Genomic DNA, 72089 nt, shown 5'->3' with positions numbered 1-72089 from the left:
ATATCTCTGGTTTCTACCGTACCAACTCTATCCGAGCCGAACTGAACCGAACCGAACCAAATCAATTGAATTGGTAGTCGATTTTGTCGGTAACTGAAAACTTGGTTTGGTTGAACCGAACTGACTGTACAAAGCCGGTAACGGTATCAGATTTTAAGACATTTACGGTATACCGTACTGTACCGAGTATAATTTGTAAAAATTATTTATTTACTCAAACACTGGATACAAACATTTTTGACCAACCCTAAAAGAGTTGAAAGGAGTCTCTCACCTCTCTATGCTCAACTACTATTGTTGCTCCCAATCCTAGACTCTCTCACCCTCTCCATTGATATATATATTCGAAACCCAAACTATCTTATATTTTATCTAGTAATTTGTCTCTACAGACGAAGGTTTATGATGTAAGAACTTGGTTGTGTACTCATAATGATAGTATTTCTGCCAAACAAAAGATAAAATTTACTACCTTGTTTGAGAATCAGCCCAGTGTTTTGTTGAAGGTTGAAGAGTTTGACAGTAATGGCAAGACGTACTCGTTGGAAGAGTTTGAGCTATGTGGTATTCCTCTGGCTGAAAATGGTGTTCTACAGATTACTGTGCTTTCTGTTATCAATGACAATGGGGTCACTGAAATTAAAGGTGTATTCAAGATTAGCTAATGCCATTTTACGAGTTTCCAAATGGGATCACAAGCTTAAAAAGCTTTTCTCTAAACACCTACTTTGCTCTACTACTCATGAGGTTATGGAAGCCAATATCCAGACTGAGCTTACCTCTGTTAAGAAATGTTTTTCCGAAGAGGATTTTAAGTCTACGAAAAATAAGGAGGGCAAGAAAAAGCAGGCGAAGAGGTCCTTGAGAGATTATATGTACGACATGAAATAGCTCAGAATGTTTGTGTAAAGTTAATTATCATCCAAGTTGTGATGAAAACAAATGGCTAAGAATGTTTTGTTGCAGACTTATGGATGTTGCAATGTGGTTTTTCTACTTAATTGATATATGTTGTAATACTTGGTTAATAATTGCATAATCAATGATATATATATATATATAAACTTATATAACTATAACATAAATTGGTTAGAACGGTTTGTTAATTTATTTTTTATGTAAACCGTTAAGGTACTAAAGTAAATCGAATCAATGAATGAACTAAACTTGTCGAATTTAAAGTGTACGTTCATGTTCATAATGGTAAATCACAGTTATGAACGCCTTAATGCTAAACTACCTTATAAAGTGGCTCACTCCTCTAAACTAATCTAGGTTGTTTTTCTATTTTATTGTTTTCTTTGTTCAACTAATCTTCAATTCTCCTTACCATGGTAATAGTTGGGTCAAGATCATCTTTTGTTCCGTTCATTAAGTCAGATGCAAATTTAGCTTCAAAAATGTGAAATGTTCTAATCTACACTGCAATACAAATGCCTTTGGAGTGCCGCCTCATACCTCGTACTGAGACTAAGTTAAGACTAGACTGTTGTTACAAGTATGAAAATCAAAGTGATCCTCATCTATTACATTCGATCTCACCCCCAAACTCAAAAGTTTGAGATCGAGAACTATGACTACCAAAGAGAAAAACAAAAGTAGAAGGAAAGAAAAGAAAATGAAGTTAAGAACTTCATATTTAAAATTAAACTTGAGTGGATAAGTTCCAGCTTCTATACAAGATCCAGTTTTCTAAAGAAACATATTTACAAAGTACTTATAAGAAGATGTCAGACCCGAAAGGTATACAAGATAACAAAACAAAAACAAAAACAAAAAGAAAGGAAGAGTGGTGAAATTTAAACTCTATGCACTTTGCACTCATTCCATACCTTGCATCCTAAGTATCTGCAAAGAGGATAAAGGAAAACATGTGCAACTAAAGAACAATGAGTAGATAAATAAACTGTCACAAACATAAAAAAGATTAATAGTGGGATGCCACCGCAAACCCGTTAACTAGGTCAAATTACCAATCCAAGTAATAAGAACTTACCTAAAAGAAAACAAACATCAGTAGACAGTAAAAAAAAAATTAAGTAAGTTTTTCGGATATCACACGATCAATCTTCACTGCAAAGAATGCCAAGAAGAGATGATGTATATCATTATTCATCTCTATGTTGTTATTTTATTTTTGACACACTTTAACTTCATTTATTATGTTGCTCCTGTTTTTGACGAACTTTAACCTTTGTGCATTTTGTGAGGAGATTGCTAGGATGGTGGATAGAGTGTCAATAGAAGGATAACTCGTATGAGTATGGGCTCCAAGTTATATAACAGCTGCAGTGTTTAGATATATATAGGGTATTCTGAAGAGGACGTTCTTAAACTTGAAATATGAAGAGCCTCATATTTCTATGATCTAATTTAACAATTGAAGCCAAGCATTCTTTAATTTCCTGTTTCCACATGATTCATACAAAAAATGGCAAAATTGAAAAACGTTAAGCCATTTGATTTCTATGATTTTCATTTCAATTTTATTTGACAAACTACTTTTTTGTACAGATTTTGGATTACCAAACGGTTATGGAATTTTTGCATACGAATCTAAAGAATGATATGTTTTGACCTTTGAATTATATTGCATAGTAGTAGAAAATTGTAAAAGTTCGCAAATTTTAAATATAATCGAGGATGTGTTCTCTAGAACGGCAGATACACACACACACACACACACACACACACACACATATAACCTTTTCCTTGTCCAAAATGTTCAAACAAATGTAGTACCGTTCTAGAGATGACACCTCAATTTAATATTTGCAGATTTTTAGTATTTCCGACAACTAGGTAATTCAACGATCAGAAATGGTCATTCTTTTATATGCATAAATTTTTTCTTCAAAAACTAGCCAATTTTGTAAACGTTTGGTCATCCAAAAAATGCAAAAAAAAAAATGCAGTCAGTCGAATAAATTGAAATGGAAATCATAGAAATCAAGGTAGCTAAACATTTTTTAATTTGGCTAGATAGATAGTCGCGCTTCGCTGCTATCTTTTTTGTTCAACTTGAAGCAACTAAAATAAAATAAAATTGAATACATGGTTTCGCCGTGCGAAGGTGATGCACAATTGACATATCTAATGGACATAGGCTACATTAGTGTTATAACAACAACTATCAATTCAGACTTGATGGCACTTGTGTGGCGGAGTGAAGTGGCGGAGTGAAGAGAGAATTGAGGAAAGAGAGTAGGGTTAGGAATTATATAATAGAGAAAGTAATATGGTGTGGTGAGGTGCACCAATGTTTTTACTTTTTCATCTTAAGGTTCAATCAAAATGAGACATGTGTCTTTTATTAACTAATCCAGGCCTAGCGGGCGTTTTGCTTTAAAAATGTCTAGGCCCCGGCCCGGACCATTTTTTCAATACTTAAGCCCGAACCCGGACCGTTTCACCGATAAAAAAAAAAAATGGGCCCGGACCGTTTGGGCCGGTTCGGATTTACGGGCTAAAATGCCCAGCCTTATGTAAAAGTTCGCAAATTTTAAATATAATCGAGGATGTGCTCGCTAGAACGGCAGACACACACACACACATATAACCTTTTTCTTGTCCAAAATATTCAAACAAATGTATTACCGTTCTAGAGATGACACCTCAATTTAATATTTGCAGATTTTTAGTATTTCCAACAACTAGGTAATTCACTATGCATAATCTTTTCTGCAAAAACTAGCCAATTTTGTAACCGTTTGGTCATCCAAAAAATCCAGTCAGTTGAATAAATTGAAATGGAAATCATAGGAATCAAATGGCTAAACAGTTTTTAATTTGGCTAGATAGATAGTCGCGCTTCGCTGCTATCTTTTTTGTTCAACTTGAAGCAACTCAAAAAAAAAGGAATTGAATACATGGTTTCTCCGTGCGAAGGTGATACCCAATTGGCATATCTAATGGACAGAGGCTACATTAGTGTTGTAACAACTATCGATTCAGCCTTGATGCCATTTGGGGTTTCAATGGTAAGTACATTTTTTTTCTTATTTAATTTAGAAATTTTTTTGAATGTGATCCGTACAAATTTTCATTTGAAAATGAAATTTTATTGAAAGTCAAGAAGTTTTCAATAGTTTTTAATTTAATTTTTTTTTTTTTGACTTTGTTAAGGGGAACCCAAAAGCTTCCTAGGCCCAAGATAAACCCCTTCGGTGCATGTGAAATGCTCCAACTGTGCATTGCAGCACAGTGCCTGACCACTTTGACAGCTTCGGGGTTTGAACCTAGGTTGGGGAGCACACCCAACTAGACAAGAACCACTAGGCCACTTGCAGTGGTTTTCATTTCTTTTTATAGATTATATATGGTTGGAATTCCAAAAACGGATGTTGCCATTACTATGAGTTTAAAAGAGTGGCAGAGTCAGTAAAATGGATGGATTTTTCTCCAAAAATGTTTCTGGAAGTCTGCATATTTTATGGATGTGACTATCTAGTTGACGATGCTTTTAAGATTAAAGAGGACGGAGCAGTAATCAATATCGACTTACTGAAAGCTCATCAACTAATTCAGAAGCACAAGAGTTTTCGTATTGCAATCGAGAAAGAAAATATATTCTTTTGCGAATCATAACGGTAAGGTAACATTTTGTAAGGATTCTGTTGTATGAGGGTTCTGAACTGCTATTTTGGGATTTACTCAACAACAAGTATATGACCCCATCAAATGTCTGATGCCAAATTATTGCATATGCAGTATGATTTTGAGGACTTGAACCAATTAGATATGGGAAGTGAAATTTGCACTCCCATTTTTGTAAACCACACTCCCAGTATCATTTCAACATTTTTATTTCCACAATTAGCCCTCTGACTATGTTGCCTTCCGTTCATGCCGTTCAACAATCGAAGCCAAACATTCTTTAATTTCCTGTTTCCACATGATTCATACCAAAAAATGGCAAAATTGAAAAACGTTAAGCCATTTGATTTCTATGATTTTCATTTCAATTTTAGTTGACAACTACTTTTTTGTGCAGATTTTGGATGACCAAACGGTTATGGAATTCTTGCATACGAATCTAAAGAATGATATGTTTTGATCTTTGAATTATATTGCATAGTAGTAGAACATTGTAAAAGCTTGCAAATTTTAAATATAATCGAGGATGTGCTCTCTAGAATGGCAGACACACAACACACACACACACACACGCATAACCTTTTCCTTGTCCAAAATGTTCAAACAAATGTAGTACCGTTCTAGAGATAACAACTCAATTTAATATTTGCAGATTTTTAGTATTTCCTACAACTAGGTAATTCAACGATCAGAAATGGTCATTATTTTACATGCATAAATCTTTTCTTCAAAAACTAGCCAATTTGGCAACCATTTGGTCATCCAGAAACTGCAGTCGGTCGAATAAATTGAAACGAAAATCATAGGAATCAAATGGCTAAACAGTTTTTAATTTGGCTAGATAGATAGCCGCGTTTCGCTAGCATCTTTTTTGTTCAACTTGAAGCAACACAAAAAAAGAAAAAGGAATTGAATACATGGTTTCCCCGTGCGAAGGTGATGCACAATTGGCATATCTAAGGGACATAGGCTACATTAATGTTGTTACAACTATCGATTCAGACTTGATGGCATTTGGATTTTCAATGGTAAGTACATTTTTTTTTTCGTATTTAAAATTAATTTTTTTTTTTAATGTGATTCGGACAAATTTGAAAATTTCAGCTCTCTATATTAAATGCAAATTAAGAAGTACAATGCAATGAAGTAAAACATCGAAATGAAAGAAAAAACAAAACAAGATGCATAGACGCATCAATAATAAAATGTAACTAGAACCAGACCAAATGTCGAGAGGCATGTTGTACTGCGATGTCATTTGAGCAGTGTAGATTGTAACCGTTACCAGAACCGGCTGTTTGGACCCAAAATGAACATTTTGGCCTGACAAGGCATGTGTTGGAGAAATTGAGCCAATGTCAGTGGCTCAAGCTATATATTGTCGGCAAGCTCGAAATATATATTTAGAGGCTAAATAAAGCCTACTATGGAACATGGAAGCATGAAAAGTTAACTTTAGCACATTTTCCTACTTCGGCTAGGAAAAACCGAGCTAGACAAGGAAGGAGGGGTGGCAGACTAACCAAATGAAATCGAAATGTGCTGAAACTTTCCAGATCCATTCTAGACAGCCCAAGGATCATTTCTTATGAAGAGTGCAAGAGCTTTTTTTGAGTGGAAGGCCTTCAAACAATCAGCCCAATTTTCTACAGAAGCAAAACAGGAAAACTGGACCTGTAAGAGGTCCAGCAGCATTTTAGGCCCAACCACATGGAATAAAAATCTGAAAATTTGTCAAGATGATCTACACTCATAGTGGAACATTTCATATGAAGAAGTCGAAGGCATATAATGAAGTCTTGTTGGAGAAATAATTGAAGGAATAAAGGGGCAGAAACTGACCTAAAACCAGCTCAATATTCACATGTTCATGTTTCCTACCCACATGAAGAAAGCTAGATGCTTTTCTCTTTTTCCTCGGATATATTTTTCTTCTACAATCTCTTTAATAGATCATCACCACTTCCATGTTGCTGCACCTTCATGCTTTGCTTTCATTTCATCTTTTCTCTATCTTTTCCATATTTTACAAGTGAACTTAGATCTACTTTCATTATTTTTCTTCCACTCATCATTTCACTCTTCTTTTTCTTCCCTATATAAACACCTTCTCCTCTCATTCTAACACACACATTTTCACAACACAACATCAAAACATCTCTAAGATGATCTAAGTTGTCTCTAGAGCAACCTCTCTAAGAGCAACTCCTCTCCTTCTCTTTCTCTTACCGGTGATCACACTCCTAGTCCTAGTCTTCTCAGAAGCCGACTTTCAGTGCCGCCAAACCCTCTGTCAACGTACTTCGGTCCTAGTCTCCTCGAGAGCCGATTGTAGTACCACGACCAAACACAAACACATTCACATTCAACAACAACATCTCTAAGATGATCTAAGTTCTCTCTAGAGCAAACCTCTCTAAGAGCAACTCCTCTCCCTCTCTTTCTCTTTCTCTTACCGGTGATCACACTCCTAGTCCTAGTCTTCTCAGAAGCCGACTTTCAGTGCCACCAAACCCTCTGTCAACGTGTTTCGGTCCTAGTCTCCTCGGGAGCCGATTGTAGTACCACGACCAAAAACACCCATTCACATACAACAACAACATCTCTAAGATGATCTAAGTTCTCTCTAGAGCAATCCTCTCTAAGAGCAACTCCTCTCCTTCTCTTTCTCTTAGCGGTGATCACACTCCTAGTCCTAGTCTTCTCAGAAGCCGACTTTCAGTGCCACCAAACCCTCTGTCAACGTGCTTCGGTCCTAGTCTCCTCGGGAGCCGACGGTAGTGCCGCGACCACAACGGTTACAGAACCAGCCAAGCAAGGGTAACGCCCTAGCAACCCAGCCAAGCTAAAGTCACGCTTTAGCAAGATCTCAACATTTCCCGGTGATGTCGCTCTGCTCGATCTACAATATTGAGTATCGATTGTGTTAACAAGAAGAAACTTCAGCAAAGTCCTCACCACGAGGCAGAAAGAATCCCCACGATGAGGTTGGTGCTCTCCTCGTCTACAATCGCTTGAAAAGAAGTCAGGTCAAGGGACATCCCCGACGACCGCACCCGAACGGTGCTGGCACGCCCGCGCAAGAAAAGAGACTGTTGACCAGCTGCAGCAAAATTGGAGCCAAACACCGGCAACCAAATCGCGGGAGATCCGTCCACCAGGAACTCGAATGGCGATTGTGGGTGTCAAAAACTTGAATATTCGCAAACGAGTCCATAAGAACAAAATCCAAGAATCTGGGTCCTAAATCTAGATAATTAGAGATATACTTCAGTAACTGCAGTTTCGCTCTAACAAAAATAGTAACATAAATTTATAAGGGAAATTCGTCCAAACAGTGTCTGAACTTTTCCAGACTATTAATTTTCATACCTATACTTTGAAAAATGTCATAATGGTACCTGAAGTTTTGGCCCCGACCTAATTTCTGTACCTAGCAACAGTAAAGTCGTCAAGGGTGTTAAATTTTGAGGGGTAAATCTGGAACTTCAGGTATTCTCAAGGGAAAATCTTCTAAACAGTGTCTGAACTTTTCCAGACTATTAATTTTCATACCTATACTTTGAAAAATATCAAAATGGTACCTGACGATTTAAGCCTGACCCAATATTCATACCTAGGAACAGTAAAACGGTTGACTCCGTTGAACAGTACCAGAAAAGTATGCCAATAACTACCATGCCCAATACGAGATTCAAATACCAATATCAACATGGTATACCTAGATCTAAATATTCATATACCCGTATCCAGAAGAACTCAGGAAGATACGCGTACGATGCCAGACCACCGCCAACAGCCGTGCTCAGACCCATACTTGATCGGAACCCGACCTTCATCTACATCGACGACCTGAATTCGGAATCGTCCTCCGACACCCCAGAACCTGACTTAGGGTCCCGCGTCAAGGCTTTCTAGCAGATTGCCCAAACTACGACATCCCGTTTTGACAGAGATCGGAATCGCTTCGCCATTCCATTTCCGACAGAGATCGGACCCAGACTTGACCCAAAGTGGAATTACCAAAATTTCAGATTCCTTTGTTATTAGACTCGTCGGATTCCAACCTAAAGCATTGAAATTTCCTTGTGCATCCACCCAAATAATCTCCATGATTCCAATTATCTGGTGAACTAGGCTTAAAACCGAGCAAACACTTGCAAACCAAACCATTTTTGCTGTTATAGCTACCAAAATTTCCACATGCATCTACCTAATCACGACTTTTCTTTCCTTCTTCTCTGTTGTCTTCTCCCAAACCCATCAAAAAAAGAAAAATTGAAATTGATTTCAGCTGCAAATAATTGAATTTGATTTTTTGGATTGTGGGTTTTGGGATTTTTGATTGAAATCGAAGCAGAGAAGATGCTGGAGAAGATCGCGTTGCCGGCGAAGCCATCACTGAGAGGGAATAATTGGGTGGTTGACGCCTCACATTGTGGATTCGATCTGTACTAGCGAATTCCAACATATCTTCTAGTACCAGAGCTTCTGTTAGGAGTAAAGAACCCGAGTTCAATTTTTTCTCCTGATAGAAAACTGAGGTAGGTAGCTGAGTTCTGCGGCTCTCAACTGCTTTGGAATCAACTCCCATATTCGAAGTTGCGATCGGATCATACATCTATAGATGTAAGACGAAGACCTTTGACTTCGAGGTCTGGGGGGCAATGTTTGAATCCAACGGTAGTTATTGGCATACTTTTCTGGTACTGTTCAACGGAGTCAACGGTTTTACTGTTCCTGGGTATGAATATTGGGTCGGGCTTAAATCGTCAGGTACCATTTTGATATTTTTCAAAGTATAGGTATGAAAATTAATAGTCTGGAAAAGTTCAGACACTGTTTGGAAGATTTTCTCTTGAGAATACCTGAAGTTCCAGATTTACCCCTCAAAATTTAACGCCGTTGACGACTTTACTGTTGCTAGGTACGGAAATTGGGTCGGGGCCAAAACTTCAGGTACCATTATGACATTTTTCAAAGTATAGGTATGAAAATTAATAGTCTGGAAAAGTTCAGACACTGTTTGGACGAATTTCCCAATTTATAATCTCTCTCTCTCACACACACACACAGATATTTGAAGTTTAATGAAGCTTCTTTGGCTGCATTTGGCATTGCATTTTGGTGCCAAAAGCTGCGTATATTTACTTTTTTTTAGCTCCTGACACGTTTGGTAAATCTACAAAAATTACTTTTAAAAAAAAATTGCAGTCCCTGGCCGCGGAATTAAGAAGCAGCACGGACCCTGCTTTTGTATATCCACATTCTCTGAACGCAAAAAAATTGGAATCAGTGCAAGTTAATGAAGTTTCTTCTATGCCCAGACTATCCTTGTTCAATTCTGCAGTTTATACCCCGTGTCCCATTTTATCTCCAACGCTCTCTTCTCTCTCATGTTCTTCCTGTTTTGTGCTCCTCTTTGACTATAGGCTTCCAGAGAGTAGAGACTCTTCAATTCTTAATTTGAGCAGTTACTATGAATTCAGGAAACATGTAGATGTAATTATGAGTTTGTTGCTCATGGTTTCCCACAATTACTTCTCTCTCTCTCTCTCTCTCTCTCTCAAGCTTTAGGGTTTTTAAGGTCGTTAAATGTTTCACATTTTGTTGAGTCTAATCTTAACAAACTCAACGGAATTTGTCACTAAGATGTATTTCTTTGATTCTTTTGGCCGTATTGCTATGCCATCTCCTTTAAGAAGTTTTGGAATTTTGTTTGATTTGCTGGATACTTATGGGTATATAAACTTTATTCCAGGAGGATGAGAATGTATCTTATTTGGTATATGATGAGATGCAATGCAACTCTCTTATTCTATGCAAGGACATAGACCAAGATAAATAGAGAAGAACTCGAGTACTTAACTGATTAGAGGAGTAATTTGAAGTATACCACTATGGCACTAACTTTCATATATGAACATCCAATATTTCAGTCACCAGAGTATCTGTCCATAATGATAGGAGCTATATCTAAAGTGAGAAAGTCCATAGAGAATTGGAAGTGGTTCTTTATTTTCATTACACTACATTTGGTTTTATACGGCTTTCAATCTTTATATGAATTTGGAATTGAAATCATTGCATTATCTCTGCTCTCTTGGATTGTGGGTTTGCTACGGTATGCAGAGTTTGTCTAATGATTTTAATAGCAAGGTCTTCACTCTGACCCAGTTTCTTTTTATCTCTATTGAGGTATTTATAAATGACTACAGAATTTGAACCTACTAACTTATCAAGTACTAATCTTGATTCCAAAACTTTTATCTCCTCCATGTTATATATGGGGCTACTGCACCTCTTATTTGATCTACGCTTTTGCTTTTTGTTGATTTTTTATTTTTGTTCTACTTTTATTGGAAGGTTTTTCACTCTGCAAGTTGAGCAGGCATGTTATATGATGCATGCATTGTTTACTGATGCTTCGCAATAGCTGATACAGAGTATGCATATTCTTTATGGTTCTGTTAATATGACTGTCAATACATAAGGGTTTTAAAACCAGAAGCATAGGCAAAATACAAACCAAAGCATACTAGTATCCTTGAGAACAAAAAACGGATTTTTACATGTGAATCCTAATGTGTTGGCACATTAGCAATATATCAGAGTGAACTAGTTGTGCATTCCGTTTTAAGCAATTATAAGCCATGTCACATATATGTATGCACTTACGGTTCGACATGTTACATATACTGACATCAATCTAGCTGAAAGAAGTGAACAGAACGCTAGAGAAGCCAAGGAAATGCAAAATCATATTGACATCAATAGCTAGCTATACAGGGTAAGTAAATAACAGTTGCAAAACTTTGTTTAGCCTGAGACACAAGCATATGCGTGAAAAAAAAAACACGTCTCTTGTTCAGACTCTTGCTTTTCCATAAAGATTAGTTAGTCTGAGCACCAGTATCTAGGGGTGGGCATAAATGACCGAAAGACCGAAAAACCGGAAGAAACCGATCCGGACCGGCCGGTCCGGGCCGGGTTTTACTCTGAAAATGACTGTATTCGGTCCGGTTCGGTCCCAGACTCAAATTTGGCGGTCCGGTCCCGGTCCTTGACTTCTGCCGACCACTTGGACCGAAAAAACCCGAACTTCACAGCACTAAAGTGGCTTTGGATATCATTTTACCCCAACATTTTGATTGATGGTGACAACAATCAATTTTTATATAATAACTAATCCTCCCAAACGTGTTTCTTTTTGAAAATCCTGCCATGGGGTCAATATATTGTTAAAATATTCTTCTCATCTTACTTTTTTTCTTGAATCATTAAGTCATCCTTTTCCTCCTTCTCTCTCCACGGTCTTCTCCAGATTTTCTTCTCTTCCATGTATTCTTCTCTTCAATACTCATCCTCAGATTCTTATTTGTCATCAAAGAAAAATCTTCAGATTCTTATCTATTAGTTTTTCTCTTTACACGATCTTCTTCTTCAGCGAGTTCGACTGCGTTTTTTTTTTTTTTTCCCTCTTCTTCATCAGTTCCTCTTCTCTCTTGCTGGGAGCAGCCTCCAAGGCTCCAAACCCAACCCAGATCGAAAACTGGTTGAGCCGTTGAGGATCCAGACGTAAAGGGTTAAGTCACCGTCTTCGAATCTCCCAAACTCTCAAAGCGACACCTCAAAACTCTTCGTCTCTCACATATGCTTCACTACTCTCATTCTTACTCCCACCCCTCCTCTCTCACATCTGTGTTTCAAAGCCGAAGATCTCAATGCGTAGAGGATGAGAGCGTGATGGAGAATTGGGAATTTGGGATCTGCACATCTGTTTTTTTTTTTTTTCCCTAAGGACGGGTTGGGCCCGAAAGCCCGAAAATCCGGCCCGTTTGACGGCGGTCCGGGCTCAGTCCGGTTCCTAATGCCTAAAAGTGAAGGCCCGGCCCGAATTAGTAATGCCGGTTCCGGTCCCGGTCCCTGAAAAAAGGGTGCCGGTCTGGGACCGTGCCCAGCCCTACCAGTATCATTAATTGCTAGTACACATTCTTACACTTCTGCTGGTAGTTGCAGTGTCACAGTCTGACAGTCTGAGCCTTTATGTTCTCTTCCCGCCCTGTCCTGAGATTATTTGAAGAAAAAATAACCATGAATTAAAAGTCGAAGTCTACGAAGGTAGAGTTCTGTTTCAATGCTTTCGATCTTAAACAAAGACCACTCAAAACCTCTAATCCCAAAATGCATTAAGTTACTGTCCAACAGTTTCACACAATTCCTATACACCCATTTTTTCATATAAGTTCGTACAATATGAGTTCCTTACATCTAAATCACAATTAGTCAATGAGAAGCACATGAAAATAGCTTCTAGATGAAAAAATATATTTAACACCTGCGCGAACCAGTTTTAGATAAAAGAAATGCACACCAATTACTCAATTAGAAAGACATTTAAATTCCATGCCAATCTCTGGTCATGTAGAAATGCTTATCATTTGCTAAAAGGAATAGACAAAGGTTGTCCCCAGTTCTAGACATTAGAGAACAAAAGGTTGTCCCTAGTTTCAGACTGCAACTCCATGCAGACAATATAGATATACGCAGACTGAGGTTTCAAACAATGTGTAGCTTCATAAACCACAAAAGAAATGGAAGTCCAGCTAGCAAGATTAATTAGAGAAATGAATGGGAGCTTACATCTCTGAAAGTGAAAAAGTTCTTGAAGCTCAACTATTCCTTTAATTGTAGAATGCAGGGAAAAGAAATACAAATGCAGCATGTCCAAGCAATATTCAAAGGAGTATCCCACCATACAAATTCAATGACACCACTTTTTATTTCTATGCTTGATTTCAAATAACGTGATTTGTGCTAGACAATTGTACACTCGTAGTTCTTGTGCAAAACAATGTGCAATTATTTAAATTTCAACAACATAGAACACAGGGGCTGCATGAACAAGAGGGGTAAAGAATACTGGCCTCAAGTGCATGAACAAATCAAGACCATACCATTCATTCCAGCTCAATCCCTTGACTAGCAGCACCATCAACACATTTTGATGCTCCGATTCAAGCTGTGCTAGGAATGCCGCCTGTTCCAGTTCCTTGCCAGCAACCCAAACACCACAAAACTTAATACCAAGACTACAATTGCAAGCTCAGTGAACAACAATATCATCATACTAATCCCTTCAAAAAGCCTAAAAAGGATTGAGATTTTCCTTCAATCGGTTGTAATTCGTAGATTTACTTCAATTTTACAAAACTCAATTTGCTTGCCATCAAATCCAAGAGAGAGGAAGAGTGGCAATGAAGAGCATCATAATCATGAAATTCACATCCGCTGTGACAGTTGGGCAGAACTTGAAAATTACGCCTGAAGAGGCGAAATGCCATGTGAAAACTCTCTTAAAATCCCAGGTGAATGAATTCTCTTCAATATTTTCATGTTCCTAATGTACTTGACTTTAACAATAACCAAAAAATAAAAAGTGTTCAAGCTCCATTAGCTAATCAAACTCATATATGCTAGATTTAGATGCACAATAATACCGTTATCTGTCAACTCCAAACACCCCTTGCTTTGTGATTACAAACTCACAAGATGATGGCGGCAAATGAGGAGCAAAAACAACATCAAGTCGCCTTCTTGTTTGCCTGCACGGATCATCCTCCAACCCATCATTTTCTCTCCCAACAATCTCCTCATTTCTAGACAAGAACAACCTCGAATTCACGCAATGTGACCAAGCTAATCCCAAAGCAGGACAAACCCGTCTTCCGGATGAATGCAAGGAGCTCAAATTCCCAACTCTCATCCCATTTATCCCCTCTACTTCCCCCATAAAATCAACCACCTGGTTCGTCACCACCACCGCCAAGCTGTACTTTCTCGCCAACAACTTCAGCATCCCGGAAATCTCGAAGAACAGGAAGGACCTCCGCTTAAGATCCAAAGGGTTGTTGCCAAATTCGCTGCGAAATAGTGCGGCAATGGAATCAATCACAATTAGCCTCACAGGCAGCCGGGTTTTCCTGCTCGCAACAAAGCACTCTATCTTGGGCATTATGTCGAGCAGGTGGTGTGCATCATGTACAGCGTGAACGTATACATCTTCACAAGGGTTGGCGAAGATAAGATTCGCGTGTGAGGAGCGGAAGGAGTGGGAGAGGTGGCGGAGGCGGCGAAAGGGGAAAGGGAATTCTGTGTGGAGGTAAAGAGAGGAGGCGGAGAGGCCGCCGTGGGAAGGAGGGAGCTGAGCGAAGAGAGTGAGTTGGAGGCAGAATTGGGTCTTGCCGCAGCTGCTCTCAGCTACGAGCTCCGTGAGGGAGTTGCAGGGGATTCCGCCGCCGAGGCAGCGGTCGAGGACTGGACAGCCCATCGTTAGATTCTGGGTAGGGAGGAGGTTTGAGGGGTTCATTGTTTTTGGTCTTCAAATTTGGGGCTCTTAGATGAAGGGCGGGAAGAGAAGGGTTTGGGGAGGGAGACCTTTTAAGAAGGTGGACATGATACAATAACAATAACACCTAGGAAAATGACTCATTTGATCTCACTTTTGAGACTAATTTAATGGTTTTAATTTAAGGTCCATGACCCATAACACCAAAATACACTAAAATTAGTCCAGTTACACCACTAAGAGATTTTTATTCCTACTAACCAAATTTAAAGTAAAATAACCGTTTTACCCTCAGACTAATTAAAGAATTACAAACTCTCTCATCTCATATCTCTCTCCGATCACGAGCCTCTCTCTGTCTCTCTCTGATTCCGAGCACCATGTCGTGGCCGACGGAGTCGTCTTCATCAGAGGAGGAGGACACAGACTAATGAATCTCAGGCCCCCATCTACTCGTAGTCGTCGTCCTCATCGGAGAAGAGCTTCTGCAACTCCGTGGCTAACACCTCTGACAAGCCGTTCACGAGCTCCACGTCGGGTGGTGTTTCCAGTTCCGATAGAGGCTCAAAGCACCGACGACGTCGGCTTTCTCTCTCCCCGTCGCCACCTGGCTCTGCCGCCATTGCAGTGGAGCAAGAAGGAGTGGGTTCTCCCGGAGATCGGGACGACGACAGGCGCTGACGATTCAAGGGAAACTACAACCGCTTCTAGCTTAATTTTAATGCAATTGAAGTTTCCGATAATCTCTCATCATTGATTTTGTGAGGCAAAGGAGTGGCCAGAACTTTTCTCTGGGTGCCCAAATCAATTTCTTTCTTTTCATTTGTTTTGTTTTGTTTTGTTTTTTTTTTTGAGTAAAATTGAGGCAAAAGGCCCAAAAGGAAAAAAAAAAAAAAGTTCTACTGGGGCAATAGAGGTCTGCTAAAGGTCTATTGGGGGGCAATAGACGTTTTCAAATTGATATAATCTCTTCATTTTTTTCTTTAATCAAAGTTTTATTTGTCTAATTTTAGGAATATTTAGTTCTCATTTCGGCTACCGACAGTTCTATTGAGGGGCAATAGACGTATATTGGGGGGCAATAGAGGTTTTTTGTTCCTCTATTGGGGCAATAGACTTCTATTAGAGGGCAATAGACGTCTATTAGGGGGCAATAAACCTTTCCGGCGACCTATGAAATCTCTAACGACCTCTTTTGGGACCTCCGGCGAGATTTTCAGAAAAGTCTAGTGGGCGGCGGCCGGTGACCGGATTCCAGAGAAAGTTGGTCGGAATCTTGCGACCGGTGACCGGATTCCGGCAAAGTTGGCTGAAATCCAGCGGTCGGTGACCGGGCTTCGGCAAAGTCTCCTATGGTTTCTCTCTCTCTCTCTCTCTCTCTCTCTCTCTCTCTCTCTCTCTCTCTCTCTCTCTCTCTCTCTCTCTCTCTCTCTCTCTCTCTCTCTCTCTCTCTCTCTCTCTCTAAGTAACAAAGGGGTGAGGGTAAAATTGTCTTAAAAAAAAAAACAAAACAAAAAAAAACTTAATGGGGTATTAGAGAAGACTTCCTTAAAATGTTTTGGATAGGGGAGAATTAAAAAAACTTAATGGGGTAAGTGGAAAAGAAATCCCTAGAAATGGGGTAAATGGACAAAAACCCTTTAATTTAGGCCATCTCTATATCTCAGGTTTGTTCTACAAACGTCTTATTTAGGATGTGTGCATAACGGTATTTAACATCTAATGAGTCGTGTTGCATCTCTTTGGGTTCCTCCTTGTATCATATGCAATGTCAGGCGAATAGTGTACCCCCAAGTTCTGTCTTTGAGGTTTGTTGATGTATATTGATTTTGTGATTAACATAACAGGTCATCTTATGATAAAAGTAAATAAATAAAAATTCATCTAGGTAAGATAACATTACATGATTGTTTGTCACTGTATATACTACCTAGGTATGAAGTATAAACAACACAAGTATCTGGGCACAAACAGCTGAACGGGAGTCAAGGAGACACCACTAGGATAAAGTTAGGGCCCAGCTCTACAAGATGGACTCAAAGCTCAACCGACACAGGTACTGATTGGAATCTCCCTAGGGCCCAGTCTGTCAGAAAATTTGGTCGATGGATGCTATATGTACACCAGATTTTGATTCTCCTACAAAATCACACAAATATTAATTACAAATAATAATTATATAAAAAAATTACAAATAAATCATCATTTTATTGTCATAATAGATTTGAATAACAAAAATTATAGGACTTCTCTTGGAATTGTAAGCTTCCGAATGACACATCATTCAAATAGAGTTTAAGGTTGAGGCGTGTAAACACTGCCCTTAAGGTTGAGGGTGTACCAGGTTTGTGGCGTATACTCTTCAGTGTATAAAAACCGTTATTCCTTGTAAGCGTACACTCGCAAACTTGAATTTTAGAACTGCTTCGGTTCTTTCCTTTAGCATGATAGAGAGATTGAAAAGACACTCACTAGAACTCTATCCAAAGCGCAATTGGGAAAACTCGTGGAGAAATATAATTAAGAAGGTATATGAATAGAGAATGTGCTTTATGATTTTTCTATTTGGGCAATGGTTTATATAGGCTTTGTTAAAGCTCATTTATGTGTTGGACATTATATTTGAATTGAATACTGAATTGAATGGTGTGAAACTGTGAGACCCAATACATTTTTTTAAGGGCTAAATATTAATTACTACCTTGTAGTTTAGGTCCAAAATCAGTTTAGTCCTTGAACTTCTAATTTCATCAAAAACACCCCTGCACTTTCAATTTTGATCTAATAGGTCCAATCTGCGGCTCTTCTATTAATTGAGTCTGTTAACTTGCTGACATGGCTCATGTAGGGCCTATATAGTCAGCTTTGGAGTGGGTCCCACTATTAGAAATCTATCAATTAAAAAGTTTTTCATTAAATAACCCAACTATAACTGGAACCCACAATAGAAGATTAACGAATTGGATCTATTAGATTAAAATTGAAAGTACATGGGTGTTTTTGATGAAATTAGAAGTCCAAAGACTGAATTGATTTTGGACCTAAACCACATGGTAGTAACTAGTATTTAGCCCTTTTTCTAACCTTTGGTTGGAATAAGTGAATTTTTGTTTTTCCTTTCGCGATTGAGTTTCTAACCCTTTGGTTGGAATGAGTGAATTTTTGTTTTTCTTTTTCGCAATTGAGCACTGAGAACCACGATTTATGTCCCTCTAATCTGACCTAACAATAAATTCAACCTTTGACCTTAGAGATAGATAAGAGACTACACATTTAGATGGCCCATGATTGTGTACATGCATTATCATAGATCATAATGTGGATATGTGTGAATTATTACCTTTTTTTTTCTCAGTTTGACTAGAGGCAGAAAGTCAACTCATTTTGTCGTTGCATACTAATGATTCTCAACAATTTTTTTTTAATTCAAAATGGTGTTATCCTCTATTTCACTTGAGAGTTTCGATATCTCTTAACAAATGTGTATATTTCTTTAAACAAGACGTCTTCTGTCAAATTTTTTTTTTCCTTTTTTTTTTGTTTGAAGAAATATCATGTCGATATTGAAGGAATTGTGTCCTAAAACAATCATTTTGATGTAATTATTATTAATCAAAAGGGCAAGTTTATTGTTCATTGCTTATATTTGATATTTGATTGAACAAGGTCCAAGGAATATGAGTTAAAGAGAAAGTAATCTAAAGAGTTAGATGTGTGAGACCTTTACTCTTTCACACTCTTATCCTAAAAAGTTCCTAGTCATAGGATTATCACTTGGACATTGATAATCCGGAAAGACTAGCACATACTATGTATGCTCAATATGGAGGATGATATGTCTCTTGTCATTTGTGTAGAGACACTAATATAAGTATGTGGGTGCTCTTAATTTAAAGAGTACACTGAACGCGATCATTAGAGTTCTTGTATGGAGTCTTACTTACATGTCAAACTTGAACTCTAAATTGCAATAATACAAATTAGTCCTTTGACCTGAGACACCATAGTTGTCTTATAAGTGAATGGATTATCTCTTGATGATGCAATAATATTGTGTCCCTTAATGGATATAATAGATGCATTCATTGGTATAATCAATTCGGTCATGGAGACATGTGAGTGTACAATAAGGAATCTCTATCCTTAAGTAAATAAGGTGTATGTTCAAAGATGTGATTCAATGAGTCTTTGGCCAAAGCATTGAATGAGATTAAAAAGGAGTTTTTAATCACATTCTAAGAATCACATAAGAATGAAAATCACATTAGGGGATTGACATATCAATTCCATACCCCGATGATGTGATTTAGAACATAGTGTTAGAGAAGGACCGTATTGTATTGTAATTCCAATTGAATAGGTTCTTTGTCATTCTACATTAACTAGGGTAGTCATGATATGTTGCAAGACGTCACTCATGACTTGTGAAGTCCCCGAGGATTAATAAACATTTATAATCCTAATAACAAGGGAGAATCAAAAATGGAGTTTTTGATTCGTAAACAAAATAGAATGGTTTCTATAAACTTCACTGCCTTGTTAATTAGAACCTAAGAGATTGATAGGAGCATTTTAATGCGACGTTTTAACTGCATTTCCTTACATTTCTTGCGTCATTTCCTTAGTAAAACTCTGTTTAGGAAAGTTTTCATTCTTTGATTGGGAAAGTTCCTATTTGTAGAAAGTTTCCATTTTTCTTAGTTTCTATTTTCCATTTTTAGAAAGTTTCTATTCTTGTAGTTTTCATTTCTCATTTCTGGCAAGTTTCTATTTTTCATTTTTAGTAACTTTCTATTTTTCATTTTTAGTAAGTTTCTATTTTTCAAATTAGGAAAGTTTCTATTTCTCATACTAGTTTCTATTTTCAGGACCTCCGAGCTAAAAAGTGGAAATGAACGCACGAATGGAAGGAGGAGCCTGCGAACATCAAGACAAACAAATATGAGAGAAAACGGTCCACACATTTGAGCAGAAATGAAGAAACAAGCTTTCCTAGTGCAACCAGGAAACCCTGCGAAATGGAGGAGAGCTTACCAATGAAGTTTCCAACGCAACTATGAAAAGAAATGAAGAAAATGAAGTGTTTTGCGTTGGAAAAGAAGAAGGCTTGAAGATGAAGCAACGAAGCCCAAGAGCACTTTGAATTTTCGGCAAAATGGATCATGGCCCATCATGGCCCAAGAGATTAGGGTTTGTGACGCATAAAGAAACCCTAGGAGAGTTTTGCCGTCCAAAATGAAGAGAGAAACAAGGAGTTGGCGTCCAAAAATCAGAAATTAAAAGGAGATATTCTAGGGAGATTTTCTAGGGTTATTTTTATGGAAATACATCAAGAGATAAACCCTAGAATATCTTTTGCCGTCCAAGCCAAGAGGAAAAGGAGGAATTGCCGTGATATTCATGAAGAAACCCTAGAGAATTCGGCAAAGAGAGATTCTAGGGGAGAGTTTTAAGGAAAGCCAAAGTGTGGAGATCAAGAAAAGGTTCAAAACGTGTCTAGGTTCATCCCTATATTCCCTAAAGGAGTTTTGGCCGAATTTAAAGTATAAAATCAGAATATATCCATGGAATTTCGGCAAGATTATTTAGGGAATTAAATTGGAATTATATGATTGGTTGGACCACATCATAGGGCTTATTTGGCAAGCTATCATTGGAGGAAACTATGTGGCATTTTCAGATTAATTCCATGGAAAATAAAGAAGAAATACACGGCTTGGAGACCAAGTTTGCCGTCCCCTATATATTCCCTCTCCATTGTGACGTTTTGGGTTCCTCTCCTCCCCACTTTTGCGTTTTACACTTTGAGAAAAAATCAGAAAACTCTCTCTAGCTTAGCCGTGTTCTTCTCCATCCTCTAGGGCAACCACGAAGTTCAAGCAAGGCCAAGGAAGAAGAGGACAAGCCGTGCACATCATCCATCACCATCCTTGAAGATTGCTTTCGAAATTCAAGAGACCATTCACCCCATCTCCATCTTGGTGTAATCCGATTCTCCTTGTAACCTTTGCTTTGTAATTTTCGTTGGTTATGCCCTAGTTGACACATATGTTTGAACAAGTATTGTTTTCTGAAATTTTATGATTAATAGTTAATTTTCAGATTCATACTTTGCGAATTATGGTTGCTTATGTGTGAGTGTTTGATTAAATTTGCATGATAGATAACTTTTGTATTTTAATCTTATGTGGTTGCAAACACCTAGGGTTTTTATATAATTGGTGCTACGAATTTAAGAACATGAATCAACTTTTTGGTTTTGTGTTCTTGAATCAATAAGTAGTAAAGGTTTTGTACAAAAACCGAATTTAATCAAAGAAGATTGCAATTAGGTGGACTTTTTCATACTAAGTTGCACATTTGAATTGATAGCCTTTCTAGATGCTTAATGCGTTAGACATGTATGATTGACTAGCTTTCTAGGGCTTGAATGCATGTTTGATAGGATTAGTCTATGTGCTTTCGCTTAGATTAATTAGCGTTGAAAGTAAAATATGGGAAATTGTTTGCTTTGAACGTTTCACATGATCAATTCCTCTTGCATGACTATGATGAACAATGATGAACTTGAATTAATTTTAATCATATGTTTCGATTTTGATCTTTGTTCTTTCATTCCCTCTTTATTTTTATGTTTTGCATTTTAATTGTTTTATTAACTTAGTTTTAATTTCAGAAAAAACCAAAAATCCCCCCTAATTTCGTGTACAATGTCTATAATTGTAAATATCTTTGTGAATATTATACTTTGTTTTAATTTTAATTGTTTAATTGTTTGACAATGACAGGTGTACCCTCAATCCCCGGAATAGAACGATCCCTATTTACTTTATACTACTAATGACATTTCAGGGTTAAATTATGCGCTTGCTCAAAGCTCACCAATTTTTGGCGCCGTTGCCGGGGATTGAAAAATCATTTGTCACTTTGTGAATATTATGTGTTGTTTATATTGTGACCGAAGGAAAAAAAAAAAAATTTACTTGTTAATTATTTTGTAAGTCTCGAAAATTAGATAATTAATTACTTAGGTTGTTATTTATATTGTTGAATACTAGTTTAATTGTGAGTTGTAAATTAAAGAAGGAATAGGTGAAGTCGTGTTTATTAATATTGGCCTAAACCCCTTATTGGTACCTAGTTCAGGTCCCTTAAGGTTGAGGGCGGCCTTTATTAACATTCATTGAACTGTCTAACACACTTAGTACCTTTTACATCCTAGTAAGAATATCCTATGTGAGATGGTGTCTAGGCTGGGGACAACGTTCATGACGGGTTCTGGATTCAGAAGTGCTACAAATGGGCGTAAACCTCAATGAGGGAGTAGCCTATGCCAAAATGGATCCTACCTCTTGTGTTCGCCCTCCCCTACCTGGCCATTTCAGTAAGGTTGCCCAACGGATGTAGGAGGGACTTTGTGTCTAGACGATTATACTTGGGCCGCACGTCCACTTGATTTACCGCTTGGAATTAAATTCGATATCAATAGTATTTATAGCAAAAAGAAAATGTAAGAAATTGTTGTGGCACTTAAGGTATATTGAATTAAACATAATCTTGGAAGGGTAGCTGTTTCAGCCCCATTGCACAACGAGATTCCCTGTTCCCGTACCTAAGTGTTGAAAATAATTGTAAATAAAAGAAAGAAAAAAAAAAAAAAAAAAAAAAAAAAAATCGGAAAAAGAAAAAAAAAAAATTGTGAATAGTGACGTTTTGTACATGCGTTTTGTATTTGTTTGGTTTGAAAGTTTTGTCTAATTTTACTTGTAAAGAAGAGGAAAACAATGAAAATTGAATTATGAATATTGTTAATTATTTAATTGTTGTGAGTGTGTAAAATCGTATGAGTAGACAAGGGCCCTTTTGTTAATATTGGCCTTAACCCTTCATTGGTACCCTTCTAAGGTCTTATGAGGTTGAGGGCGGCCTTTATTAGCATTAGGAGAACAGTCTAACACATGAGTACTTTCCAAACTGAGTAAGGGGCATTACAGATGGTGTCTTAGGTTGAGACCCTGGGTGATGGGTTCAAATTGGATCTCAGAGATACTATAGACTGTGCGTAAACCACAATGTGGAAGTAGCCAATAGGGGCGTAAACCTCAATGAGGGAGTAGCCTCCGTAGTATCACCAAAATGAGTCCTCCCTCTCACTTACCTCTTAATCTGGCTATCTGGCCTTCTGAAACCACGGAAAGAGACTTATGTCTAGGCGACTATCCCTATATCGTAGCTCACCAATAGTAGTGGTTTCTATTGGGCTCGACTTACAACTTGGAATCAATTGAGTTATTAACTATGTTTATAAGTTCTAAAAAAAAAAAAAAAAAAAAAAAAAAAAAAAAAAAAAAAAAATACTTGTACATACCCTTCACTTGTAAATTGGTTTGTTTCATACTTCTCTTACTTGTACAAACTTTGTAAGTCTCTTTTGTTGCCTTGTGAATAGTGACGTTTTCTTGTATATAATATTAACTTGTATTTCTTGTACTTTGCAATTTACTAACTTACTATGAGGCGTTTGTGGAGCATGAAGTGGAGGATGTACCCCTCCAAAACACCCCACAACCAGAGGATTAAATGGAGGTACAAGTCTAGGCTGAAAGACTATAAACATTAAGCGCTGCTTGGGAGGCAACCCAATTCAGAAGTAGCTGTGGAGGAGCCTTCAACGCAGATTTGCTCTTTTTTCCTCCCTACTTCTTTATTTTATGCTTTTTGTTTGTCTTTGAACTCTATTTTCGTAAATTTCATCCCTATATGCTTAAGTGTTTCATTGCATGCTTATGATTAATTACATTGAGGACAATGCAATATTTAAGTGTGGGGGAAGGGATTTACATTTTTGTTTTGAGTCATATATATTGGAAAATACAAAAAAAAAAAAAAAAAAAAAAAATCGAAAAATGTCATAAAAATAAAAAAAATTTCGTTGCTTTTGTTTTTGTTTTGAGTCTTAGGATGCCTTTCAAGTGTCTGGGATGATTCTATATCTCTGAAATCATGACTAAAAAAGGATCACAACATTGAGATGATTTTAACATGGTATTCTTTGGTTAATTGAGATGTGTGAAAAATATGTGTCTTGTAGTGGATATGGATTGCATGACCTTGGTACAGAATATGAGCATGTTAAGATGAGTTGTGATTCATAAAGCCCATGTGAGATAATTGAGCCCATGTCCCTTTTTCTTGGAGTGAAATGAAAAATATATTCTTAAGTTCTTGGCGATGTTTTGATGATCTCATTATTCTTTCATCTTGATTAACTGCTTGCCATAGATTAAGTTTAATGGACTAGAGAATGCTACAATTCGCTCTTGTGCTTGTTGAGACGTGATATCAATACATGGCCCTGATTCTGGAAGGGATAGAGGTTCTCTAGGAATTACCACCATTGCCATATAAACTTGTGTCCCCATTTGTGCCCGTCGTGGGACCCCCCTAGATAAGCCCCTTTGAGCTTACATTAAGCCTTTTCGTTCATCACCCTTAAAATCCGTAACCATGAGATTAGTATAGTTACAACCCTACCCTTTGTTCTAAGAACTTAGTGGAGCTATCTTTTGAGACATACTACATGGGTTTGATGCTAAGGATGAAGATTGAGAAGAGGTGAAAGTTCAAGTGTGGGGGTAAAAGTGTCCATAAAGAAAAGATATGTGAAAGCCGTGAAAAATGAAAAGAAAAGAAAGAAAAAATATATATACGGCTAAAAAGAAAAAGAAAGAAAAAATATATGTTTATGGACTTTAATACCCCATACTTATTGATTTTGGAGTTCTGCTTTAAATTGAAGGCCCACTACAGAAAAATTTGGCCTTTGTCCATTTCACTAGAGTCAAGGGAAGTTTACATTGAAGATTGGGCCCAACATGAAGACATTTGGCCCTTTTATGTGACCTATATGGGGAAGTGACGTTTTTGCAATGCCTTGGTGGAATTTCGAGATCTCTACATTCATATGAGCTCTACTAGGTTTTTAGGACACTTTGATAAATCCTTACCTTTCGTTTCTTTAAACCTTGAGCCTGAGCCCCATTACAACCCTTGAGAGAGAGGACCTTCTTGATCCTTAAGATGGGACAGCCCTTGATGTGGAGATGAGTTACAAGAGTTGAACCTATGGCAGTCCATTCGTGCAAGTAGTTGATATCCTTCATGAGATCTTTAAAAGAATATTTATGTGCTTTCGTTTCTTTATATGTGATACACTTGTTTATCTTTCACATATACTTGAGTGAATAAGCTTTTAAGCATTGCCATGATCTGAGAGAAGAAAGAGGGATATACTTGTGAGATTTGAATCATACTTGTCTGAAGCATGCTAAGCTTAAACCCATCACCATTGTTACAACCAAGTCCTACTTGTGTATGTGTCGATTATATGTTTTAATTAACTCTCGAATGCCTAAACATTGATTCTTGGTGAAGTGCTAATCTTGGTGTGGTGAAAGTAAGAGATTGCTGAGACAAAAAGTTGAAGGGCAATAGAGTCTTTGTTTGTTTGAGTCTTTAATTTTCGTTGAGTCTTAGTGAGTGTCTTTGTTTGATTTTGCTAAGGGACTAGCAAAAGCTAAGTGTGGGGGAATTTGATAGGAGCATTTTAATGCGACGTTTTAACTGCATTTCCTTACATTTCTTGCGTCATTTCCTTAGTAAAACTCTGTTTAGGAAAGTTTTCATTCTTTGATTGGGAAAGTTCCTATTTGTAGAAAGTTTCCATTTTTCTTAGTTTCTATTTTCCATTTTTAGAAAGTTTCTATTCTTGTAGTTTTCATTTCTCATTTCTGGCAAGTTTCTATTTTTCATTTTTAGTAACTTTCTATTTTTCATTTTTAGTAAGTTTCTATTTTTCAAATTAGGAAAGTTTCTATTTCTCATACTAGTTTCTATTTTCAGGACCTCCGAGCTAAAAAGTGGAAATGAACGCACGAATGGAAGGAGGAGCCTGCGAACATCAAGACAAACAAATATGAGAGAAAACGGTCCACACATTTGAGCAGAAATGAAGAAACAAGCTTTCCTAGTGCAACCAGGAAACCCTGCGAAATGGAGGAGAGCTTACCAATGAAGTTTCCAACGCAACTATGAAAAGAAATGAAGAAAATGAAGTGTTTTGCGTTGGAAAAGAAGAAGGCTTGAAGATGAAGCAACGAAGCCCAAGAGCACTTTGAATTTTCGGCAAAATGGATCATGGCCCATCATGGCCCAAGAGATTAGGGTTTGTGACGCATAAAGAAACCCTAGGAGAGTTTTGCCGTCCAAAATGAAGAGAGAAACAAGGAGTTGGCGTCCAAAAATCAGAAATTAAAAGGAGATATTCTAGGGAGATTTTCTAGGGTTATTTTTATGGAAATACATCAAGAGATAAACCCTAGAATATCTTTTGCCGTCCAAGCCAAGAGGAAAAGGAGGAATTGCCGTGATATTCATGAAGAAACCCTAGAGAATTCGGCAAAGAGAGATTCTAGGGGAGAGTTTTAAGGAAAGCCAAAGTGTGGAGATCAAGAAAAGGTTCAAAACGTGTCTAGGTTCATCCCTATATTCCCTAAAGGAGTTTTGGCCGAATTTAAAGTATAAAATCAGAATATATCCATGGAATTTCGGCAAGATTATTTAGGGAATTAAATTGGAATTATATGATTGGTTGGACCACATCATAGGGCTTATTTGGCAAGCTATCATTGGAGGAAACTATGTGGCATTTTCAGATTAATTCCATGGAAAATAAAGAAGAAATACACGGCTTGGAGACCAAGTTTGCCGTCCCCTATATATTCCCTCTCCATTGTGACGTTTTGGGTTCCTCTCCTCCCCACTTTTGCGTTTTACACTTTGAGAAAAAATCAGAAAACTCTCTCTAGCTTAGCCGTGTTCTTCTCCATCCTCTAGGGCAACCACGAAGTTCAAGCAAGGCCAAGGAAGAAGAGGACAAGCCGTGCACATCATCCATCACCATCCTTGAAGATTGCTTTCGAAATTCAAGAGACCATTCACCCCATCTCCATCTTGGTGTAATCCGATTCTCCTTGTAACCTTTGCTTTGTAATTTTCGTTGGTTATGCCCTAGTTGACACATATGTTTGAACAAGTATTGTTTTCTGAAATTTTATGATTAATAGTTAATTTTCAGATTCATACTTTGCGAATTATGGTTGCTTATGTGTGAGTGTTTGATTAAATTTGCATGATAGATAACTTTTGTATTTTAATCTTATGTGGTTGCAAACACCTAGGGTTTTTATATAATTGGTGCTACGAATTTAAGAACATGAATCAACTTTTTGGTTTTGTGTTCTTGAATCAATAAGTAGTAAAGGTTTTGTACAAAAACCGAATTTAATCAAAGAAGATTGCAATTAGGTGGACTTTTTCATACTAAGTTGCACATTTGAATTGATAGCCTTTCTAGATGCTTAATGCGTTAGACATGTATGATTGACTAGCTTTCTAGGGCTTGAATGCATGTTTGATAGGATTAGTCTATGTGCTTTCGCTTAGATTAATTAGCGTTGAAAGTAAAATATGGGAAATTGTTTGCTTTGAACGTTTCACATGATCAATTCCTCTTGCATGACTATGATGAACAATGATGAACTTGAATTAATTTTAATCATATGTTTCGATTTTGATCTTTGTTCTTTCATTCCCTCTTTATTTTTATGTTTTGCATTTTAATTGTTTTATTAACTTAGTTTTAATTTCAGAAAAAACCAAAAATCCCCCCTAATTTCGTGTACAATGTCTATAATTGTAAATATCTTTGTGAATATTATACTTTGTTTTAATTTTAATTGTTTAATTGTTTGACAATGACAGGTGTACCCTCAATCCCCGGAATAGAACGATCCCTATTTACTTTATACTACTAATGACATTTCAGGGTTAAATTATGCGCTTGCTCAAAGCTCATCAGAGATCGCACACCATATAAGTGGATCATTGAGATTGTATATGAAGAAGATTAAACAAGAGTTGGTTATGACCAAATAATTAATTAGATTTATTATTTGGACATAATTAGGTTTTTCGGGTAAAACCGAACCTATTGGGCCTAAACGATTGTCGGGCTTTTCGTGTGGACTTGGGCTTCACTAAATGAGATTTAAATGAAAGCCCAAGACACATTTTTAGTGCCCAATAACAAGTATGGACCAGCCAAAATATTGGCTTTATGAAAGTCAATATTTTCTTTTAGTAATTGGAGTTATTTCCTATTATATAAAAGTGAAAGCATGGACAAAGAGAATGAGTGTATCTCTACACCATCATTTTCAGATTAGAGAGAGAGAGAAAGAGTGTTCTCTCTTGGTCCATTTTTCAGAAATTAAAGGAAAGAAGAACACTTGCATAATTTCTTCTTTTCTTTCATCTTTCTTCATCTCTTGATTCACTTGGTGAAGATCCTTAGAGGCCATATATTTTTGTGGCTTTACTTGTTACATCAAGGAGGAGATTACAAGCACAAGAAGGAGTACAAGAAGGAGTTCTTAATTCAAGGTGCTTCAAGGTGGAGGAAACACACACAAGGAGAGATCAAGGAGAGGAACTTTGGTGGTTCACTTGGATCGGATTAAAATCACGCTCCAAGGGTGAGTAGAACATAAACTCCCTCTTTGTTCTTCCTTACTATGCATGCTATGTTTATATACATATCACAATAAGCCAAGATCATGGGTTAAAGGAATGGATTTTATGTTTAGTTAGTAGTTTAATTGTTAAACTAATTCCGCACTAATTAAAAAGTTTTGAAATCCATCCATTCCTTCAATTGGTATCAGAGCCATTGGCTTAATTGTGATATGTTATAAACATGGCTAAGTATGTTGGTTGATGTGATTTTCTTAAGCTTAGAGTAATATGTAATTTAGATCATAAAATTTGCTTTATCATAAAAGTTATGAAGCATGTGATGTAAGGTAGATTTTATGAAAGTTAGAAAAAGTTTTCTGGAAATTACATGTAAGAAGTGGTTTAAGTTTTATGAAACTTTGATGCATATGAGATATGTATTAAGGGATTCTATATGTTTCTTAATTAAGGTGTTAATCTTAGAAACATGTTAGATTATATATGCTTTAGGGTATGCATGATTTTTGGCTTCAAAGATGAAGTAAACAAGTGTTCAATGGAAGAACACAAAGCTGAAATTTTATTTCCAGCTTTGGAACATGTCTAATCTAGTTATGAACTAGCTAATTTTTCATGGTGTTTGTTTTTCACTTTTGATCCATAAATTCATGAATTCAAATTTACCTAATAGTTAATGATGACATAAAATCATTTCCATGTTTCCCTCACCAAAAGGTTGGTAGAGTTAGTCATCTTTACTATTAGTTTCTCTAAATTACTCACCAAAAGTTGGAATGAGATAAAAGACATGTCTCCCTAAATTATGAGATAAAAGACATGTCTCCCTAAATCACTCACCAAAGGTTGGTGAATCATGATGTAAAACATCATCCCTTAAATCACTCACCAAAAGTTGGTGATGCATGATGTAAAACATCATTCCCTAAATCACTCATCAAAAGTGATGTGAGACATCATCCCCTAAATTACTCACCAAAAGTTAGTGTTGCATGATGTAAGACATCATCCCCTAAATCACTCAATTAATTTACTTGCATTAAATTAAAGTAATTTAGTGGTTAATTTATTTTGAATAAGTTAATTATGCTTGTTTAATTAACCTTATTAATCTTGGTTAATTAAAGGATGATTATGGACTATGGCCTAATATAATTGAGCATGAGATTGGCCGACTATTCATTTTGAATGAATGTGGTTATGTAATTAAAGTAGTTAATTCATTTGGGCTATGTAATTAAAGTAGTTAATTCATTTGGTTGTGTAACTAAGTAGCTTATTTAATTTATTCAAGTTTAATTAAATTAAATGGGAGCTTGTATGCCCCTCATCCACTCTTGTAATCGAAGATGGAGGCACATGAGGATGATCCAAAGAAGAAGTTTGAAGTCATCAAGCCTTGAAAGGAGTTCAAGTGCAAAGTGTAATAGCTTAGCTTAGTTATTTAATTCTCGTAATCGTTACGCGTAATTAAAATAAACCACCCAAACATAACCTTGATCCAACATATTGGCTCATGTTGGATCAAACAACAAGTCCATAATCATCCTATGTGACCTATTATAATTGCATGTTCATTGCACTTGATCAAGTAATTTTATATTTCCCATGATTCCATTTGAAAAATGTTTTTGATGAAATCAAATTGTTTTCTGAAAACAATTAGTGGGAGTATTTTATTATAGATCAAGTATAATGAATGTGTGATTGCATTAGGATCAAAGCAAATGCAATGTGATTGTTATTAATGAGATTATTAAAGATGAGACCTTAAAATTCCCTCAAAGTGATATTAAGTTGAAAAACGAAGAAGTCATTATGAATGCTTCTTTGTGGCCTTCCAACATTGTAATCTCCTAGTAGATGTTCTTGCATGTGAATATCATTCCGAACGGAGGTATTTCTTGCTAGGAGCATTAAAGAGAGGTTATTCAACATTTGATGTTGTAAGGTAGGGACAAATCTTGGTCAATATTCTATTATGATGAGATTTAATTTTTGATCTCTATACTTACATGAGATGTTGGGTATAGCTTAACTAGAGTAATTTATCAATATCCTATTATGGTGAGACTTAATTACTTTAGAGGCCAAAGTTATGGATATTCACATTTGATGTGATTGGATAAGAGTATCCTCTCATGGAAATTAAGTTGACTTATAGTTCTATTATGATGCGGTTGGCTTAATGAAAATGAGTCTTCCATACTCACTAAGAGTTTTAATTTATACTCTCGAATTCCTTTGAGGGATTTGGAATTTGTTAAAATAGTGAGAGGGTGCTATTTGATTCTTAAGACCCGAGTCACTTGGTTTTAAAATCAATCTCACTTCTTTTATTTTATGTTATGTAGACTGCAATATGTCAGGACATCCTATCACCAAAATTCTCAATGAAAATCGTCTTGAGGGCCCAAACTTCAATGACTGGCTCCGCAATTTGAAAATTGTATTGACATTCGATAAGATCGCTTATGTCTTACAAAATGCACCTCCTCACACTCCATTGGCTCAAGATGCAACCGATGAGCAACGTGTTGCTTATCAAAAGCATAAGGATGATGACACGCAAGCTAAATGTGTTATACTTGCATCCATGAACTCACAACTTCAGAAGCAACATGAGAATATGGATAGCGCCAGTTCTATATTACTTCATCTCACTGAATTGTTTGGTGAGAGAAATAGAAATGTGCGCTTCACAGTAGTCAATGAGCTTGTTAAGACAAAGCATGTGAGGGGTGCACCTGTTCATCAACATGGTCTAAAAATGATAGGCCTTATTGAGCAAATTCAAGACCTTGGATTTGCACTTGATGCGGAGCTAGCTCAAGATCTTCTTCTTTCCTCCCTAGATGATTCATTTTCTCAGTTCATAATGAACTATAATATGCAACAAATGGATCATACTCTTTCTGATCTTCTCAATATGCTGGTAACAGCTGAGAAGCAAATTAAGAAAGAGAGTGGGAGTGCGGCTATTATCGCTTCTTCTTCATCCAGTAAGTCCAAATGTAAAGGCAAAGGGAAGAAGAAACAAGTGATAAAGCCTAAGGGAGTAGTCCAAAAGAAGAAGAAGAAGGAACAAAAGGAACCAAAAGGTATTTGTTTCTTTTGCAACAAAGATGGGCACTGGAAGAGGAATTGCAAAGCTTATCTTGCATCCTTGAAGAACAAGTCTTCAACAGAAGGTATGATCAATGTGATTGAATCAATATTTACAGTTAATAATACTTCCACTTGGATAATTGATTCAGGTGCATCCCACCATGTTTGCACTTCGTTGCAGGACCTAGTGGGAGCAAGGAAGCTTAAAGCTGGAGAAATTTCCCTACGTGTAGGAAATGGCACAAGAGTTGATGCCAAAGCCGTGGGGACTTATATTTTGAAGTTACCATCAGGAGATACATTGGAGTTAAATAATTGTCTTTATCTTCCTATATGTATAAAGAACCTTATCTCCATCTCCATGCTTTTGAAGGATGGTTATAGAGTAGTTTTTGATAAACTAAGTGGTTTTGTATCTATTAATGAACGCATGATATGTCATGCTAATATTATTGATGGTCTCTTTCATCTAGCTTTAGATGGTAGTATTAACTGTATGAAGGAAAATGCTTTGGGATCTAAGAGAACTCGAGAAACGGCTAACCCCATTAAGATGTGGCACCTTAAACTTGGTCATATTAGCCAAGATAGAATTCACAAATTATCCAAAAATGGATACTTAGAGTCATTAGGATCTGATCCTATGCCTACTTGTGAGTCTTGTCTAAAAGGAAAAATGACCAAGTCACATTATGGTGGACAAAGAACAAGAGTTAAAGAACTCTTAGGCCTAATACATACTGATGTATGTGGCCCCATGTCCACTATTAGTAAAGGTGGATTCTCATACTTCATAACCTTTACCGATGACTACTCTCGGTTTGGTTATATATACCTTATGAAGCACAAATCTGAAGCCTTTGAAAAGTTCAAAGAATTTAAGAATGAAGTTGAGAAACAAACCGACAAAAGTATTAAGGCTCTAAGATCTGATCGAGGAGGCGAATACTTAAGCAATGAGTTTATTGATTATCTCAAACAAGAAGGCATTGTTTCTTCATTAGCTCCTCCTGGAACACCACAACTCAATGGTGTCTCTGAAAGGAGAAATCGAACTTTGTTAGACATGGTTCGTTCCATGATGAGCTATACTGATCTACCTATATCCTTTTGGGGATATGCACTTCAAACAGCAATTTATTTGTTAAATAGAGTGCCTTCCAAGTCCGTCCCTCTTACACCATATGAGATGTGGCATGGGAAGAAACCAAGTCTCAATCATATTAAGATTTGGGGTTGTCCAGCTTATGTCAAAAGACTAGAAGCAGGCAAGCTTGAGGCTAGATCAAGCAAGTGTTTATTTGTGGGATATCCTAAAGATAGTTTAGGATATTATTTCTATCAACCTGAAGAACAAAAGGTGTTTGTTAGCAGGAATGCCACTTTCCTTGAAAGGGACTACGTTCTTGATGGAAATGTTGAGCAAATGGTAGAACTCAAGGAAGTGTCCAACAAGCCACAAACTAACACTCCATTTCCCATTGAACAACTTCCTGAACCAACTATAACACAAACTCCAAGAATTTCTAGTAGGATCCGGATACCTCCCAAGAGGTATGGTTTGTGTCATGAAAGCCTTGGGGAGTTAAATCTTCTTGGTGACAATGAAAACCTGTATGATCCTTCTAGTTATAATGAAGCAATGTCAAATGTTGACTCAAAGCAATGGCAAGAAGCCATGGAATCCGAGATTGACTCTATGTATACCAATCAAGTCTGGACTCTCGTTGACCCTCCACCTGGTATTAGACCAATTGGAAACAAATGGGTCTTCAAGAAAAAGATAGGTTCAGATGGTAAAATAGAAACCTACAAAGCAAGGTTGGTGGCAAAGGGCTATAAGCAAAGAGAGGGCATTGACTATGAAGATACGTTCTCTCCTGTTGCCATGGTTAAATCTATTCGGATATTATTTGCTATAGCTGCTCACTATGATTATGAGATATGGCAAATGGACGTAAAGACTGCCTTTCTGAATGACAACCTTGAGGAAGACCTTTATATGGATCAACCTGAAGGCTTTACGTCTAAAGATGACATTCATAAAGTGTGTAAGCTTCATAGGTCCATCTATGGACTCAAGCAAGCTTCAAGGAGTTGGAACATCCCTTTTGATGATGCAGTCAAATCTTTTGGTTTCACACAAAACATGGATGAACCTTGTGTTTACAAGAAGGTCAGTGGGAGTGCTGTTGTGTTCCTTGTACTTTATGTAGATGACATCCTACTATTTGGGAATGATGTAGGAATGTTATCTTCAATTAAAGTTTGGTTGTCCAAGACCTTCCTTATGAAGGATCTTGGAGAAGCTGCCTATGTACTAGGAATAAAGATCTATAGAGACAGATCAAAAAGATTAATTGGATTATCTCAATCCTTGTACATAGACAAAGTGCTGAATAGATTTCACATGGAACAATCTAGGAAGGGTTTTCTGCCTGTCAGACATGGCATTCACCTTTCTAAGAAAATGTGCCCACAAACGATTGAGGAAGTGCAGAAGATGAGCAAGATCCCATATGCATCTGCAATAGGGAGCCTCATGTATGCGATGCTATGCACAAGACCTGATATCAGTTATGGCGTAAGCATAACTAGTCGATATCAGTCCAATCCAGGTTTAGAACATTGGAATGCTGTTAAGAATATCCTTAAGTACTTGAGAAGGACTAAAGATTTATTCCTCGTTTATGGAGGTGGTGATTTGCAATTAGAGTTGCAAGTGGAAGCATACACAGACTCAGATTTTCAATCTGATGTGAATGACAGAAAATCCACATCAGGGTTTGTCTTCACCTTGAATGGAGGTGCAGTAAATTGGAGAAGCTGCAAACAAAGTGTTACTGCAGATTCCACTACTGAGGCAGAATACATTGCAGCTGCAGAGGCTGCAAAGGAAGCAGTTTGGATGAAAAAGTTCATCACTGAACTTGATGTTGTTCCTACCATTGAGTCACCGATTCCACTTTTCTGTGACAACAATGGGGCAATTGCTCAAGCCAAGGAACCAAGGTCTCATCAAAAATCCAAACACATCGAAAGACGTTTCCATATCATAAGGGAGATTGTTAATCGTGGAGACGTTAACATTCTCAAAGTAGCATCTGTTGATAACATATCAGATCCATTCACTAAGCCTTTATCACAAGCAAAGCTAGAACAACATCTTGAGAAGATGGGTGTACGTTTCATGGCTGATTGGGTTTAGTACAAGTGGGAGATTGAAGGAATTGTGTCCTAAAACAATCATTTTGATGTAATTATTATTAATCAAAAGGGCAAGTTTATTGTTCATTGCTTATATTTGATATTTGATTGAACAAGGTCCAAGGAATATGAGTTAAAGAGAAAGTAATCTAAAGAGTTAGATGTGTGAGACCTTTACTCTTTCACACTCTTATCCTAAAAAGTTCCTAGTCATAGGATTATCACTTGGACATTGATAATCCGGAAAGACTAGCACATACTATGTATGCTCAATATGGAGGATGATATGTCTCTTGTCATTTGTGTAGAGACACTAATATAAGTATGTGGGTGCTCTTAATTTAAAGAGTACACTGAACGCGATCATTAGAGTTCTTGTATGGAGTCTTACTTACATGTCAAACTTGAACTCTAAATTGCAATAATACAAATTAGTCCTTTGACCTGAGACACCATAGTTGTCTTATAAGTGAATGGATTATCTCTTGATGATGCAATAATATTGTGTCCCTTAATGGATATAATAGATGCATTCATTGGTATAATCAATTCGGTCATGGAGACATGTGAGTGTACAATAAGGAATCTCTATCCTTAAGTAAATAAGGTGTATGTTCAAAGATGTGATTCAATGAGTCTTTGGCCAAAGCATTGAATGAGATTAAAAAGGAGTTTTTAATCACATTCTAAGAATCACATAAGAATGAAAATCACATTAGGGGATTGACATATCAATTCCATACCCCGATGATGTGATTTAGAACATAGTGTTAGAGAAGGACCGTATTGTATTGTAATTCCAATTGAATAGGTTCTTTGTCATTCTACATTAACTAGGGTAGTCATGATATGTTGCAAGACGTCACTCATGACTTGTGAAGTCCCCGAGGATTAATAAACATTTATAATCCTAATAACAAGGGAGAATCAAAAATGGAGTTTTTGATTCGTAAACAAAATAGAATGGTTTCTATAAACTTCACTGCCTTGTTAATTAGAACCTAAGAGATCGCACACCATATAAGTGGATCATTGAGATTGTATATGAAGAAGATTAAACAAGAGTTGGTTATGACCAAATAATTAATTAGATTTATTATTTGGACATAATTAGGTTTTTCGGGTAAAACCGAACCTATTGGGCCTAAACGATTGTCGGGCTTTTCGTGTGGACTTGGGCTTCACTAAATGAGATTTAAATGAAAGCCCAAGACACATTTTTAGTGCCCAATAACAAGTATGGACCAGCCAAAATATTGGCTTTATGAAAGTCAATATTTTCTTTTAGTAATTGGAGTTATTTCCTATTATATAAAAGTGAAAGCATGGACAAAGAGAATGAGTGTATCTCTACACCATCATTTTCAGATTAGAGAGAGAGAGAAAGAGTGTTCTCTCTTGGTCCATTTTTCAGAAATTAAAGGAAAGAAGAACACTTGCATAATTTCTTCTTTTCTTTCATCTTTCTTCATCTCTTGATTCACTTGGTGAAGATCCTTAGAGGCCATATATTTTTGTGGCTTTACTTGTTACATCAAGGAGGAGATTACAAGCACAAGAAGGAGTACAAGAAGGAGTTCTTAATTCAAGGTGCTTCAAGGTGGAGGAAACACACACAAGGAGAGATCAAGGAGAGGAACTTTGGTGGTTCACTTGGATCGGATTAAAATCACGCTCCAAGGGTGAGTAGAACATAAACTCCCTCTTTGTTCTTCCTTACTATGCATGCTATGTTTATATACATATCACAATAAGCCAAGATCATGGGTTAAAGGAATGGATTTTATGTTTAGTTAGTAGTTTAATTGTTAAACTAATTCCGCACTAATTAAAAAGTTTTGAAATCCATCCATTCCTTCAGATATTATATAAATCTCTCAAGCCAGAATAGGCCACTACATATCCTCCCTCTACCGACTATGGGTAGATAAAAAGTTTGTGGACAATCCACAATGATACATAGACTAGGCCTACGCATTTGAATATTCTCATGCTCACTTATTTAAGCAAGCCTACTCACTATGAAATAACATAGTAACTAAGCAAGCCCAAAGATAAAACTCATAGTTGCACAAAAGAGTGCCTAGCTCCCTAAAACAATAGGAAATAGTAAGAAAGGAAAAAAAAAAAAAAACTAAACAAATAGAAGCCCTAAGGGAACAACCCAAAGATAGCCAACCCAAACCCAGCCAGGAAAGCTTGGCCCAAGCCCAGTCATCATCTCCATCACACCAAGGATGCGCGTACGGCCCCTTCACGCCAAGGTCGCCATGACCAACGCCGCCTCCCACGACGCAATGACCTGTGGCACCTTGACCTGCACCGCCAAGATCTAGCATCCCTGCAACCTATTCACCCATGAGACCTGTATCATTGACGGAGTGCCGCCGTTGCCCAACGCCCCACCACGCCGTGGAGACATCGCCCCAGACTGCCCTGCCAAAACCACCGCACCAGAGTCTCGATCAACAAATCCCGGGCATCCCTTCCAAGCAATAGCAACAAAATTCCCCGCCCAGCAGGACCACGCACCGCGGCGAGGCCGATGGCCTGCCTCAGGCGGGAGCCGCCGGACGAGAACTGGTTCTAGGGTTTTGGTTTCTTTAGAGCGGCGCTGGCTGGTTGAAAAGAAAAAAAAAAAAAAAAAGAATGAGAAAGAACATGTATCAAATTTTTTTTTTCCTTGGTAATATGTAGCCCATTTTAATTGTTTTCCTACTTAAACACAATTTTTACAAAAACTCTATCCCTCACATATTATTATAATACTGTGGAGCATGATAAAGTAATTTGGGGTTTCACATCCAAAACTAATTGGCAATAGATAGAGTGACCCAAACCCTTATAAATCTATCGGCAATGTCCCATTTTTCCCATGTAGGATCCATATATTCTCAACACGCCCCCGCACGTATGGCGCGTTGATAACTATGGGTGACGTGGAGCCTGTGTAGCCGTGAGGCATGCACACGTGGGATAAATCGCTCTTATACCATGATATGATAAAGAACACAATAGATAACTACCAGTAATCCTTGATTATATAAACTCATAATACAATCATATTACAAACAAACAATCACACTATTTTGTCTCTGTCTTTATCTCTCAATTAAAACAAAGTCTCACTTCTTCACTAAGTTCTCTTTCTTTTCTCCCTTAACAAAACAGAACCGGCTGTTATTGTTGTCTTTCTTTTCATTGCACACATGCACGCTCTCACCTATGCAAAGCCAAAGCAACCCCAAATGTTTGAGAAACACTTTACCGCAAGTCTTGTACAAGGGAGCACCATTTCCCTTCTCTGTACACCTAAGACCAGAAACAATTATTCTCTCCAACCTAGATTCACTTTAGAGACCAAATCCTAAGAAGAACAATTGCTCCAAATCCCTATCCATGTTAATTTGCTCTGGATTGATGTAAGAGAAAGTTGTCCACTACCTTCGTTCGTTGCAAGGAGAAGAAGACGACAAGAGATAAATTAAGGCAATCGCCAGCCTCCATCACTCCTATTCAGCCCCAAATAGTGTCTTTTACCAAGGTAATTGCACCCTTCTACTCGCCCTTGAAGTCTATAGCTAGCGTGATCTTGAAATCTTAGTTTGTTATTAATTTCCAATTTTCTTGTGGGCAATCGAAAGTCAGTGTCGACCCAGGCCTTGCTTTATGAGCGGATGAGTTATTTGTCCAAAATACCAGTCCTCGATTTGGTGAGTTCCCTTGAGGCATTGTAGTGAAACTAATTTTATTTGGGTATTTGGGATTAATGTGTGCTGCTTACATTGTTAGTGTGTGGCTAGTTTAATTGGTATGTGTTGATGTATTACTTGGATTATAATTGATGAGTGGAGCAATTTGTGTTAAACGATTTGAAGCTTTGACATGCATGATCACACGTAGCTTTGAAAATTTACTTATGAAACCATAGACATGAAATTGACTTAATGGTCAGCAACAAGACCAAATTGGTTTCGTCATTCATACATTACATACATATTGAGCATTGCATCATGGAGCCATATGATTGTTTACTTGATTAATTGAAATGCTTTTAACCTGAGTAACAGCCTTAGAACAATGCTTAGAAATCAGAATGCTTGTCTTGGTTGGCAAATTGGGTGATGAAAAAGTTTTTGGCCAAAGAAAGGGATTTTAGCCATTTTCAGATTTTCTGAAATTTCGATCTAGTCACTTACTTTTGCAAAACTGTACTGATCTACTGGGAATTTGAGGCCAGTTTCTTCTATAGAGTTTTAGTAGACATCTTGAGCAGTCATTTATAACTGGAATCACCAGAAACAGAATTTTCTGGGATTATTTATGAATTTCCAAATTAGGAGTCAGTCACAGAAATTTCTGATATATATATCGATCAACTTCCCAACTTTAGCCAAAACGCAGACTCCTATAACACCCTGACCTCTTATACGTACTAAAGGATTACATCTTATACACTTCAATGCATAAGTTCAAGTATCACTAAATGAGATGACTTCGTTTATGATAGGAAATTGTGTTTGTAGGAGCTATTTACCAATAAGGTAAACTATCCCATTCCAATACCCAAGCGCAAAGGGAGCCGAGCTAAAGACCATGCGGTCGTCCGTAATTCACGCAAAGCTAAGCCTCACTAATGTCTATTGAAGCTAATTATAAAATTTCCACTCAACATTGCAGTGACAGAAAATCACAATACTACCACTAAACTTACAAACCAACTTAGGTCTGCATTATCAAAATTTGGTTGTCATGCACTACAATTTTGAAACATTAGACCAATTTCAGCTTGCAATTATTAAGAACAACTCTTGAAAAAGGTATTGATCTTATCAATAGTATTTCAAAAAGAGATTTATTGTTAGTATTTTGCTGCATTCTATTTCCACTCATTTCTCTCGATACAAAAATAAAAGATTACAGAATATTTGGCTCAGCTAGACTAAGAAAACACATATCATATGACTACAGTGAGAAAGAGAGAGGCAGCAGCGTCGCAGCCTTGGGTGGTCGCGGGTGGAGGCCGGAGGCGGTGCATGTCGATGGTGAGGCTTGGGCTTGGGTCGGATTTGGGTGCTGGATCGATTGGAGGTGGCGGTTTTGCGAGGTGGTGGCCGGAGATGGGGTTTTCCGGCGCTACAGTGGGAGGACGAGAAAGAGAGAGGTCGGGGAAGAGAGAGAGCGATGCGGCCGAGAGAGGAGAGAGGAAGAGAATGAGAGTCTAGGGTTTTCTCCTAGGATACTTTCTATTTATACTTGTGTCCGTGAAATACCAATTTTGCCCTTCCGACGAATTACAAAACTCCTTTAGCTAAAAGCTTTCGGTTTGAGGCTCGTAACTTTTCTTTTATTCATTTTTCGTCGGAAACTTCCTAATTTAATTCTCGACTTCGTACTAGGCCCAAAACTCGATTTTGTAAAAACTCAAAATCCAAAACTTTGTTACAACTCGATTTATCGTCTTCGAAAATTCAACAAACTGTCGCCTCACTAAACGTCTATAACCTTCTGGGCCCAAAACGAAGGACTCTGACCCAGACTGAAATTATAAGGCCCAAATCGAAGTCTCGACACCGAATTGATCTCCAAGGTAAATTTCTTCACTTAAATCACCTGGTGAAAAATCTTATTGGCAAAAACATTACCTTCAAAGATTAAACAAAATTTTCGGGGGGCTCACACTTTAGGTCTAGGTTATTTTGAAATTCAAAGTTTGAAAGATGACAAGTGGTTCTATTCTTACATCTTACACCTTTGTCGTCTCCCATTTATTACCTTGTTCCCTTACACAATGACCCTTCTACCCTTACTTTTTCTCATCCACCAAAATCTCTATGGGCTTTCTAAGTCATTTCTATATGGAGTCAAAGACTAGATCCATAATTTGTGCTTACACATTTGTCCATCACATCTCATCATTGATTCCTTTTGATCTCCATCCTTGATTTGAATTGCCTTGGCCTTTAAATAACCCATTCTCTCTCCCCAAAACCGTGCACCCCCTTGGCTCTCTCATTTTGGAGCATCAAAATCTCTCTTTTCTCTAGTTTTAGGTTAGTTTTTCATATCTTGTACATAGTTCTTTAAGTTTGTGTGAGAAATAGGTGTGTAGGCACTTGGGTTTCACCAAAACCAAAGTTACTACACACTCTAAATCAATCACAAGACTTTCTTTCACACATCCAAGCCTTTGTTCTTCTTTGTTCTTGAGTTTTGTGGATGTGTATGGTGGTTTGGGTTGTAAAACCGAAAATCCCATACCTTGAAGCAATTCTCTCATCATTTGACATCTTTGAGAGCTAGGTGGAAGGTTGGGTAGTTCTTCTCTTTTTCTCTCCTTCTCTCTTTAATTTGATGTTCATGGCTTGTATTTCTAATAACATGTGTTGTGAGTAGTTGGATTTGAGGCTAGGGCAAACTTATGTGAAAATAATGTAAATTTCCATGGTGCATTATATCCATTCATGCATTATATACATGATGTTGTGAGTTTAGGTTCCGGAAGAATTTAGGCTCACGGCACCATAGGCCATTTAGGATCCGGAAGATTTGAATGGTATAAAGCTAGGTTGTATAATTTACCTTTGCTTCGGAAGAGATTGTTAAATTGCATGACTAGTTGGTTTCTTGGTAGCTTCACCAAAGCACCAAGGGGAAGTTTGTCAAAGTATGTTATTATATCAAATATGGGTTACATTTTGTGTATGAGTAAGGTTAGGTGCGATGCTTAAGTCTCTATTCTTCACATTGATTTAGTCTCTATATTTTTATTTGTTTATTTTATTTTATGCAACTTAATTTTCTTTATTCAAATTAAAATTAACCAAGCCGCTCACTACCACAATTGTTAATACCATCCTCATGATCTTTAGCTTCCAAAAGGTTAAGGTTGTGAACTTGTAAAAAGGTAGATTTATATGTGTTTTCTAGGTTTATTTTCACGGTGATCTAGCTAGGGTAGAGTTACTCATCCCTTGGGTACGAAACTCTTACTTTTTCTCTTTACTAAAACTTTACCTTCTATACTTGGGAGTAGGGCACATCATCCACAAATTGCATACACTTTCATACTCAAGGATGTCGCCAACACAAACAATCCGCAAATCATACTCCATGAAGATTGATTTATAATGCATGAATGGATATAATCATTTATAATCACTATGCATCATGTATATAACCATGTTACGAATTGAGTTTAGTGTCAATATATATCATATACAAACTAAATTAGAATATCATACACAAACTAAATTAGAACACAATTACCTTGAACTTTGTGTCAATTCCTCTATGATATGGTGACTGAATACCTGATGAACGACAACTTTAACTCACAAGAATAATTGCAAATGCTAGAGCCCAATATGTGCAATTGGAAGGACTTCGATTTCCAAAATTCTCAGAGATAGGAAGAGGTCTATCTCTTTAGTTGAAATGAACATGCAAAAGAAATCAATTCTGATCAAATAATTGCAAATCTCATTATAATTGTGTAACTAATTTCACTCGATATATAAGATTATAAAATCCTAATCAAGCCCTCTCTTTGTCTCTCGTCTTTTGGTCTGATCTCTCTCTCTCTCTCTCTCTCTCTCTCTCTCTCTCTCTCTCTCTCTCTCTCTCTCTCTCTCTCCCCCCCCCCCCTGAATGAAGCAAATGACAGATCTGGATTTGATATTGTTAATAATAGCAGAGGGAAGTTTATGTCAATTCTTATCTAACAGAAAAATTAATAAAAAATAAAGAAAACACTCGCATGGGCTAAAGATCCGCATTGGCCTTATGGCCACTCCGCATGAGAATAAAGCCACTGGGCTTTGCAGATGGTAAATAGTTGATTACAATTATAGTTTCTGGTAATTTGATTTAATATGAATCCCATGTAGGGAGGCTTCACCCTAGTTAGTGCTTTTATACTTTATTTTATAGTTTGAAATGGTTTTATGATTTTTTAACCCTTGAGTTAATGAGATGACCTGAGAGTGAGCGAGACATAGCGACTACCTTGGGTTTCGATCCCCTAAACCTCTGTAGGGGTTGTACAAATGGGATAGTATCTGGCATCCTTTGAGGTGTGACACTAGATCTAGGTGGTACGGCATAAATGGATACTCTCACCACTCTTTACCATTTTTTGAAGATTAAATTCTTCAGTGAGGATGAAGTTGGCTAGTATAGAACGGTCATCAACTTTGCTATTTTACCCGGCATGGTTTTGCATTGAGAAATTTTTACTGGTTTTATACAACATTTTACTCAACGGGCGCCTATTACTATTTGGAAATAACATTTTCAAACCTAGCTAGAGTTTTTGTATTAAGCAGCGAGGACGAAAGCTCACCCTTATTATAGTTAGTTTTGCAGGTATTGTGCATGAAAAATAAGGAGGATTTCGGGACTGAGCTAGGTGTTATGTTTGCATCTTCATTTTTTGGTATAAATATATTCTTATATTAATTTATTCACCTATGTTAAATTGTAATTGCTAGTTGAGGTGAATGTTACTTATAATACAATTTTTCTGATTGTATCTTAAGCCTTGAAGCCTATTAGCAAATTATGGTGTAAAAGGTTAAATTTTAAACCCGTGTGTTAGGCTTGAGTTTTCTTTCTTTGGTATTAATTGTCTTTCATTTTCAATTTGTTTAAAGGTACTGACCAACTTTACTTCACTTCTGAAATGTTGTCGGACTTTGAAGAAGGTCTAGATTTTCTGTTCACATCCTTCATTAGTTGTTTGTAATTGATTACTAGTAAACTGTTCATCTCGACTCACTTTGAAATCTTACTCTTTTCGCCAAATTAAAACCATGTCAATTATCATTCTCATGTTTAAACACGTTGCATGTCTCTAAGATGTAAGTTAAGCAATTTAGCTTGCGCTCTTAAAGGTTCGTGGCACTGTAACGTGATCACTATGTTGAGGTGCAAATTGAGGCGTTACAGAAACGTTTGAGCACATTATGATATAACGTTTCAAGGCTTTATTCAGAATAAAACCTTGCACTAATAGACAATTAAGGGTGAATATTTATATATAGCAATATTGCAATATTGGATTTCATTTTTGTTCAAGCGTTACAACGACATTTTGTATTTGAAATATCTACCAAAATTCCAACATGGTCCAGTAGGGGTTCTGATCTCACTTTATCATACTGATGAATCTCCCTTCCCATATCAAAAGTGGATAGGAAACAGATTCTAAACCTGTTGAGGAAAATCCCCGGTATTGATTTGCGGATCTGTCGGAATCTAGGGAAAGAGGACCAAATAATTTTTTATTTTTCATTATAAAGGGACTCTTATCTTATTTATCTGGAAAATTCTACAATGTGTTAACGTATGACATGCATACAATTGCCTTAAAAGTGGTAAAATGAGTCCTCAAAATAGTAATTTTAGTCCTTAACGTAGTAACATGAGTCCTTAAAGTGGTAAATTTTCTTAGTTACCACATGAGTTCTCAAAATAGTAATATTAGTCCTCAAAGTGGTAACATGAGTCCTTAAAGTGGCAAATTTTCTTAGTTTACCATACGAGTCTTCAAAATAGTAATATTAGTCCTCAAAGTGGTAACATGAGTTCTTAAAGGGGTAAAAATAGTTGATGTATGAGAAATGTTAACATACCATAGCTTTACCCTATTTATCTTTCTACTTTTTTGAAAAAGAGAAAATGATATATATATATATATATATATATATATATATATATATATATATAGAGAGAGAGAGAGAGAGAGAGAGAGAGAGATATGTAGTTTTTTTTTTTGGATAATGAAATACTTTTATTAAGGGGAAAATCGTTCATACATACGATACCTGACATTTCTCTTCTTATAAATTTTGGTACCTCAAGTTCAAAAAATATCAGAAAGATATCTAAGGTTTGGACCCTTACCGATGTTTGGTACCTAGAACCGTTAGCATAGTTATTAGACCTGTAAATGGACCGGATTTGGATCGGATCGACCTAAATCCAAATCCGTTTACTTAAAAACAAATTTGATCCAAACCCGCTCCGTTAACCCGGCGAATCGTTGATAGCTCGATCCAAATCCGTATCCGCCGGGTTAACGGATACCCGATCCGCTAATCCGACCCGTTATAATTTCAAATATTTTAAAATTTTAAATAGTAATATTAAATTTATATCATGATACCTCATAAGATATTAATAAAATATTAAAACAACATGAAAAGTATAACCAAAAGTAGAATTACATTATCAAAATTTTTAATGCTTCTTGGAATCTTGGGTGATAGACTGTCCCTTAGATTTCTGCAAAAAAATTGTATTAGAAATTCTTCATATTTTATATTTTATATTTTATATTTTTAAAAAATAATATTTTATTATTACAAAAACAGGCCGGATCATTAACGGATCGGATCGACCTAGATCCGTATTTGATCCGTTAAATAAACGGGTTAACGGATTCCGATCATTAACGGATCAACGGATCAAAACTTTCGATCCAAACCCGTCCAATAGTCACGGATATGGAGCGGGTCCGGATCAAAATCCGGTCTATTTACAGGTCTAATAGTTATGGAGGCTATCAGCTAGCAATTTCTGAAGGGTATTTTCGTCCATTCATGTCTTAACTTAGTCTTTACTCCTCTAGAATTCTTTCTCTCTTTGTTCATCTTCCTCCTCTCTCTCTCTCGCTCTGCAAATCATCTCCATAAATGAAATCCACAGGAAAGAACAGGAACCTTAAGTTTTGGTAAATCGAGTTTCTCCAAAATTTCTCTCCTATCTCTTTGCAATCTCATATTTTTGGCTTCTTCTTCTTATACTTGTGGTGAATTGAGTTTAAACCCACAAGCATGTTAAGCAAGGAATTGTAGGCATAAAACACTCAGAACAAAACCACGTACACATCTTATCAAAAAACTTAGAATCTGCCATAATACAAATCTAAGCAATCATCAATCTTTCTAAAGTATAGGAAATTAGTGATGAGGCACCGTAGTTAATACTGCTTAACCACTAGTATATGATTCAAGTACAAATTATGAGGCGAAGTTATCTGGAAACGTTCAACCATTAAAGAACCATAAGTCTCCAAACTTCCTTTACAATATTAAACAATGAAATTGCAATAGTAGATGAAAAATTAAAGCTAACCAATACAATACATCCCTTGATTAATTAAACCCAGCTTCTAGATATTAAGGTTCAAGGAAAACCCAATTTAAATCATAAAATGGTCTTTTTTCTCAAAAGTTAAATGACATGATTTGACTGATGTGTGTAGGTGGCATAACATGACATTTAGAATTGTCGCCACAAATCTTAGGCCTCATTGAGGTCCCTAGCCTTTTGGTTAAATACTATCTCTCTTTTCCTCCACCAAAAGTTCAAAACACAGCCTATAGGAAATGGCTAGGCATCACTTCCAGTTCTTTGGTTAGAGGGTTCATCGATGGCATCCTTTTGTAAAACCAAATATACAATTAAGCTCACACGAATACATGTTCAACATTATCCTTGGAAGATCAAACATACCATTGATGTCCATAGCTGAAGCCATTGATGCTGCTGCAAGAACAAGAGAACAAGTCGAGGTTGAAGTCTTCTGCTAGTCACTAATTGTAGCTTCTGAATGGGCAGAACACAATGCTTGTAAACAGTGGTGATAACAGGGACCCTAGCCTCTTATTTATACAAGTTCAAGTCCTAGGAATCCTCCCATAAAGGTTTTCCTTAAGAATCAAGTACTGTATAATTGTAATCCTAATGCATCACAGTTTAGGACTTCCTTGTAGCCCAAATAATGGATTCCTAATCCAATGCTAAATACACTATCACATTAGATATCTAGGTTGATTCTTTTCCAGATCCATGTTTTATTCAACTTAATGTTTTAATGGTTTCCTAGTTACTCTAGGATAACTCGTGATAAGTCCATTTAAGTCTAACAATCTCCCACTTGGACTATCACTGGTTATCAAGGACAACCATAATTGAATTACATCAACTCGTTTACAACCAACTGAAGTGTGCACCAGAATAAGGAAAAGTTTCAAAATCCATTCAGCATGGTCAAAACACAGTTGCTTATGTAGAGCAAGGAAAAGCAACACTTTAACAAAAATGCAGCACTTCCAGACCACTAACACAAGCTCCTGCATCCCACATATGCTACTGAAAATAAAATGATGTAGTATATGAACAATGTGTATTACCAGAAGATCATATACCTAAATGGTCCAACTGAATGTTTCACTCAAGCAAAACTGAAAACATTGATGGTCTTAATGCTTGTACTTTAAACTAAAGGAACATGTTCACTGAAATTACAAGACCATCTGATATCAAGGTAAATCAAGAGCATAAAATTAATTCATACAAAATTTAACAAACTACAGCAACAGAAACTGAATGAAATACCTATTTTTGATTACCAAAATTCAATAATACATAAATTTGTGATGATGACTAAACTGAAAATCATAACTACCAAAGTTACAAGAACTTAGAAAATACAAAACTTATAAAAAAAATTTCTAACTAAACTGGCTCCCACTGAACTCAAGAATTTGAACTAGGTAAAACACCAATATTCTCAATGTGTTTCTTGAAAGCAGCTACTGACAATGCCTTGGTGAAGGGATCTGCAAGCTGAGAGTCTGTGCTTATACTCAACACTGAAATTTCACCATGCTTCACTCTTTCTCTAACACTGTAGTACTTAAGATCAATATGTTTTGAGTTGTTTGATCTTTTACGTACTATTTTTACTGAAGAGCACAACTGCCTCATTATCACAATGAATCACAAGAGCATCAGAAACAATATGACTTAAGATTCTAGTCTGCATCAAAAAATTTCTAATCCAAAGCCCTTCACACATTCCTTCATATACTGAAATAAACTCTGCCTGCATTGTGGATGTTATCACTAAGGTCTGTTTCATGGTTTTCCAAGCAACAGCCCCTCCTGCAAGCATAAAAACATATCCACAAGTCGATTTCTTGGAATCAGGGTAATTTCCTGCAAAGTCCGAGTCTGTGTATCCAACAAGCTTCAAGTTTTCCACTTGTTTATACACAAGCATGTGATTTTTAGTCCTCTGCAAGTACCTAAGTACTTTCTTTCCAGCTATCCAGTGTTCATGACCTGGTATAGACTGAAACCTGGAAAGAATGCCAACTGCAAAAGACAAATCAGGTTTAGTGCAGACCTGAGCATACATGAGGCTACCTACAAGCCTTGCATAAGGCTTGGACTCCATATCCACCTTCTCAACTTCATTCTTAGGGCTCTGTTTCTTAGTGAGTCTATCTCCTTTAGACATTGGAACCTCACCTGATGCACAAGTCTCCATGCCAAATCTTTTCAGAATTTTGGCAATATAGTTTTGCTGGGATAAACTAGCAGTCCTTGTGCTCTATCTCTCTTCATTTCTATTCCTAGTACATATGATGCCTCACCTAAATCTTTCATGTCAAAATTCTTTGACAGAAAAGTTTTGGTTTCTTTACGTAGCTTTAAATTACAACTAGCCAACAGAATGTCATCAACATAAAGTACCAGAAAAATAAATTTGTTTCGAGATGTTTTGAGATAAACACACTCATCCACTAAATTTTCAGTGAATCCAAAAGAAGAAATCACAGAGTCAAACTTTTTATACCATTGCCTAAAGGCCTGTTTTAAACCATAAATGGATTTTCTTAACTTGCAGACTAAGTCTTCTGTTCCTGGTTCTATAAACCCTTCTGGCTGCTTCATGTAAATAACCTCATCGAGTTCTCCATTCAAGAAGGTTGTGTTGACATCCATCTGGTGTAGCTCCATGTCAAATTGAGCTACCAGTGCCATAATAATCCTAAAAGAGTCTTTGGTTGAAACTGGGGAAAAGGTTTCAGTAAAGTCAATACCCTCATTCTGAGTGAACCCTTTGGCAACTAACCTAGTTTTATGTCCCTCAATATTGCCATTTGCATCTCTCTTAGTTTTAAATACTCATTTGCAGCCTATAGCCTTTTTTTGGGGTCAAGTTTCACTAATTCCCAAACTGCATTTTGGTTCATGGAGTCAATTTCACCTTCCATAGCTTGTTTCCACTCATTTGACTGACTGCTTTCAATAGCTTGATTGAAAGTGACTAGATCATTGTCATCTGCAAGATCAATTTCAACTTAACAATGTAGTTAGAATCCCCCCCCCCCCCCCAATAAGTTGGTTTCCTTGCTCTATGAGACCTTCTTAATTGAGGATTTTGATTTTGGTGTGGTTCTGCAGGCTGATCTTGAGGTTCTACAGGTTGTGGTTGATCAGGTAAGGGTTCAGGGTTAGCTTGATTATATGCAAAATGCATTTCTTGATCAACAAGGTGATCTTGTGCATTTTGAGTTTCTGGAACACTAATGGCTGCTTGTGTATCATGAACTGTAGACAATATACTTTCAGAATGCTCATTATCCACAATTTCTTCAAATTCTGAAGATAAATCTTCAAAACTTGTATTGTGAATTTTCTCATCCAAGAATTTTACTTGATGTGTTTCAAAAATTCTTGGTGAGTGTTGAGCTGCATAAAGCCTGTAACCCTTTGATTTTTCAGGATAGCCTATAAAATAGCAGCTTACTGTTTTAGGATCAAGTTTGTTAATGTTTGGATTGTAAACTCTAGCTTCTGCAAGGCATCCCCATACATGACAATGGTGGAGGCTAGACTTTCTGCCACACCATAGCTCAAAAGCAGTTTTCTATATAACTTTGCTAGGTGTTCTATTGCAAACATAGTTTGCAGTCCTTAATGCCTCACCCCATAAAAATCTAGGTAAACCTGTTGTGCACATCATGCTCCTGACCATATTCAAAAGTGTCCTATTCTTTCTCTCAGCCACACGATTCTGCTGAGTATTGTATGGTGTGGTATATTGAGCCTGAATGCCTTGTTCTTGTAGAAACAAGGCAAAGGGACCTTTCTGTTGTCCACTCTCTGTGTATTTTTCATAAAATTCACCACCTCTATCTGATCTAATAGTTTTGATTTTCTTTTCTAGTTGTTTTTCTACTTCACCCTTAAATATCTGAAAAGCTTTAAGTGCTTGAGACTTTTCAGAAAGTAGATAAACATAACAATATCTAGAAAAGTCATTGATGAAAGTTATAAAATACACATTTTCACACATTGTTTGAGTTCTAAATGGACCACAAATGCCAGTATGTATGAGCTCTAAAAGTGCTTGGCTTCTGTATGCAGTCTTTTTCCTTAAGTTGGTTATCTTTCCCTTAAAACATTCAACACAATCTTGTAAATCAGAAAAGTCTAGTTCATTCAAGATATTGTTTCTAACCAAAATTTTCAATCTCTTTTGATATGTGGCCGAGTCTTCTATGCCATAAATATGCAGACTTGTCATTGTTTTTAGTTCTTTTAACACCGGTTAAAGTGTTACTTGATGTGTTATCGTTTTCAACAAGTGAAATTTCTTGTTGACTTTGTGAACAATTTAACTGCAAGTAATCATTCAATATAACACCAGAACAATTTGAATTGAATCTTTAGAAATAATAATTCTATATTGTCAATAAGAAGTCTAATCCAAATTTAACCAAAAGAGAAACTGAAACTAAATTCCTTCTCATGGAAGGTACATAAAAAACATTATCCAAAACTAACAACTTTCCTAAACCAAGATCTAATTTTAAGGTTCCAATAGCTTTGACTGCCACTCTCATGCCATTGCCTACACACAGGTTCACTTCATCAATTCTTGGGACTCTCTTCCTTATGAATCCCTGCAAGGAATTAGTAATATGTAAGGGACTTCCTGAATCAATCCACCAAGTTTTTGGTTCAACATTAACTAAATTAATTTCTAAAGAAAACACTGAGTTAGAAAAATTACCCTTTTTGATCAACCAATTCTTAAAGCCTGTGCAGTCTTTCTTCATGTGCCCCACTTTCTTACAGAAATAACACTTGAACCTGAATGGTTTATTAGCTTTAGCTGCTCCCGAGGTAGACCTTTTGGTGATGGTTTTGGTAGGCTTGAGCTTAGACTGGTGCTGGTTCTTCTTCTTAGGTTTCTCAACAAGATTCACTGAGGTGCTTGGCTCTTTCTCTTTTCTAATCCTGTCTTGCTCATCTACACAAATGGCAATCAGTTCCTTAAGGCTCCATTTTTCCTTCTGAGCATTGTAGCTCGTCCTGAGTTGGCTAAAACTTTTAGGCAAGGAATGCAGTGCAACATGCACTACATGATCATTAGTGACCCCCATGTTGAGGTCCCTGAGCTGAGCATTAATCTCAATTAGCTTCATGATATGCTCTCTCACTTTCCCTGTGCCAGTGTACTTAAGCTCGTTAAACTCCTTTGCCAGTCTAGCAGCCTCAGCCTTATCACTCTCTCTATACATATCATGGATGGCATACAAGAAATCCATGGCTAGATCAGGTTCTTCTATACTACCTCTAACTGTGTCTGACATTGTAGTCCTAATAACATTCTTTGCCATCTTATTAGCCTTATGCCACTCCTTAAAATATTTTTTCTCTTCATCTATGCTTTCACTAGTACGCAACTCAGGTTCATCCTCAGTTAAGCAAAGATCCATGTTCTAGTTCATGGCTAGGTAAAAGTCTACTTGGTTTCTCCACTTCTTGTAGTTATAGCCAGTTAGGAGCTGAATGGTGTTCAAGGTCACAGTAGGGATTCCTAAAGAGCAAAACAAAATAAAGCTTTGTACGTTTTCAATCCAGAAGTTCTTATTATCTTAAGTTTGATGCTTTCTGTGACTTAAGCAATTACAAAACAAAGAAAACTATAACATAGAAAACAAAACACAAGCAATGCCTTTTTCAACAATATCCCTAGCTTTTATCCAAAATTAATATCATGCAGCACTTTTGAGCAGAAGACATAATATTCTGAAGGTATGTTCCAAATCAATATGCCACATTTATTCAATCCAAGTTATCCAAAGAACACAAATCACATCTTTAGACAGAAATTTGAATTCTAAGTATCCATATTTGAAAAGAACAGTTATGCATATTGCTATTTGCATTCTAAAATCACACTATACTACTTCTTTGGAAGCAAAATTATATGCATAATTTTAAAACACAAGATACAATTTTTTCAGGTTTGTTAACTTAAGGTTGTCTGCAAGAATTAGTGAAGAATGCTTTGTGCAATATGTTCATTCAAACCTACAGAAAACACAAACCAAAACGAACTTGAAAACTTGATTTTCTATCCAGATCAATGATCTTTATAAGAAACTAAGCTCTTTGTACCTGTAAGAATTCTAACAATACCTAAAGGTTTTGGGAGATGTTCTGAATGCATTGTTATGTCACAAAACACAGATACAAAATTCAAGAATTTATTTCAAACATGCATATCAAATCACAAGCAGAAGCAATACAGATACGCAAACACAAATTCGATTCCGCAAAACACAAGAGGCATTCAAGAAATTTAAATTTCATCCGGTCACCATCTACTCTAGCCTATGCGCATGCCGGGAATGCCACTAGGGTTCTTGTGCTCAATCAATCAACAAAACAAAACTGAATTGAAAACTGAGTTTTCTGTAAAAATCTGATCTTTGCAATTTTTCCCAATTTTGCTGCAAAAAATCTTTCGCGGAAGCATGAATCAAAAACAGAAGGCAGTAAATCATCCTTCTTGGCATCTTAATTAGGCAACATAGGGGTCTTGAATCCCTACAAGATGAATTCATCTTGTGCATCTCCGATTCTGAATACCCAGAAACAATCCCGCTTCATGTGACCGTTATAATAACGGTCACTTCCTTTAGTTTTTGAAGGAGTTTTAGGGCCGGGTCTGGGCCTCGGATCAGCTTATGTTGCTTCTTGGGCCAAAAGGATTTTCTTAATTAAGGTGGCCAAAACGTGGCCGTTTTATTGCAAAGCAGAAGTTTTTTTTTTTTTTTTGAAAACTTAAAACGATTTTGTACTAAGACAATTTTGAAGAACAATTTGTGAGCCTAATCTCTGATACCAATTGTAAAACCAAATATACAATTAAGCTCACACGAATACATGTTCAACATCATCCTTGGAAGGTCAAACATACCATTGATGTCCATAGCTGAAGCCATTGATGCTGCTGCAAGAACAAGAGAACAAGTTGAGGTTGAAGTCTTCTGCTAGTCACTAACTGTAGCTTCTGAATGGGCAGAACACAATGCTTGTAAACGGTGGTGATAACAGGACTAGCCTCTTATTTATACAAGTTCAAGTCCTAGGAATCCTCCCATAAAGGTTTTCCTTAATAATCAAGTATTGTATAATCGTAATCCTAATGCATCACAGTTTAGGACTTCCTTGTAGCCCAAATAATGGATTCCTAATCCAATGTTTTTTTTTTTGAAAGAAGGCAAAGCCAAATATATTGATCAAAAGCCAGAATGGCCTTTACATACCCTTCCGCTGCCATCTATAGACAGACAAGAAGATGTGTTAGTACCCACAGTGGTACATAGAACTAGGTCACTCATTTGACAGTAAGTACATCGAGATAGCGTGAATCCTCCATCGGTACTACTCCGGAAGATTCGCTAAAGGCACAAAAAAGTGCGCAGGTCCCTAAGAAAATTAGGGAATTATTGAAAGTAATAAAATTACTATCCTAGAGTTCCTTAAAAAAGGAAAATAAACTAGCTAATAAATAGCCCAAATGGCCCAAAGGAAAAAACAGAAACCCTAGGCCCAAACGCTGATCCAGCCCTGTTCCACCTCCACCTCCCTATGCTGAGGAGGACGCACGCCGCAACCAGAGACTTGCCTCGACCGCACCGTATCGTCTCCGCCCACGTCAAGGACCGCCGCATACCACACCGCGCCACCACCGCAAAATCAACAAACGAATCGAGAAAGCACCAGATCCGATCCAAAAGAAAAGGATCCCTTGTGCCCCTAGAACGCCGACTGCATCCCGACGGTGAAACTGCATGGCCGCCGATGCCTGGAGCCAAACACCAGCCCGCACCGCCCCTTGACCCGGACGCCATGGCTCCCCACCACGGAGAAGCTTCGAAAACAAACAAAGCAAGATCTTGCTATCAGACTTCGAGCCACTGCAGATCCTAGAAGCCAGAGGACCCTAGACCATCAATACCCGTCCGGCAGCCTCACAGCGACGCCGAGGCAAGCCCCACCGACATGGAGTGCCACCGGACGAGAGAAACCTTGGCTAAATCTCGATCAAAATCCGGACGTGTATCAAAATCCGGACGTGTATGATATACGAGAGAAACATTCCTAATCCAATGTTAAATACACTATCACATTAGATATCTAGGTTGATTCTTTTCCAGATCCATGTTATATTCAACTTAATGTTTTAATGGTTTCCTAGTTACTCTAGGATAACTCGTGATAAGTCCATTTTAGTCTAACGATCTCCCACTTGGACTATCACTGGTTATCAAGGATCGCAACGATAACTGAATTACATAAACTCGTTTACAACCAACTGAAGTGTGCACCAGAATAAGGAAAATCCAAACCGAATTGAGGCAGAAACCCGGCGGTTAAACTACTATACGTGATTTTTGAAAGGTTGTTGAAAACCGAATCGAAGATTGTTGAAAGGTTTTCATGCATGATTTTGTGTATCAAATGAAAAACTACTGTACGTGATTTCAATTGTTGATGCTCTGTTCCGAAACTAGAATTCAGTACGGCTGCTTACATACAATTCAATGAGTTTATACCTTTTAGTCTATAATTTTCATTTCACCTTTTCTTTTGCTTCCCCTCTTCTTTCCGTTTCCTTAATTAGAGGGATGATTACTTCCTTTTGCATTGACTATCAAAGGTGTTTACTGATGACTTCCAAAATCCAAACTAGTCAAGAAAATTGGTCAGGTCTAACAGTGTCGATTCACAGGGCGTTTTCCACACCTAGGGAGATTAACAAGCGGATGAAGATGACAGACTTAGAAGACCACTTAAGACTTGAGTTGTGAATTGCATGTGATTATCAATCTAACTCCCTTTTACATATCTTGTTGTATGACGCTGCCCCTTGATCTGGAGCAGGGTGCATATATGATTGTTTTTTCCTTTTGTTTCATCTTCAGTTCAAACAAAAAAAAAAAATCAAACTCATCTTATGTGAAGTCCTATGCATTTTAAGGAAAGCAACAAATCGAACGGGATTCTTTGTCTAGCTCTTAGCCTATGCAACACGCATTATATATGTAGCCATTCAACTACTTGACATGCATATGGAACCATTAGTGTAATTATATATGGACACAGATAAAGATAGTACTACATACTACCAAGCTAGCTGACCAACTAATCCACGTCTTAAATCTGTCTTAGACGAAGATATCGAGAATTTCTTGTGGCAGAGTTCACTATGTCAAAAAGGCCTTCAGACGACAGAACTGTTCTGTCGTCTGAACGAACAAAAATGTGTCGTCTAGTACGATGTCGTGTCTTGGGCGTATCGAACGACAGAAGAGTTCTGTCGTCTGAAAATTCAGACGACATAAAAAATGTGTCGTCTGATGAGTTTTGCATTTTGGGAACATTGTGATCTGTTTCTTTAAAAGCATTCAAACAACGGTTTTGTATTGTCTGATAAACAAAACAATGACATATTTTTTGAAATACTATTCTGTGAAGCATATTGCAAGACTTATTTGTGTGGTCTGAATGCCCTTAAATAAGAAATATGAAGACTCATATGTAGTGTCTTCTCTCATACAACAACACTTAAAGGTTGTGCTAATTTACTTTACACGACAATTATATGTGGTCGTAAAGTGTATCAGAGGACAATTAAATGTCGTTCTATAGTTGATTTGTATGACATTTAAGTGTTGTGTGAAAGATTTTTCAATTATACATATGTGATGTTGGGAAATGGTTTAGACAATAGATTTCTGTTATGTCAATCTCATTACGACAACAATTTACTGTCGTTTGAGATTATTTAGACGACAAATTTTTGTAGTCTGAATATAACAAGGACCACTAATAGTACGTGTTTTATATTGTCTGTAATCATGTCCAATCACACTTATTTGTTGTTGTTATACACTGTGCAGCTGCAACCACACATTTTGGTGTGCTTTTGTTGTAGCTTGCAGTTTGTGATGATACATTTTAGTAGTCCCCTGTACAATTGGTATGCATGCATTCTGGAAATTAAAATTGCCCATTAATGAAAGTATGAAACCATAAAATCCACATTCAAAATCATTCATTGCAATTTCCATTAATCCACTAGTATCTCATGTACACAAACTTAATCATGAACTTCAGTTCAAAATAACTCATATATACTAATCTGGATCTGAAGACAAGTCTAAATGCTTAATGAATGAAAAATTTCTACTAGACACAAGTTAATAAAGGAACTAGCTAGCTATACTGCTGTACTGCTGTACTAGTTTCACAATCTGATCATGAACGGAATCACCCAAATCATAGAAGTGGTCATAGAAAACGGAATGGCCAGTGAGCTTGCAGAGACACAAACCTGCTGACCCATTGCAGAGACACAAATCTTTCTTGACCCCCATATAGACTTATGCTGCATATTACAAGAGCAACTAGTCTTCATTCTCAATGAGGAACAAGATATTGCAGAAAAAAGAACAAAAACCTTTGCTGCAAATCTGGTAGGTGGTCTACTCGTCTGCATTTAACTCATGTGCAGCTTAGTGAGGCATTTAACTCATCTGCAGAAAAGATACAAGCTACGTAAATATAATTAAATATAATAATACCATGACCATTATCAAAATTCAGGCATTGGTCAAACCTATCAATACTCTGATATATGATTTTGCATCATATTGATTTGAAGCTGATATTGTACAGTTCAGATAAAGCCGAAGTAAGTACATTATATTTATCAACAAAGAGATGACTCAGATGAGTTCATCAAATACAGAACATACTTATCAGAAAAATCAGAAAACTCCAAGTGTAATGAATTATGATGATGTTTAAGGAAAACATGCTGAAGTACTTACACATTGAGAAGAGATGAGCTTTTCGATTCAGAGAGAGCGCCATTCAACTTATTGTTTCCAAGAAACCTAATCATGAAGACAGAAATACATGCCTCAATTAGTACTTGAAAGAGTACATTTAGGAGGAAAATAAAACAAGTAAGAGCTGAACAGAGTGGAATTTTACTGAGTTGCAAGAAGAGAAGAAGACCATCACTTTCTTTGATAGATTCCTCGTCAGGAAAGAATATAGGAGAATAAAATCTCTTGGCACTTGGCACAAGACAATAGTCCTGTTGCAGTCCTATATTCGTGGCCTGTAATGCACACAATCTTGGCAGGTTATAAAGATTACGGCTAAAATACAAGAATAAATAGGTCTATATGAGTATGAAGTGGACTTAATATTTAGTGTGGAATCCAAAAGACCAGTTGGATTCCTACCTTAGTTCTCCCATCATCCACATCTATATACATAGGCGTTGTCTGGAAGGAAAAGTCAGCAAGATCTTCAACCTACAGGTTTAATGGGAAAAGTATTAATATATATAAGAAGTAACTCATGTAACATATGGGCAATCCAGTCATGTAAAGAAGAGACAAAAACAGTTTAGAAACTACTGAACTATATGCAAACAAATAATCAACTACCGAAATGTAATCATGGGATGACTGTTCAGAGATTCAAAATATATGCAATGCATTGCTCGCTTTCTCCCTCTCAGTCTCTGTCTCTTTTACACATGGCGCGCGTACACACACACGCACATGCAACAATGAATATCAGAAACACTTTTATCCTTTACAATTTTTGTGTGCTCCTAAGAAACATTAAAATATTCAGGGAAACAAAGGTAAGCCAAAGACATGTTGACTCTTTAATGGATCATGATACTAGCTTTTTGCAAAGGCATTTCAAATTCCAAAGTCCATGAATTCAAGAGCTGGTTGCTTGAATTTTGGGATTCATAGTTGAAGGGTTCACGGACTCAGGGATTTATAGAATTATATTAAATAACTAAGATACAATATATAACTAACAGGATTGAATAAGAACTGCTTGCTTGAATTCCAGGATACTTATGTATTAGGGACTTTGGGACTGTTCTGGAGACTTTTTTGAAGGGATCACGATAGGGTGCATACTCTAATATGCAGCAAGTAACGAACATTGGTCTTACCATTCTTCTCACATCCCTAAGTTCTCAGAATGTTAGCCAAAAGCAAGTTTTATCTCAGAAAACTTATATTGCCTAGTACCAAGAAGTCTGTTAGTAAATATGTCACACTTTTCCTACTCAACTACTACTCACGATTTTATCTTATTAGCCAAGTCAAAAGTAGTTTAAGAGGGAATAAGATAGTATGGAAACCCGTTTTGACTAGGGATCTCTATAATTTTCAACCATTGATTTCACCAAGTCCAGGAAAATGGATGAAAGTAAAACACTAACAAGTACACACATTGAACAAGAACTCAACTATTCTTTTTCTGCCTTCAAAACAAAACTGCAAAATAAAATCTGTGCAAGACAAATCATCTCAATGTCTTCCACAATAAGCAAATAGCACTCTAATTGAAAAGGAGATATTTTTTTTTTATTCTCCTATCTTCTCACTTGTCAAACACTGTTTTGTTTCTCTAACATATCTATGCAACATAAATCTTCAAGCACTTCAAGGAATGCCATAATAACAGTGCCATGTTCCCGCAGAACTGCAAAAACTGTTGCAGCTCATGCAACAATATAAAACTAAGTTTGGTCGTAGTATAACCGCACCTAACTCTAAAAATACTTGTAATGTAACTAGGTCATGAGTGCAAGCTAAAACAATAGAAAGAAACCACTTTGGTGCGATCAACAAAGTGGACCTTTATCAAAGTACATTGTCAGTCAATCCTTCAGTCTTAGTCATTTAATGTGCATCTACAACATGCTTGAAAACGAGATGACTACAACTACTACATCACACCTGATGACTGTCCTTATGCGAATAACTGAATATGAAACAGTAAAGTAAAATTAAAACCATTAGCAGTGAAAGCTAAGCTAAGCTATGAGCTAATGAAGGAACTGTTGCTTTGGCTACCTACCTGCGATACTGGATAGGCATATTACCAGCCTTCCAGATAGCAATCTTACGTGCGCGCACACACATACATAGGCACATGCAACGCGGCAATGAATATTAGACATTTTAGTCTCATACATTTTATTTTTGTTTCTACATTTTCTCTAGACCTGGACCTTTTTTTTTTCTTTTATTTGAAAGGAAACAGCTTTTTATTGACAAAACAAATACCATAATACAAAGAAGCGGACAAGAAGTCCACATAAGAAAAGAAAGATAGTTTGAGGAACAGAATAAGATGCTCAACTGACAGTAAACATGCTTGCCAATCTAGAACAAGAGATGAAAGAGTGTAATCTTCATACTCCCCAAATATAGAGGCCTAAAGAGAATCTCAAATCTTAACTCTTTCCCACAACTCTTCCAACTCCGCACTACCATAGGCTTCAGACGTCCCTTTATTTCTCTGGACCTTGAAAAGAAAAATTAAGCCAGGTCTACTCTTGTTTGCTAACTACCTAGTCTAGTATGTGCAGTATACACAAATAAATGCAAATCATGACAATACATACTCAACTCTCTAAACCACAAGTTAAGAAAAGGCAGTGTTATATATATATATATATATATATAGATGTATAAATAGGCATAAAAGTTAAGAAAAGGCAGATGTATATATATGATTATACATGTGTGATAACAATTTAGTTTAGTGCAGTGCATTCATATAATGACAAATAAAGAAGTTGCACCACAATCTGTATCTATTTTTAATTACAGAGAAAGTCATTGACAAAAAAGGAATAAGTATAGATAAGTGGACAAGTATACAGTGAGAAAAAGTACCCAGTAAGTACAACAATCCTAGCAGAAAGAAACAATAAGCACCAAAAACAACGAAACTAACTTCCGCATTCCAATCTGTTTGAAAGGCAAAAAAGGAGCCATTCCTAGAAATTGAAGAAACTGATCCCTTCATGATGCCCAGACTAACCAACATCACCTTCATAGCAGATCTCCCCAAAACCAACACCTTCTTTACAAAAAAAAACTGTAGTTTCACATAACAAAGACACACAATCCTGGAATGTGTCCCAGCTCACATTAGAATCCTAATAAACACCCTTCTTCAAAGAGCTAAAGCAACCAAATTGGTGGTTCTTTAACAAGATGATAGTAATTACAATCATAAATTGCATTAGGAAAAGGAAACGACATGCTTGATCCTTGTTAAACTTTTCACCAAAGACTCAAGAAATCAACACTTCCAGTAATCATACCATTTACTGGAATCCATATCTCTCACTGTGAGACCAAAACATTGTAATGGCTTCATTCATATATATATATATATACATATATATATATATATATATATATAGCTATCAGGAAGCTATTCAGTAAACCAAGTTTAGCAATAGAAAAACAAACACCAGTTAAGGTAAAGATCACTTACAGGTAATGTAGGCCAAGCATCCCCCTTGAATCCCTACAACCTTCTCAGCCTAAGACAATCATATGAATTCCATGAATACTTAGTGTCATCTCCCAGAATTCATCACTAGAATATCCAAATTTGGATTTCGTTGAAAGACCTTAAAATGATGGGAATTCCATAAATCCAAACCTAGAATTAATCAAACGCATCTAAAAATACATAATGAAGCCTTACTAAGGGAATTAGAGCACAAATTTACCTTGGGCATCCAAACTTGAAGTTCCTCTTCTTTCCCCCAATTCTCTAACTTCATCCTCCATATCTATCAAAACCCAACGGTGAAATCTGAAAAGCACGACAACAACAAACCCTCCTACCTAGTGGCCAAATACCAAAAAGCCCTTAAACAAAACCCTTTTTAATCTTTTTTTTTTCTTTTCTTTTTTTTCTCGGTTGTTACATTATGAATGCAGCTACATCAGCAACTGCCTAAAGGCTAGATCAACATTGCATGTTGACGGTTCTGATGGGAACTATATCTGGATAAAACAGATGGACTATAAGCTTCTGACTATAGATAAAACTGAATATAAGGTGCCCCTTTAAATACCATGTACAATTAAAGACTTACTAGGAACACCAACATAAAATGCTGGCATCCTGCACTCAATTGCTCTAAGTGAGCCAGGAGTGAGAACTATAGTATATCCCCTACTTCACTTGGGTTCAAATTTGTTCTCTCTATAACTGCCTACATAACAAGTACATCACAAATAAATTAGCCCTATAGACTTAAGATGAAACATACAAATCCCGAGACTCGACATTCTTTCCTATGAAAATTCAACTGTACGTTTATCTTACCTTCAAAACAGGTGCCAGTAAATCATCAGCTAAAGTATCCTTAAAACCGCCTCGCTTTGCTTTGTAAATGGCAGTTCGGTAGGCCCTGTTTAACATGATTTTCAAGGCAATATTAAGCACAGGGAAGGTATAAACATTATCAACAGATATAGATTGCAAAAGATTAAACATTATCAATTACTCACGCCACAATCACTACATCCTTCCCAGCAAATCCTTTTGTAGCACCAAGTTTCCCTATCAAGGCCAACAAAATAGAAGAAACATGATACAACAGAAGAACTATTATCCAAACTCAAAACCCCAAAACCCAAATGAGTTTTAATTGAAAGAAGGAAGAGTTCTTGTCAAACAACATGGAAAATAAAACACCAACACATAAATCCATTTCAACCGAAGGAAAACCACAGCACTAAATCGAAGAGAAACCCCCAAGACAAAACCCCAATATAGCTATATCCATTTCAATCACCCCATCCCCAAATAGAAGAAAAACCTAATCGAAATCAACTAAAATCGAAATTTTGGATAATAAGCAAACCTAAAATTTGCAGATAAAACCCTAAAATCGATCTAGGATTAAACCCAATCGAAACCCTAAACTAAAAAACGATTGAAACCCTAAATTGCTTACCAATATCCGAATTAAAAACAGCTCTGTTGTTGCTGGGGAGGTCCACTAATCCGGTCGCGAAAGATGAAGTAGAGGCTAAGAAGAAGAAGGAGAGACCAAGAAGAATCGAGAGAGTGAGAAGATGAAGGAGAGAGGAGAGAGTGAGAATCGAGATCTGAGAGATCTGAGAGAGCTGAGTGAGAAGGAGAGAGGCTGGTGTTTGAGTTTTCCAGTTTCGCGGGTTCTAGGTCGAGCTGAGTGAGAAAGAGAGAGCGCGCGGGCTGGTGTTGGAGTGAGAAGGACAGAAAATGATTTAATTACGAGGGATCTATGTAAAAAAGCACAAGTCAAAATAACTTCAAAAATTTTAAAACAAGCTCCACACTCAGACGACATTTAAATGTTGTCTAAATGTCACAACATTTTCTAGTCAACTAGAGTTCGGCTATTTGAGAGGGAAAAGTACTTGATCAAATTTTGGATATCCCTCCGCATTTGAGATAGGAAATCATCATCTTTTACAACTACACAAATGTGTTGTCTGAATGCTCACCATTTTTTCAAATTGAACGAGTATGGTTTTAGTCTATATTCAGACAACACAAAAAAAAATTATGTCGTCTGAAAAACTCAGACGACATAAAACAAAACTTATGTCGTCTGAAGTGTGTCGTCTGAAGCACATTTTGGCATAGTGGTTTAACATGTTATCTATTATTTATATATCTTATCAAGTGAATATATTCTTCGTCATTAATTCAAACATATGGGCTAATAAATTTAAAATAGAAACATCATGAAATGACTCGTTGTCATTCGAGTGGTTAACATAACTTTGTTCGGATATATAGATAGCTAGCTAGACGTTAGGAAATAGTCTCACGTATGGGAAAGGAATCAAGGCCGGGAGAAAAGGAATGGAGAACCCCACCCCAGCTCATCGTATACTCCACTGCAATTTATTTTTTTCGGTATTACTCCACTGCAATCACTATCTTCTCGATTAGCTTATAAAGCTAAGCGTGTGCTAATTCTAGGAGCAACAAAATTTTGAGCTATATCGAACTTGGTCTGTCATCAATAATTTATGGCAGCTATTAGTCCTAGCTCCTCCTCCTCCTCTTCCACCCCCATTATGAGGTATTTCACCAGTTTGTCTCTAATTCTAAGCCTGACTCTGTGTTCTTTGGACAAGCAGGGCTTTGCCTTAGCAGAAGGAGATTCAAAAGAACCTCTCCTTCATCATCAATACACCCACACAGTTGATCTCCGCTCTCTACTGCCAGCAACCACCTGCAGCCCCTCCACCAGAGGTTAAATAACACACACACATATGATATATTATATAATATAATGCGTACGAGCAATTCTGGACATGTGTTAGGACTAGTTAACCTAAGTTATTTAACTTTTTCAGGTAATAAAAGGATGGCATCTCTTGAAGTGGTACACAAGCATGGGCCATGCTCTCATCTCCCTCAACTCAAAGCGACTGCTATGAATCACACTTTAATTCTCGAGCAAGACCAAGCGCGAGTCAACTCAAAGCGACTGCTATGAATCACACTTTAATTCAATCAACTCCCGGATTTCCAAGAAATTGAACGGCAATGAGGATCTAAGCCAATCGGAGGCCACCACCGTCCCGGCCCGGTGGGCAAGCAGCCAAAATGCAGGCAACTACATGGTGACGGTGGGATTGGGCACACCTAAAAAACAACTTTCGATCGTATTTGACACCGGAAGCGACCTCACTTGGACTCAATGCCAACCTTGTTCTGAATTTTGCTACCCACAAGAGGAGCCCATTTTCGATCCCTCGGCCTCTTCCTCATATACCAACGTTTCCTGTAACAGCACAGAGTGCGTCCAACTCAGGACATCTACGGGTACATACCTAGAACCATGATTTCAAACTTATATTAAGGAAAAAGTATTATTGCTTCTCTCCTTCATAATGGGGTATTATCTGATATGAATGCAGAATCTGACAAATGCTTAGGAGACACATGCCCATATTCCGTGACGTACGGAGACTCATCTTACACCACTGGATATTTCGCCACAGACAAGCTGACCTTAACTCCTAACGACGTGTTCGATGGGTTCTTCTTCGGCTGCGGCCAAGAAAACGTAGGTTTCCACGACGGCTCGGCCGGTTTACTTGGTCTCTCCCTCAACAAGTTCTCCATCGTCGAACAAACCGCACAAAAGTACAGCCGCTTCTTCTCCTACTGTCTGCCACCAACCGCAAGCTCCACCGGTTACCTCAGCTTCGGCGCACCCAGTAGAGCTTCCAATGCTGCCGTAAAATACACGCGAATCACTAACTTATCCTCGAGCTTAGAGCTTTACTGCCTAGACCTGGTTGGCATCAATGTGAATGGACAAAAGCTCTCAATTCCTGGTTCGGTGTTTTCGTCGCCGGGGACGATCATCGACTCCGGGACCGTCATATCGCGGCTGCCGCCCACCGCGTATACAGCTTTGCGGGACGCATTTCGGGCAGCGATGTTAAGCTATCCGTTAGTTCCGGGGCCGGAAAAGATCCTAGATACATGCTACGACCTTAGTGGTTATCCAACGGTGACGTATCCGAAAATAGAATTTGTGTTCGGCGACGGGGTTACGTTGGAATTGGACGCAACCGGCATTGTCTACCTTTTCGACGGTTCGAATAAGCAGGTTTGCTTGGCTTTTGCTGGGAATGATGATGCTAACGACATTGCGATTTTCGGGAATACTCAGCAGAAGAATATGGAGGTGTTGTATGACGTTGCCGGAGGGAGAGTTGGATTTGCTCCCGGCGGTTGCTGATGAATGTTTCAAAGTTATATTTTTGCATGCAATTTATACGAAAGACTATAAATTGTAACCGAAAGTTCCTAGAGCAAACACAATTTACAATATCAAATAATAAGGCACTAGAGGCTTCTCTAGGAACTATATTGGTCCAAGAAGCGCCATCATTAAGATTATAACCTAAGTTGCTGTAAGTTTGCCACGTTAAAGATATATTATTGCATGCAATTATTGTACTGTACTATTGTACGTTTAGTGTTTTGGCAATATTGTAATATTGAACAGTACCATATATGTATGCTCTTTGCAGCCTTGTTAAACGCTCTGAAAAATCCAATGCCCTTATTTTGCAAAAACCATTGTCCTCATTTAATAGCTGACAATATATGTGCTGCTAAAATGCTATAATTTTGACCATTTATTATGGTAAAGAACTTGATCACTTATCATCTATGATGGTATAGCATTACTAGTGGAATACTTTTGCGATGCTGGGGGATATGAACTATGTGTGCATTAAAATTTGTTCGTTAAAGATTCGTCCATGAGTGAACTAAATAACGTGTATATAATTGTTATAAGACCATTATATTTCTTACTTTATGTTATTCCTTTCAAAAAAATCAAAGAGTCACAAGTTCAGTGTTTCCTCTCATCAAATTGAGAAATTTCTATGATTTTGATACCATTGGCGGTGGGAAATAGATAAAGAAATTTTTACTTTTTTTTTCAGCTATAATTTCTTAATTTATATGGAACTTTTATCGATTTTTTTTGTTTCCATTTTACATTAACTCCCACTCTTATCCTCATCTACGTTTTATCATATTCGATTTTTTTTTTTAATCCCCACCCCACTCCCACCCTTGATGGGGCTCGAACTATTGACCTCTCAAATAAGAAATCATATTCAATTGAATTGTGCTAAATTAACAAAGTAGCAAACTCAATGAATAAACTACCCCCGCCTCTGACCTGCCACCATAGGAGGAAGAAACAACCATCATCACCGTCTACTAAAAGAGAAAGTAAAAGTAAAATAATCTTAGCTTAGGAATTAATTCAAGCCAATTACGTAGCCCTACCTTTTGGCATGGTAGGGACTTATTAGAGCAAGTTCACCGGTGCCCTCTTGACCAGTCTCCAACTGGGCAAGGTGAGGTGGTGACCTCTATGGGAGAAAAAATGGCTTCCACCAGTTGATTGTTGACCGGCTTCTTCATGAATTCTGGTGACCGAGGTGAAGAAAAAGGGCAGCAGGGTGACACTGTTCTTGACCCATCTTGGCCGGCTGCCAGCTCGGCCCAATGCCAATGTGGGTGACGTCAGCGACTTCGGTGGGCAACTGTCCAGCTGTTGGCTTCTTTTGCAGTTTGAAACCAACGCTGATCGTTGGTTTTTAATTCTGCTTTCAATCCAATGGCATTCAATTAACATGTTTGCAGAGGTAATGTTGGCTTCTTTTGCAATTTGAAACCAATGTTGACCGTTGGTTTTAATTATGTTTTCAATCCAATGGCATTCAATTAACATGTTTGCAAAGGTAATGTTGGTTTCTCAATGACACTCACTGTTTGAACCCAAAATTAACATTTTTTTCCCGACAAGGGGGACTTGAAGAGAACCGGGCCAAGATCCGTGGCCCAAGCTATGAATTTTCGACAAGTTCGAAATATATTATTTAAAGGCTAAATAAAGCCTACTTGAAGACCAAGTAATCTTAAGGCAAATCGTGATCTTATTGATTTACTTGTAATTATCAAGAGATTCGATCATTAATGGTGGTTTACTTGGCTAAGAAGACGGAGTATATTGGGCAAAAGAGATCGCATTAAGGTTGGAATCATGGTTACGTGCATGCCTTTGGTTAGGATTCTTATGGCATTAATCAACTGAGGAATGCTATCATTCTTCAAGTACGTATATATGTGCAAGCAATCAAAGATCTCCCATGCAATTAAGAAGTGTGCTGGACATGCAACATATAAGGGAGGGTATAATTATCCTTTAATGACATTCAACAGGAAGAGGCCAATACGTGGCCGACATATTCACATATATACATGCATGGTTCAATTAAGGAAAGGATATAATGGACACAGGTGAAGCATGGCACAAGAATCAAGGCTACACATTTATATTGCAATTAAGTACTATATATGGTAGGCCATAATTCGCTACCAATGGTATGCAAGCGATCAAGTAGCCCATGCAATTAAGGTTTCATGGAAGTGGAGCAGTGTGAGTAGGTTGCAATCATCTTTGATTGCATGATAAATAAGGGATGACATAATTGCATGCCGCGAGCTACGGGAGTCCTCGCGAAGATATATATGAACATATATACGTGCATATCCTACTGTTCACATCCAAGAAGATTACGTTCAGGACTCCAAGAGGTAATTAATCTTTGCCTATATCTTATCCACGTACAGAGGCAAATCTACGATAGTTATTAAAACTATTAAGAATTTTGATTTGATTCAAGGCCAATAACTGTGGCTTAAAATATAGTATTTCATTCATATTTGGAAGGAGAATCTACGAGCAGCCTATATATAGAGGCTAAAGGCAAAACAAAAAGACAACAACTCTCCAATTAATCTCTACGATTACCCAAGTCTTCCCGGAGCAACCTCTCTTACTGTGGAGTGTGCCGACTGTCAGTGCCACCAATCCAACCCGGCGACCGTACTTCCAGCCCCAGTCTCCCCAGGAGTCGACTGCCAGTACCACTGCCACCGATACTATCTCGACCAGCGAAGCAAGGGTAACGCCCTCGCAACCCAGCGAAGCTAAAGTCACGTTTAGCAAAACCCCTGCTTTCTCCTACTTCTCAGTGATTGCTCTGTTTAACCTAGCTACAACGTTAAGTATCGATTCGGTGAACGCAAGAGACCACACCAAAGTCCTTACCCGTAAGGCAAGAAGTCATTTTCCGAAAGGCATAGAAAAGAACCTTGTGACGAGGTTGGTGCTCTCCTCGTCCACAGCGTTTGGTAAGAAGTTAGGTCAAGGGACTCCCCCGACGACTGCACCCCACTGTGCTGGCACGCCCGCTCAATCACAGCAGCAAAAGAGACTGTTTGCTACCCGAGCTGGTTTTGGAGCCAAACATTGTGGCACGCCCAGTGGGACTACACTAGAGTCTTTTTGTATTCACCATGATTGGGATGCCAGGGGAAAATCTTTACCAAAGGAAATTCCTAAAGTGAAAAGATGGTCAATAGCAACATTGAGGATGACAAGCTCGCTCCGCTTCCCATCCTAGATTAAGCAAGTTTCGAAGAAACTTCGAAACTGTCATACTACTGGGGGGCAATTTTGAAAGATATGGAAAAGAGATAGAAAGGGAGCTTGCAAGTATTGACCGCCAAATTCAGTAGAACGCTCAGCAGAGCAAGGCGCTATATGATCAACTCTTTGTGATCGTCATTGGCGAGAACAAACAGGTCACTTCTCACAAAATAACCGCAGAGAGTTTCTCGATCTTCAGCAAGTTTAAGTGCAAAAAGGCTGTTTCTGAGATTGAATTGCCTATAAGAGGCGATCAATCTAAAGGCGAAAACTTTTGTCTAGATCAGTCTGTTGCAGAAGAAGAAATCAGCTTGCCCACTGGTAAATCACAGCCTTACATAGAGGCTGTACATGGAGAACGTGATCAACAAGATTGTTCTTCTGACAAGAAAGTTGTCTCTGAACATGTACTTGACTTCTCCAATGATCAAGCCAAATATGTGGCTACTGATCAGATGCCTAGGGGGCAAGACGTAGCCCACGTTCATGCTGGTGATCACCAAGAGCAAGTTCTTAAGGATTCTAATAGCCAAGCGGTGATTAAATGTGGTCTGGGCGACCAAATCGTCGTTTACCAGGAAGAAAAGCCTCCAGAAGAAACTTGTCAAGAAAGATGTGGCCATGCTACTGGGCGTCGTCATGACTAACGAAGTAATCAAAACCATGATCAACTTAATTGTCAATTAACTTGCTATCTACCTACTGGGCTTCATCATAATCAAAAGCATAGTCAAAGTCATGGTCCAATCAGTCATCAACCAAGCCGTTATATGGGTATTGGACGTCATCATGGTTAGAAAGATGACCAACACCATAATCAACTTAATTATCAATTAAGTTGTAAGCCAATCCGTTGCTTTCTTAATAAATTCAACTTGGAGTTCTTCATCAATGCTTCAGAGCCAGGCGGTGGCTTTGATATATGTGGAGGATACATCTGCAACCCACGTTGTAAGAATGGCCAGAACAATTATTCTAGTGGCCAATTTGTCATTCGCGACTACAAGTTTGAGTATCATCAATACAAGTTAACTCTTGTTTACAGTTATTCAAATTTCTTGCAAAAGAAATTTATCTATGATGATACCATACAGTCCATAGAGGCGTCTCAATTTGATGCCTAGAAAGACTATAGAGGCACACAAATATTTGATATGCCTATTTTTGAAGAAGAGATCAATTCACCACTCTTTGGTGATTCTAAATATGATCTCAACATGGAGCAACTCTATGATGAATATGATAATAATTACAATTTAATTATTGGTTCCAAAAATCATATGCAGGGGTTCGAGTCCTTTGAAGCTCTTGGTATGGAGAATTCAAACCAACAAGTGGTTAAATATAATGGCCAATCTGTGGCTAATTCCAGAGACACCATGTTCTATGACATGGTAGTTGGCGACAAAGCCGATCTTGGGACACCGTCATCTCCAAAGTTGCAATTGAAGATCATGCTTCGTCAACCAACAAAGATACTTGGAGGGCAATATTACTCCTCCTATGAGCCAATTTTCTTTCAAGTTTTCGACGCGAAGTATCTTTGTTGCTTTCCTGCAAGCTCCTGCAAGAAGGATTTTCATGCTATAAATTTTGATACATCAGAGCTTGGAGTGAAGCATAGATAGCCTCCCCCGTGGCCTTCTAGAGGTTAGCCAAACGCACTACTGCTAGCTTCTTTATTTGCTTCTAATTTTCTGTCAATTTTCAGTTTGCATATTTCTATAAAAATAAAAATAAAAATACAAAAAGAGTTTCAAGTTCCAGCGCCGCGGGGGACGCAAATAGCCGCGATGGCATACACCCGCGAAACTCCTAAAAGGAGTGGCCGCGAAGCGAGTGTTGGCGAAGGAGGCCAAATATTAGCGAACGTCCGCGAGGCCATACGTCAGTGAATGTTCGCGAGGAACATTTTTCGCGAACGCCTTTCTGGCGAGCAACGATTACGCGAAGCTAATTTTCGCTGAGTGCACTTGGCCTAAGCCTCGCTAGCGAGGTTCCATCCGGCGAAGCACTTTGCTGGAATTATTCCAACAAGCTATGCACACTCTGTGGCGAAGGCGATCTGAGGCCAGCGAGTGGTCTTCAATGGACAATATGCCAATTACTGTGGCAGACGTCGAGGCAGAGCAAAGCGGAAGGCTTTTGACGCTAAAGCGAATTCAGGGAACAAGTTCTTCCGCCGGCGAGAAGAGGAAAAATTGAATTGCTAGAAATCCATCTCCAATCCATAGTCATCTCCTACTGCCGCTGCGAGGAATCAAGCCCAATCCTCAGGAAATAGTGATTGATTGAACTCTTTGTTGATAAATTGATCTTTTGTGGGCAATTCTGTTGGGCTTTCATCACAAATCTGAGAACATGAAATATGCATACAAGGTGTTTGATGGAATGCCTGAGAGAAACCTCCTATAAAGACAATGTGCGCAGACTTTGGGGACAGAACTGTTGCCTCGAGATTACAGAGGGGGATTACAATCCTCAACAGAACACACTAGCATTCTCGTGATGATGAAATTTCACAGAGTTTGAAGATAGAGCAGTGGCAAACAAAAATCATTTCGCCAGAGTAGTGTTCCTTGACTATTGCTTCACAAATTCACTCTGGGATGTTGCCACAGGTCAACGAATTGGGTACAAGACAGATAATCTAGACGCCAACAGGTGGCACAAGTGATGATCATGCCAATTGCAATGGCAGCGTACATTGGTTCGCACAGAAGGGAATACATGGGGTACTGCATAGCTCTAGGCTCTAGCCTTTTTTGGAAGTTTCAGAGGTTCAGAGCCAACTTGTGGCTTTTGCCTACATATATAAAAGTATATTTAAGTGCCTACTTAGTGGCTTCAGCCTTATAAGGAGTACATAATCAGGCCATCAGACTCTTGCAGTCTTCTTGATCGATGGTGAACCAACAATGAAAAATCATGCTGGTCAAGTATGGTGGCTTATATTAATGATTAATGATGCATGATGAGGCAACGAAGGCATTATGCTTCCCATCGTTTTTGATCAGTTCATCTTGATCAATTCAAAGAGCATTTCTTGGTGCCTGGGCACATATATATACAAGTGGCATTCGATATGCCTAGGAGTATGGTATCAGCAATGTGAAATAGAAGAAATCTAAGAGATATTTTTGCCAGTAATCAGTGGCTAAAATAGAGGGCTGCGCTTGGAGCCAGTGAAATGGCTTTGATGTACACATGGCTTCGCGGATAAGCAGGAGGGAATCTGATGACTTACGTGTTCACTGCACACACACACACACACACACATATATATATATATAAAGAGTGGCCATACGTGCCCCTCTGCTTTGGCATAAATAATTATAAACTGATGTTAGGTTGGTTCAATTGCCAATACTTGCTTATTTAAAGCAACAAGGAGCAGGCCGATTGACACCCAATTTTTCATGGAAAGACGTGATGGGGTTACAAGGAAGAAGCCTTCTGCAATAGTGGCACAGGTGCAAAACACTCTGCGAAGACGATGGTCACCGCGCGCGAAGAGTCTAGGAAAAATAATGATACCATTAAGTGAGCAAACACTCGCGGGTGAAGCCCACTCTCATAGCGCGACAAAGTGTCTTTCCTTGTCCCATTCGCATTCACAGATTCTGCCTCATGGAGAGTAAGTGCGACAAATAAAGATTTCGCTGGAATGGTTTGCTTTGCATTTTGCTTCGCTTCTTGTTTTGAGACATCAATATAGAGCCAGCGAAGTGGCTCTAACACCTATATTTGAAGTAATCAGTATTTAGCCAGCGAACTAGGCAGACATATGCTGTTGTACACACCGCGAAGGCTACTCACTCGCGGTCAAAAGCAATCTTTTTCACATGGGGGGTACGCTAAACTCTCGAGATCTTACGCCTTTTCCAGTTCGCCAACCCCTAGCTCTCGCTTCGTCAAAGCTGGGGGGCACATAGAGTACGCTCGTGGCGGTTCTTTAATGCCAAACTTCATATTGAGATTTTTAGTGTCTTAGTATTTCTAAGGCTAACACCTGTGGCTTTTTACTTTGTTAAGTGGTGAATTTACTTTGCCAATATTCTTGCTCAAAACTTATGTAGTGTTTTAAGCTCTTTAAGGCCAATTCCAGTAGCCTAAAAATAAATTTTTTATCGAAGTTGATGATACTTTCTGGAGCAATTCGAAGACTTATGG

General features: G+C 37.6%; 1 protein-coding gene, 1 long non-coding RNA gene and 1 pseudogene across 5 annotated transcripts; 1 reads left to right on the top strand and 2 right to left on the bottom strand.

Annotated features, from left to right (window-relative positions):
* Positions 1-12565: 12565 nt before the first annotated feature.
* On the bottom strand, positions 12566-15052 carry LOC133710227 (DNA repair protein XRCC3 homolog). 2 transcript variants are annotated; one of them, XM_062136239.1, is made up of 3 exons: positions 14097-15052; positions 13554-13648; positions 12566-12663 (listed from the first exon to the last, which is right to left on the bottom strand). In XM_062136239.1, the coding sequence occupies exon 1, from the start codon at positions 14963-14965 to the stop codon at positions 14099-14101; it is 867 nt and encodes a 288-aa protein (XP_061992223.1). In that variant the 5' UTR covers positions 14966-15052; the 3' UTR covers positions 12566-12663; positions 13554-13648; positions 14097-14098. The 2 variants fall into 2 exon arrangements, with proteins under 2 accessions (XP_061992223.1, XP_061992225.1); XM_062136241.1 differs by having other exon boundaries at positions 12584-12658.
* A 40982-nt stretch (positions 15053-56034) lies between these two features.
* LOC133707837 (uncharacterized) lies at positions 56035-62505 on the bottom strand. 3 transcript variants are annotated; one of them, XR_009845321.1, is made up of 9 exons: positions 61839-62505; positions 61390-61441; positions 61205-61289; positions 60600-60717; positions 60359-60407; positions 57274-57345; positions 57017-57146; positions 56851-56916; positions 56035-56553 (listed from the first exon to the last, which is right to left on the bottom strand). It is a non-coding gene; the product is annotated as an uncharacterized LOC133707837 (long non-coding RNA). The 3 variants fall into 3 exon arrangements; XR_009845322.1 differs by having other exon boundaries at positions 60600-60685; XR_009845320.1 differs by having other exon boundaries at positions 60600-60662.
* Positions 62506-62805: 300 nt separating this feature from the next.
* LOC133712208 (aspartyl protease family protein At5g10770-like) lies at positions 62806-64856 on the top strand (annotated as a pseudogene).
* The last annotated feature ends 7233 nt before the right edge of the window (positions 64857-72089 follow it).

Source organism: Rosa rugosa, chromosome 5 (assembly GCF_958449725.1).
Source record: "Rosa rugosa chromosome 5, drRosRugo1.1, whole genome shotgun sequence".
Classification (NCBI taxonomy): domain Eukaryota; kingdom Viridiplantae; phylum Streptophyta; class Magnoliopsida; order Rosales; family Rosaceae; genus Rosa; species Rosa rugosa.
The sequence above is the reverse complement of the archived record's forward strand: the minus strand, read 5'-3'. Positions and strand labels throughout refer to the sequence as shown.

Excerpts from the sequence above, each read along its gene's own strand:
- LOC133710227 (XM_062136239.1), bottom strand. The coding sequence starts at position 14,965 with ATGAACCCCTCAAACCTCCTCCCTACCCAGAATCTAACGATGGGCTGT.